Source organism: Vitis vinifera, chromosome 16 (genome assembly GCF_030704535.1).
Source record: "Vitis vinifera cultivar Pinot Noir 40024 chromosome 16, ASM3070453v1".
Taxonomy (NCBI): Eukaryota; Viridiplantae; Streptophyta; class Magnoliopsida; order Vitales; family Vitaceae; genus Vitis; species Vitis vinifera.
In genome coordinates this window covers 14,880,894-14,952,982 of record NC_081820.1, presented here as the reverse complement: position 1 = coordinate 14,952,982, position 72,089 = coordinate 14,880,894, and the positions used below count along the sequence as shown (strand labels likewise).

The following is a 72,089-nucleotide window of genomic DNA, read 5'->3' as shown; positions in this document are numbered from 1 at the left end:
TCCATCATTCCTGCTGGTAAACATAGGCAAGACTGCACTTGGCATAATAGTGTCTATCCAAGTGGCTGGCCATGAAGGTACCCACGCAACACTCAGAATCAAGGCAATCCCTTCTCAACCTTTGTGTAGGACCTCAAGCGCTACCAACTCTCCTAAAAGTAATTGCTGTTAGGAAAGGCGTACACCCTAGCCTTATAGTGCATTCACCCAAGTGCCCACGACGAACACAAGGGAAGTTGATGGACACGACCAACTCTCCGATCTGCCAACAAGTTGATGGACACGGCCAACTCTCCGATTTGCCAACAATCTCCCCCCCCCCCCCCCCCCAGCGACACCCCTAGGGTTCGAACTCGTGACCTTGGCTCTAATATCACTTGTAGGACCTTAGGCGCTACCAACTCTCCTAAAAGCAATTGCTGTTAGGAAAGACGCATACCCTAGCCTTATAGTGCATTCACCCAAGCGCCCACGACGAACACAAGGGGAGTTGATGGACACGGCCAACCCTCCGATTTGCCAACAACATGGGGTTGATTACACAGAGGGTTTTGCACCGGTGGCAAGGATGGATACAGTTCGAATGATTATTGCTCTTGCAGCTCAAAGGCATTGGACAATTTACCAACTAGATGTGAAATCAGCCTTTCTCCATGGAGAGCTAAATGAAGAGGTGTTTGTTGAGCAACCAAGAGGCTATGAGCAAAATGACAATCTGCACAAGGTGTACAAACTGAAGAAAACCTTATACGAACTCAAACAAGCTTCACGAGCTTGGTTTAGTCGTATAGAAGCACACTTTGTGAATGAAGGCTTTAAGAGGTGCCACAGTGAGCATACTTGTTCGTTAAAACAAGAAAAGAAGGTAAAATTTTAATTTTGTGTTTTTATGTTAATGACCTCATTTTTACTGGAAATGATGAATCAATGTTTTATGAGTTCAAGAGCTCTATGATGCATGAGTTTGATATGACTGATTTGGGAAAGATGAGGTATTTTCTTAGAGTTGAAGTGTTATAGAAGACTGATGGCATTTACACCAGTTAAAAGAAATATGCCTTAGATGTGTTGAAAAGATTTGGGATGGAGGAGAGCAATTCTGTCCATAGTTCGATTGTTACTAGTTTTAAAGTCTTCAAAGACAAAAATGAAGTCAAGGTTGATGCAACATTCTTCAAGCAAATGGTAGGGAGTCTCATGTATCTAATAGCAACTCGGTCTGACTTGATGTTTGTAGTGAGTTTAATTAGTAGATACATGGGGCAGCTAATTGAGCTTCACTTACAGACTGCAAAGAAGGTGTTAAGATATTTGAGAGGCACAACAAATCTTGGGATCTTCTACAAGAAGGGAGGGAATGATAAATTGGTTGCCTTTATTGATAGTGACTATGCCGGTGATTTGGAGGATAGGAAAAGCACATCAGGGTATGTATTCATGTTGAGTTCCGGAGCTGTGTCTTGGTCCTTTAGAAAGTAGCCTGTTGTTTCATTCTCCACAACTGAAGCTGAATTCATAGCATCAACATCCTATGCATGTCAAGCTGTTTGGATGAGGAGAATCTTGGAGAAGCTTAGTCATACACAAGGTAATTGTACTACTATGTTTTGTGACAATAGTTCAACAATTAAATTATCAAAGAATCCAATGATGCATGGACGAAGCAAACACATAGATGTTCGCTTTCATTTTCTGCGTGATCTTACTAAAAAAGGAGTAGTGGAATTAGTTCATTGTGGTACACAAGATCAGATTGCAAACGTGTTGATTAAGCCTCTCAAACTTGACTTGTTTCTGAAGCTGAGAGAGTTGATGGGTGTTTGTGAAGTTCCAAATGTAAACTAATTGTTGTTAGCAGTTAGTTTAAGGGAGAGTGTCAAGATTTAAGTTTTCTGATTGTTTAGTTTTTTCTGTTTTAATAATCCCTATTAAGCAGGGTAGTTTTATAAGCAGGGTAGTTTTCAGCTTTGACTTATTCTCTACTCTTTACCACGTTATTTGTTAGTGTAAAATGTGGGCTGTTTTTCTTATCAGTTAGTTATTGTAAGGCTATTTTATTAGCTAAGGTTGTTGATCAATAGATGTGGATTTTTCCCAGTTTTGTTCCATTCAGTTTTGATTCACAACATTCCGATATTAGAGCCAGGTTTAAAGCAGTAGCTTTTGTAATTTGCAGCAGCAAGACAGATGACAACTGAAGGGAATTTTGTGCAACCTGCTATTCCTCGATTTGATGGTCATTAGGATCATTGGAGCATGTTGATGGAAAATATTTTAAAATCTAAGGAGTATTGGAGTCTTGTGGAGACTGGTTATGTTGAGCCAAAAAGCGGAGCAGTATTGATAGAGGCGTAACAGAAGAAGCTTGATGAGATGAAGCTAACAGACTTGAAGGTGAAAAATTATTTGTTTCAAGCTATCGATCGAACGATTCTAGAAACCATCCTACAGAAGAACACATCCAAACAGATATGGGATTCCATGAAGAAGAAGTATTAGGGCAATGAAAGGGTGAAACAATCCATTATTCAAGCTCTTCGCAAAGAGTTTGAAACTCTTGAGATGAAATCTGGTGAAGGTGTCTTTGACTATTTCTCAAGAGTGATGTCTGTAGCTAATAAGATGAGAGTTCATGGTAAACAAATGAGAGATGTTACAATAGTAGAAAAAATACTTCGATCATTGAGTGACAAATTCAATTATATTGTTTGTTCAATTGAAGAGTCAAAGGACAGTGATCTCCTATCAATTAATGAATTGCAAAGTTCCTTAATTGTTCACTAGCAAAAGTTCCATAGGCACAAAGGAGAAGAGCAAGCACTCTAGGTAATTCATGAAGAAAGTGTAGGAGGAAGAGGTCGTGGTCACGGATCCTCTCGAGGAGGAGATAGAGGTAGAGGACACTAATCCTTCAACAAAGATACTGTAGAATGCTACAAATGTCACTAACTTGGACACTTTCAATATGAGTGCCCAAGTTGGGACAAAAAGGCTAATTTTGCTGAGCTTGGAGAAGAAGAAGCGATGTTGTTGATGTCCTATGTTGAGATAAATGAAGCAAAAAAGGAGGATGTTTGGTTTTTAGATTCTGGTTGCAGTAATCATATGTGTAGAGATAAAATTCTCTTCTGCGACTTCAATGAACGCTTCAGGCAGATAGTGAAGCTGGAAAACAACTAAAAAATGAAAGTGATGGGTAAGGGTAATGTAAGGTTGAAAGTGAAAGGATTCAATCATGTAGTCACTGAGGTTTTTTATGTGCCTGAGTTGAAGAACAATTTACTGAGCATTGGGCAGCTGCAGGAGAAAGGTTTAGCAATTCTTATTCAACATAACAAGTGTAAAATCTATCATCCTGAGAAGGGCTGATCATTCAAGCAGAGATGTCTGCCAATAGAATGTTTATTTTGTTGGTTGCGCCACAACCAAAGAAACCAGCTTGCTTTCACACAACTACAAAAAACTTATCACATCTCTGGTATTACCTGGACACTTGAGTCACAAAGGATTAAGGACTCTTCAAAACAACAAAATGGTGAATGGACTACCACAATTCGAAGCTTCAAAAACTGTATGCACTAATTGCATGGTTGGAACGCAGTAGAGAAATTCAATTCCAAAGAAGAGCACTTGGAGAGCTTCTTCAAAACTTCAGCTCATTCATTCTGACATATGTGGCCCTATCACACCGATCTCACACAACAAAAAGAGGTATCTAATTAGCTTCATTGATGATTTTAGTCGAAAGGCATAGATTTACTTCTTGATTGAAAAATCTGAAGCTTTAGTTATCTTCAAACAATATAAAAGTTGTGTTGAGAAAGAAACAAGTTCCTATATTAAGTGTTTGCGTACTGATCAAGAGGGTGAGTTGACTTCACAAGACTTTAATGAATTTTGTAAAGAAAATGGCATCAAGAGGCAGTTGACAACAACTTACACTCTGCAACAAAACGGAGTTGTAGAAAGGAAGAATCGGACCATCATGAATATGGTTTGAAGTATGCTTTTAGAGAAGAAGCTTCCAAAGACTTTTTGGCCAGAAGCTGTGAATTGGACAGTGCATATTCTAAACCGAAGTCCTACTCTAACAGTGAAGAACATGACTCCGGATGAAGCTTGGAGTGGAGTCAAGCCTTCAGTTGAACATTTTCGAGTGTTTGGTTGTATCTCACATGTTCATGTACCTGATATCAAGAGAACCAAGTTGGAAGATAAACGTTTTACTTGTGTGTTGTTGGGAGTTAGTGAAGAGTCTAAAGCTTATAGGCTTTATGATCCAATAGCCAAGAAAATTGTAATTAGCAGGGATGTAGTTTTCGAAGAGGACAAGTCTTGGGATTGGGATAAGAGCTATAAAGAACAGGTGATAGCTATGTTAGAATGGGGAGATAATGAAGAAAATGTTGCTGCAAATAATGAAGGTGAGGTCGAGAGTGAAGATGGAAGTAGTGTAGAAGAGGTTGGGGTTGTTTCTCCAAATCTGGTAGATGAAGAGAGTTCACCTAGTTCCAATGAAAGGAGAGTTAGAAGTCCACCAGTTTGGATGAGAGATTATGAAACGGGTGAAGGTTTGTCTGAAGAAGAAGATGAAACTCATATAGCATTGTTTGCATCTGGAGATCCCTTTTATTTTGAAGAAGCTGTGAAAAGTGCAAAGTCGAGAGCTGCTATGGATTCTAAAATAAAATCCATAGAAAAGAATGATACTTGGGTGCTAATCAACTTACCTGCAGGTGCAAAGAAGATTGGTGTCAAGTGGATTTACAAAACAAAGCTTAATGAGCATGGAGAGGTAGACAAGTTCAAGGCACGCCTTGTAGCAAAAGGCTATATGGCGAACATAAGAGGAGTTGATGGATACGGCCAACCCTTCGATCTTCCAACAATCTCCCCCCTAGAGACACCCTTGGGGTTCGAACCCGTGACCTTGGCTCTGATACCACTTGTAGGACATCAGGTGCTACCAACTCTCCTAAAAGCAATTGCTGTTAGGAAAGGTACATACCCTAGCCTTTTAGTGCATTCACCTAAGTGCCTACGACGAATACAATGGGAGTTGATGGGCACGACCAACCCTCCGATTTACCAACACTCTGGACCATTCCGAAATAATCAACCTTGTAGAATTGCAAATCAACGAGCTTGACCTCATCCATTTTGTACCTGATCCTCTCGGGCTTGGAATGGGTCTTCTTCTCACACTTCTTAGATCCTTCAGGTACCACAGGTGTCCATGAAAACTGGCACGGGTTTAGGCACATCGACATATCTATGCCGCTTAGCCTTATCAAAGTCCAACATCCCGACTATCTCTTCCTCACTTTCAATCAAACCATGTCCCTATACCATTTAGGATTTCTGGGGTTGTACCTCATCACATGCCTGTAGAACATATACCCAACTTTGGCCATGCCGAGAGGCATTCCAGGGTGCCCAGCCTTGGCGGTTTACATGGCGTCCACAATCAGCATCCTAACATTATCCATGCATTGAATGTCAACCTATTCTTGGAAGAATTCATTGTCTTCTTCATCATCTGTGTCCAAGTCTTGGTTGGATAGCTGGGGTTGGAATGAGAGATGGGTTCAATAGTGATGATAATGGGTATTGAAGGATGAGACGGTGAATGAGTTAATGAGAGAAAGAGGGGTTCGATGGTGGTGGGTATGAGGATATAGAGAGGGATGAGGGTGGTGTTGAGTCGAGTATGGCATGGGATCTTAATGGAGGCTTTGAGAAGGAAATCGGGTGGAGGATAGAGGGTATGGTGGGGTTCGAAGGATACATGTGCATGGTTCCCATTCATGTGGGTAGGAGCAAGGATGAAAATATCGGTAATCACGGATATATCGGTACTTCGATTTTACGGATATATCGGAGATATATTTTACGGATATTTTGGAAAAAAATATCGGTAAGCTTAAAATTGTTAAAAACTCATGAAAATGTAAGGAAAACCTCATAATAATATAATTAGAAGTATAATAGACATTTTAAAGTTATTTTATTGAAAATTTTGATATATGTATAACATGATTTATCATATTTGATAATAATATCGTATGCATCGATAAAAATATGAATTTTATAAGTGTACATTTATTATTAAATTACATCTAATATTATGATATTTGATTATAGTATGTCTAATTTAAAAATATATATTAATATTAAAATTATGATCCATTTAATTCAATTGTATTAAACAATATAAAATAAATTATGATATATATATATAATTTATTAATATTTAATTAATTATTAATGATATTAAAAACATTATGAAGAAAATTATATAATTTTTATATTTTTGGTAACCAATTAAAAGAAAATTTTGCATTTAATGATAAAATAATTATAATTAATTTGCTCTTTAAAATATTCTTTTAATATTTTCTTTATATAACGAGTTTAAGTATATATAAGTTTAGTGCATAATATATAACAAGGGCAAGTTAGCCTAGATGGTAAGTGGAGTGTACCCCAAACCTTTTGGTTTGGGGTTTGAATCCCCTCAGAAGCAAAAATGATATTTTCCTCCTTGGGTAGGAGAGTGTAGAGAGAGAATGGGTTTAGTGGCGCGGCTAGGAGGGTGGCGAACATGTTGGGGTAGGAATGAAAGATGGGAGATGGGTACATGGGTATGAATAATGAGAGATATGAGAGTTGAGAGGATCGACAGGGTGGTGGGTAAGTCGAGTCTTAAGAATGGGTTTAATGGTGTTGATAAATGGAGAGATGAAAGTAGTCGTGGTGATGATCTGGATGACGAAGCTGACATCTCCCTTTATTTTACCTTTTCTTCATCTGTCACTTTCACCACTTCATTATCCTTCTCAGCAACAGACCTGCTCCCTCTGTCCCAGCCACCCATTCTTTCCCATCAGCTTTCTTTCTGCTTAGCTATGTCTCATCTGTCCTAAACAACTATCTTTGATTTTTGGCTCCGTTGTGCGTTCTGAAGAAGAAGAAAAGAAGAAGAAAAAAAGAATAAAATAAAAAGAAAACGACCATGAGGGGGTCTACAACTAGAAAGTTACAATTTATTTGTGGCTGATATGTCTGTTTATTCTCCCTATTCCTCTTTGTTATTTATTTGTGCCCTTTTATTATATTTATAATACTGTTGTTTAGAAACTTTTCAGTTTACTAATATTTCTGCATTTAAATCTGTATTGCTTGTGTATAAATTATTTTTATATGCTATTTTAAATTCATTTCACTAATTTTAACTCTTTAATATAAAAATTAAATAATTTAAAAATATATAAATTTTTATACTGATTTTAATTATTTTTTATTATTATTGATACCAAAATAATTTGAGAACTAAATATAACCTAAGTTTTGATGTTTACATTATCTCCACAATTCAAAAGGGAGCCAATTATTGAAGTAGGAGGCTTTAGTAGCTTTTTTTTTTTTTTTTTTTTTTTTTTTTTTTATCATTAGCTAGTTCACCATAGGCACTTCTTGAAATTAGTTTGCTTTTAGTTATATGCCTTTTTTTTCCAATATATATCCTATATACTTAAAAGCTAAATTTTGTTTTGATCATTATATGTATTTGCAGGAGCACTTTCAAGAGTGCTATATGCATTGCTATTTTGCTCGACATAAAAGTGACGTTCCTACCAGCAATTGATAAGTCTAATCACAAGTTTGTTGCCAAAGACATGTATGAAGTGCGTTACATAGATTTGGATGACCGTTGAAAAATGACGGGAGTGTCTTATTATATGATCCAACACCTAGTTCAAAGAGAAGTCCAACTCCATACTTTGGTCATATGAGATGCAGGGGAAGTAGAAACTACCATTGTAGGGGTATTTTTGGGGTAAAACTGGTACTAATGCAGTGAAAATTCTTATACTAACTATATATCATATGCCATTGAGCCAAGATTCAGATGCAATTTAGAGGGCTTGTTTGAAGTTCGTTGAAGAAAGATAAGTTCAATTTTCTATTGATGAAAGATCCAACCATCGAGTGCCACTCGAGAATTGGAGAAGTTGGAGGGTTGTTCCAAGTTGTAGCTATTGGAAGTCGAAAGCGGAAAAAGTTTATTTAGGAGGGATAGAGGCTTTTGAAGAACAGATGAATATGGTATATTCTATTAATGGAGGATTATTTTCTAAGCCCCGTATCCTTTGTGGACTCCTTTGGGTGATGATATGATATTTTTTATTCTTAGAAAATTTGAAAAAAGATGCAAGGAAAAGAAAATAGAGGAAAAGAAAAAGGAAAGAAAATGTGAAAAAAAATAAAAAAATAGATTTAAATTTAATAAATTATTTTTTATATACTAATTTAAACTCATTTCACATACTTTTCCTCTTCTAAACATTTTTTTCTTAATATATTTGATTTTCTTACATATATATTTTTTTTAATGTAGAAATCAAACAAAAGAAAATCATTTTTCTTAATATTTTTTTCTTTTTTCTTAATACTTTCTAGGAACCAAACATACCTTGGCATTCTTCTTGGAAGGTGAGCTTGTATTTTCTTTCCTATCAATTAGTTCTATGTTTTCGTACTATCTCCATGTCAATTGATATCAATGCTCTGGGGTGCCATGGCTAGTTGTAGTGTGCAACATGTTGAAGAACATCTTTCTTGAGAATGAGATCTCATGAAGAATATTCAACAAGTGGAGAAACCAAGGGCTCGAGGAGTTAAGAAACCAAGTGTAGCAATTGCAACAACATTTAGAATAGTTTAACCTTTCTAGCACCAGATTTCAGGTGAAGAAAGTTCTAAGAATGAAGAAGAAAATATTAACACCCCTTCTATCAAACTCAAAACCCCCAAATAAGAGATGGTTCCTCTCCAACTTGTGTTAGAAGGAATCACCACTTACAACAGGAATTTGTAGTCAAAGTAAATATCCTAGAGTTCGGAAGAAGAATGCAACTAGATCATGAGTTTTTGGATTGGCCTGGCTTCACTATGTTGAACATGTATTTGACTACAAGGTGGTGGCAAATGATCGCAAGGTAAAACTAATTGCTATGAAATTAAAAAAATATGCCTTGTTGTGAAAGGAAAATCTTAAAAGCCAAATGATTGAGAAAGAAAAATAAGGATTGTGACTGGGAAAAAAAAAAAGAAAATAGAACTTTAAAGAAAATATTTGCCATGAGAAGTTTCATAACCTCAAACAATAGTGAAAGATTATATAATAGAGTTTGATCATCTTATAGTAAAATGTGATCTTGTTGTACAAGAAGAGGACACTATGGCTCGTTATCTTAGGGGGTTAAGACCAAAAGTTGGCAACATGGTGCAATTGTAACCTTATTGGACTTATGATGTTTGTAGATTTTCCCTTAAGAGTAGAAAAACAACAAAAGGAAGAATGTAGGAAAAATTGGTGATTCTTAGTGCAAGATAATTCTTCTAACAAAGAGAATGCTTCCATTTCTAAAACTAGCTCAATTGCAAAGTCCATTCCTTGAATCTTATCAAAAGATAATAGTAAGGTTGGTTTTAAACAACAACCATACTTCTCCAATACCAATTCTTATCAATGCTTCAAGTATCAAGGGTACAAGCATATTGCTTCTAAACGCCCCAGTTGTAAGATTATCATACTAATTGAGGAAGAAAGTGACAAAGAGAGTGAAGGAGATGTCTAAGGTAACTTTGGAACCCCAACAACAAAAGAAGTCATACATGCGGATCAAGGAGAATATCTTGTAGTTCAAAGAAGTTTAAGGAGTTGTTTATTTCGTTTACTTAAATCTAAATAGAACTTAATTTAACTTAATTTTAAATGCAACTTAATAGTATTAAATATTGAGTTATTTTTTTTTTCACAATGAGAGTAGGGTGTGAGGGTTAGAAGTGTGAATCAACTAACTTTTTAGATTAACAAAAAAACCACATATTTTAGCTTTTTATATTCAATTAAAAATAATGGTAAAAATACTAGAAGTTAAAAAAAGAAACAACTAGTCTGAAAGTAAATTGCATTCAACATTAAGTTAAAAGAAAAACACCATCTAAGTGTTCTCCAAGAAGAAGAGACAATTTGACTATGAAAAAAATATTTTTTTACACTAAGTGCCCTTCCAAGGACAAGGTCTGTAATGTCCTCATTGATAGAGGCAACTTTGAGAATTTGGTGTCTATTGAAATGGTGGAGAATTAGGCCATAAAAGGGAAATGACTAAAAAAAAAAAAAAGTAGCTAAAAGAAAGAAACATGTTCTTCAAGAAATGGCCTGTGTAATGATCCACACTCATGACACTCCTGCTTACTTTTGGGCTGAGCCATTGGCATTGCTTGTTATAGTGCCAATAGTCTTTCATATGAATTATGGTAAGAAAAGAAGCCTAATTTGAAATATTTCAAGATCTTTGGCAGTAGATGTTATATTCTCAAGGATGGGAAAAAACTAGGCAATTTTGAATCTAAATTTGATTTAGGTATTTTCCTAGGTTATTCTACCATAAGTAAAGGCTATAAGGTTTATAATCTGAATACCAAAATTATCTAGAAATCATATAATGTGCTTATTGATGACTATGGGTCCATTTGAGAAAAAAATTATTCATATATATTACCCTAGGGTTCTACTAGAGATGTCCTTGAAGTCATCCATGAGCTAATGGATGAGACTAGAGATATTCCTAAGACCATCCCTGAAAAGGTGATTGATCCCAAAAGTGACATGAAAGTAGATGAAGATATAGGAAATAGTGAAGTGGGAAATAGGAATAAATTGAAGGTACCTAAAAATCACCTTATCTTTAGTGTCATTGAAACCAAGAAAGGTTCCATGGTAATAAGGAGACAATCAAGACTTAAGAGATAGGTTTCATTTGCTACACCTCTGAATTAGAACCTAAGAACATTGAGAAAGCTCTCAAATATGAATCTTAGGCTATCATACTATAGGAAGAACTAAACTTGTTTGTTAGGAATGAAGTATGGTATTTAGTATCTAGGCCTAAAGATAAACATGTGATAGGTACCAAATGAATTTTCAAGAACAAGCAAAATGAAAATGGGATAATAGTGAGGAACAAGACTAGACTAGTGGCATAAGGATATTCCCAAATTAAGGGAATTGATTATGAGCAAACCTTTACTCTTGTAGCTAGGTTAGAGGCCATTAGAATTTTCTTAGTTATAGCATGCTCATTAAGGAGAAAGTTATACCAAATGTATGTATTGCCTTTTTGAATTAAATCCTTAGGGAAGAAGTATACATAGAGCAACCCAAGGGCTTTAAAGATCCTAAATTTCTCAATGATGTGTATAGACTAAAGAAAACCCTCCATCGACTTAAGCGAGCTCTTAGAGCTTAGAATAAGAGACTTACTACTTACCTCTTGAAATATGGTTTCGAGAGAGAGGAGTTTATAGGACTTTTTTGTCCATAAGACTAATACTAGACTCTTAGTGGCACAATTTATGTTGATGATATTGTTTTAGAGCAACTTTAAATAAACATGCCCTTGGTTTTACTAAGGAGATGAAAAAGGAATTTGAAATGAGCATGATAGGTGAACTCAATTTTTTCGTTGGCTTGCCAATTAGATAACTTAAGAGTGATTCTTTCTTTCTTACTCTAAATATGCAAGGGAGTTATTGAAAAAGTTTGGTCTTGAGTTGGCTAAGCACTTTAGGACACCTATGAGCACTATCATAAAGCTTTACAAGGATAAATCTAATAAATATATTGAGCAAAAGCTTTGTAGGAGTATGATATGAAGTCTTTTGTACTTCACTACAAGTCATCCTAATATTTCTCTTAGTGTGGGGGTGTGTGCTAGATACCGGGTTAATCCTAAAGAGTTATATTTAAAATTAGTAAAAAGAATGATCAAATATGTGAATGAGACTTTAGATTATAGCTTGTGGTATCCTTTTGACTTTACACTTGTTATCATCGATTATTTCGTTGTTGACTAGGCAAAAAATGTAGAGGTTAGAAGAAGTACTTTAGGTGCTTGTTTCTTTATTAGCGACTATTTAGTTGCATGGCTTAGTAAAAAACAAAACTTGGTATCTTTCTCCATTATGGAAGCAAAGTAATTGTAGTAGGAAGTTGTTATACCCATCTTATTTGGATGAAGAAAATGTTCAGTGACTACGACATTGAGCAAAACACCATGAATGTCATGTGTGACAACATGACTGCTATAAACATCTCTAAGAATCTTTTCTTTCATTTTCAAACTAAATATATTGAAATTCAACATCATTTTATTAGGGATTTTATAGAAGACAAGGTAATTTCCTTAGAGTTTATACCCATTGAGCATTAATTGGTTGATATCTTTACAAAGCCCTTAGATTATCTTAGGTTTGAGTTTCTAAGGAAATCTTTGGGCATCTACTTCATTGATTAAGAGCTTGAGATGTGGGCCTAAGGATTATTTTTCTTTTCAAAATGGTACAATTTTTTAGAATCCTAGGTCCATTTCTAACCAATCTTAGGTTTCATAAGTTCTTTGTTAATTTATTTTTTTAGTATCTACTTAAAGATCTCAATATTATGCTATATAAGATTTGATAACTTTCCTTAGAATATCATAAATCACTTTTTAAGCCATTAAAACAAAGTAAATAAAAACTTTGTATGTTAGAAAACCTTAAAATTTTCTATGGCAAGTGATTAATAAGCCTTCTTTAGTTTAATTAATATAGTATATTTTAAGTTCTTAAAAGTAAGGAACACCATGCTTGTTTTTAAATTCACATATCATGTTTGACTTAGTCTAAAATTGTTTCCCGAAGTGATCTTTCACATATTGGCTAAAATTAATTTAATATTCTTTCCTAGAAAATAATGTCATCACTTGCAAAATTTGGAAACACCCCCACTTGGAAAAAGACAACCATGGTTGAAAGTATGATTTCCATACCATATATAATGCTTCAACCATTCAAAATAAAATAAAATAAATAAAAATGAGGAAAATGATGAGATCTAATTGAGAAGGAGAAAAAGTTATGATTTATGTAGATCAACATTTATTGTATTAAATAAAAATTCGGCAAACTATGTTCAAATTGATTAAATGTTAAATAAATTACATTTTGACATGATTGAATGATCTTCTAGAATTCAAAATTGAAATATGTAAGCTAGATATTAAGTTGATATATACCCTTGACAATCAATATTTTTGGTTTATTTTAGTCATAGTATACCTTGTTTGGTATTGAAATATTTTAAAGGTTGACTTAGTCATTAATGATTTCCTTTGGATGATGTTGATTCATTCTTGAAATCTTGGATTTTAATTGTATAGCTAATTACTTGATTTATTTTCGTTCTTGCTAATATCTCAAGTTTCTTTGGTTTCTTAGAACTTTAGGTTGTAATTGTTGTCTCTCATATCTTTCAAGGCTTTTTTTTTAGTATAAAGGGTTGTTCTTTTGGCCTATTTTACATTAAAAAAAAATGATGTTTTGAAAGCTTAAAGGAGTGTTGTTATTGAGATTAGCGCTTGATGATAGGAATGGAGAGGTTAAGTGCTCCTTATAGTACTCAAGCACTCTTAAGGGCTTCTAGCACCCTTCGAGAGCTCAATGGCTCAAATTTGCTTCCAACACCCTTCTAGCGCTCAAAGTGCTTAAGCTCTAATCTAACTTAGAGTGCTCTTGTGCATGCTAAAGGCTATAAATTGTATTCCAACACCTTGTTGTGTTCATTTCCTCTATCCCCAATCATCTCCTACGCTCTTTCTTGGTGTCTACTTGTCTTTTATCATTTTTTTGGTTTGGTTTTCACTTGTTCCAACTTTGTAAGAGTGTTGTTGCTTTCTTCTTGAGCATTTCTAATGGTTCATTTTTACCAAGTAGCTTCTAGATTTTCATGTGTCTTCATTTTTCACTCTAGGCTAAGTGTGTTGAGTCATAGGCATCCTAGGGAGTCATCTCCTACCCCTTTATTCCTTGAGCCTACCATGGCCATCCCCTTGACCTTGATGATCTTTCAATTGAGTGTTTCTTCTTTATGGTGTGTTGAGAGTGATACCGTGCTCAATTCTTTGTTCATAGGATGGAGATCAAGTGGGGTATCACCTTGAGCACTTTTTGTGACACTGATCTTCCAACTATTTTCAACGAGAGAGGTTGGAAGCCTTTTACGTCACTTTTTATATACCTTTTTCAAGCTTAATTACGGTCTCTACACTTGAAATCATTAATCAAAGAAGGGATACCCAAGAGCTTGATGATACATTGTCCATGCACAAAATTCAAGGTTCATATTGGTGACTCATGCACTCTTCAAATAACTAATCATCAAGTACTCAAACAACTCCCCAACCATTCCACATGAATCACTAGAAAATTCCCTAGAATTGGATAAGTTAAACCTTCCTAATTAACCAAAAGCAAGTTACTAAGTGAACCTTTTGTTAGTGCAAAAATATGTAATGTCTCCTATTGATACTTTATCAAAATGGATCAACCATCAAGGTTTGTTAATTAACCAACTCATGTTTGTAAACTAAAAGAAAGTTTTATATGACGTTAAGTAGGTACCTCATGTCTAATATCATGAGTTGCAACAAATCTTAGTCTCAATAGGTTGTCACCTCTCACTCTGTCACATCTTTATTTATTTTTCTCAAGAGCATTCGACCCTTTATTTGCTTGTCTATGTGGATGATCTCTTCCTTATAGGTAAGAATGATTATTTGTTAACTCTATACTCTTTTAAAGATCTTGGTGTGTTAATCTACTTCGACAGTGAAAAACCACCAAAAGTTCAATAAGGAAACACCTGGGAGGAGGTGCATGGGTGATTTGAAAAATTTTAATAAAAATTTATAAATTATACCCAATTATTGTAACCCAAGAGATATAAGGGGTATCCCAATTAACTAAATGGGTTATATCTAAAATCTTTAGGTATATGAAATCTGATTTTTACCTTTTAGGGATACCCTGCAAGATATTAGGGATAATCATTTCAACTAATACTAGGTCATTCAAACAAAATATCAAATATAAAGAAATAGACAATAAGGCACAAGATTTTTATGTGGAAAACCCCCACACTAAATATGGATATAAAAAACTATGAGGTCTAAGACTGCTAATCTAAATTCATTATTCGAAATCAAATTACACAAAGTTACCGGGTTGTTTTTCCTTAAAGACTTACTCTCTAGGGCCTATAACTTGATTCACGTCTGCAACGTAGAAACCTCCCGTTGATTCCTAGTAGATCCTTTAACCACTATAGAGGAATGATGGTCTTCAATCCAAGATTCAAAGAACAATCCTTGAATGAGAGATAGGGAATGGTATGACACTTAAGGCGCTCTCTAATAGATCCTTTATAAGGAATGAAAGGTCTCTAAAACAATTTCAATGTGATATCTGCACAATCTGTCCAATCTCCATACCTTTTAGGGGTTATTAAGGAGGTATCTATATGTAAAAGCCCAAAGAGTTTCAATTTTGGAAGGTTTTTGCTATTGCAAATCTTCACTATATGGAGAAAAATAGCCATAAGTGTTTACAAACACTACTCCTCACAAACCCAAAACCCAATTACACCTAAGAGAATAATATTTCTCTAACTCTTAAGAGAACCTCACTTTTTCACTCAAAAAGTTGTACCACTCTTTTTCTCTCAACTCTAGAATGGGTAAAATGTGGAAAAGAGACCTCTATTTATAGGCTTCTACCACCACCAAGTTTTCATGTAGATCACACGCTATTGCCAAATATATGAATGACAATATATGATTCGGATTTGATTTACAGACTATTGCCAAATATAAATGGCAATACAAGATTCTAATTTACCTATGTACATAACTTCCTCATCCAGCATTCTTTATATATATCATACACACACATATATGGTTGTGATATTTGTCGTGTATATTTCGTGTCCTAAAAATATTGACTTTCCGGCCAACATCATTCCTACAAGTATTTTAAAAATCCAAGTTAAATTTTTGCTAACTCTTCATATATCAATGAAAAATTGGTAGATATTGATCAGAGCTATTGAAGCAAGAGATGGGTAATGGAGATCACCAAGAATGGTTAGATTGACCCATGTACGGGTTGCCTATTTAGATAAAGGTGAGATCAAAGTGTTTGCATTTTCCAAACAAATATATCAAAATTGGAGTGAATACATGGTTTTGTAAAACTATCAGTATCATATATTTTGATGTTTTCCACCATGAATATTTTTAGGGCCACAAACATCTATGCAAACTTTTTCATTTTCAACTATTCGTTTGCAAATGCATTTCCTAAATACACATTGTCCTTCTATATATATTTTTTTTTAATATTTTTTGGCATATCCTAGTTCTTATTTTGGTGATTCCAAGTATTTCATTTTTCATTTCCTTTTTCATGCTATGATCTAATCCTTAGTTCATTTTGTTGATACTCTATCTTTGATGTCTGTTACTAAGAATAATTTCAGGACTATGAGCATCTATGCCACCTTTACATTCATGTGGCCTTCTGATCAGCTTCAATTAGCTCATTATAGTAGGATTGCACCTTTTCTCTTGTCATTTATCAATAATTTCAGGACTGTGTTTTTCCCTCCAGTTAGTCTTATGTTAGAATAAAATGTTGGTACTCAAAATAATAATCATAAAAATGGCATAAGAGCAAAACCTATAAAATAATGAATTTTTCAACATTAATTGTTATGATAGGAATGGATCATTTATTTAAAATTTTACTGTTTTGAGTGTTTCTTTGTCATTAAGGACTTATTTGACAACTATTTTTTTAAACGACCTTCTGTTCTTCAAAACAAAAAACCTGGAAAATAATTACACAGACATTTAGAATGATTGAAAATAAAATACTATACATATAAATTAATTTTAAAATATATTAAAAATAAGTTAAAAACATTTTAAATTTTCAAACAAATATTTGTTTTACAAAACATCATAAGACAGTTTTCAAAACTATTCTTAAAACTTTTTTTTAAAATCTATTTTGGAAAACAGTTACCAAACATACCCTAAATAACTAAAGTTATTTATTTATTTATTTATTTATTACCGTGGTTTAACATGTATCAAATCAAAGCAAAAAGCAACTCATATGCCATGCACCTCCCATTATCATTAAATCAAATTTAAAATAATTAGATGAGATCTTATGAAATTAGTAAAGTAAATATGGGGTCCATCTCCCACTGTCACTACAACCAAAGTGGAGGATTTAATAATTAAATGGCCATCTTTGGCTCTTGGAAAACTCATAAAATGAATTGGGTCCCACATTTCGCCAGTATTATTGGGGTCTGAAAAGCCAAAAAGCAAGATTGCATCTTCTTTGCCTCATATTATGCTTAGAATCTAGACCTATACCATTTAATATTTAATTACGTCAATATAAAACTTTATGTTTGTAAAGGAATAATAACAAGAAATAAAATAAAATATAGAGAGGAGATTAAAGAGAACTGGAGACAATCGTTTTCTCCGCCATGATTTTAATAGATGGATGAAGAATCTTAAAAATGCCTTTTATAGGTTTATAAAAGGAATATGAATGTGTTATATTTAATATTGACCCTTAAGATGAGCAAAGGAGAGAATGTGGTGACATCCTCATTTGTTCTACTTACGATACTCCAATTTGGATGTACCATACATTAATAAATATATATATCTTGTGGAAATCTTGTTAGAAAAAATTAATAAAAAAATAGAGTACAATATTTTGTAATTCTTTAAAATAATCTTTAACTATTAGGATTTCCTTGTTAAAAATCTTTCTAATTCAAATCCATTGAGATAAAACTTGGCTAAACAAAAAATCTTACAAGTTAAAAATCTTGTTGTAGAGATCTTCATGATATAGTAGTCGCCACAAATAAATATATATCCTCTTTGGGATTGACTTTATGAGGATTCGAAAAATAATTTGCATTTGCACATCTAAGTACTTTTGATTTTAAATTTCTTGAATAAAATGGACTCATATTATTTATCCCGCAAAGATTACATAATACATGTTTCAGATCATTCTAATATCTTTTAGTTAGAATGAAGTTATATCTTATTAGTAAATTAACATAAAAAACAATATCTAGTGTTTACAAGTTAAAAGATAAATAAGGGTACCAATTACATTGTGATTATATATTTTGGGACCAAGCAAATCTTTGTCATCTTCACAAGGACGAAATGATTTTTTTTCTTCAGCTCAAGTAAATGGAAAACCATTAGGGAGTTGAATAGAAAAGTTGTCCAAATGAGAGCACTTTGGGACTTTCTCTATGTATGTTAATGGAAAAATATTAAACTTCAAACATGCTCAAACATGTCAAGCCAAATTTTTTCCTTTCAAGTATTTTCATCTCAAATTTCTTTTTCAACTAAGTCATTGTTTTTGTAAGTTCTTCAAGAGTTCCAATAAGATTTAAGTCATCAACATATACTATAATAATTGTTAATTTGATTTTTGACTTAATAAATATATGAATAGATTGGACTATTTACATGTCCTTTTGATAAGATATTCATTAAGGAGGTTATTGTACCACATGCATTCTGATAACTTCATTCTGTATAAGGATTCTTGTAGTTTACTTGAGTACAAACTGGGAAGTTCTAAGATAAATGCTTCAAGTATTTTAAATCTATCAAATATTTTTACATATCTATGCATGTGGTTTGTTTTATCTTTACGTTCTTACATTAAAATGTTAACATTAAAAGCATAATCACTACACAATTTTAGGGGTGCAACTTGGGTGGGATAGCTCTATCAAACTTGAACCTAACCCAACATTTAGGCAAACTTGAACAATCATTTTCAATCCTCAAGTTGAGTTTTGGTTAGATTTTTTTCAACTTAAACTCAATTTGGGTTAGTGTTTGGCTAAGGTTAGGACAACCGAGCCTAATACAAACCCAATTTAATGTTTTTATAATATTTATAATGTTTATTATCCTATATAATAATAATATTCATTTTCTTTTTAGATTTAAAAAAACTATCATATTAGATTACACCATATATATATATATATATATATATATATATATATATATATATATATATTTACTTTTTAGAAAGATAAATAAATTTATCTTTACTTTGTTGTTGCTATCTTGGAATTTTGTTTTATTTACTATTTAATTATTTTGTAAAAATATATATAATTTTTTTTAAAAAAAAAAAATACTATAGATGGATGTTCAATTATGTAGCTCGATTAATTTGTACAACCTGGGTCTAACCTGACCAACCCGAATTCAATCCATGTTTGGAAAAAAATGAGGTTGATTTCAACCAAGACGAGCCCAACCAAATGAGACTTGCTAAGCAAGTTATTAGAAATTGCCCAAACTTCGTAGAGGCAATGCTCTCTACTAAAAGCCAAGAGGCAGATTTTGACATAAAAAATATAGGCTAAGCATGCACAAACGCATAACAACAAACCACCAAGAACATTCAAAAGCAGAAATAGCAAATGCAATCTCCAAAATCAGAAAGCTCAAACTCAAAGAAATCTAAATGTAGCAGTCGAATATTGCACTACAATGAAGACCATGAGATAGAAAGCACTAACCTAAAAGGAGAAAGATTGTCAATGACAGTGTTGAAAGCCAATGGTTAAGTCAAAATCACCGGCGGCAATGGCGAAACATTGGACGTAAAACCTTTGAAGTGAAAATAGGAAGAGAAGCCCATAAAGCAACCCTATATGAGGCATGGGCACCTGCATCAAGGCATTCAAGGGGACACGTTACCTGACAAGTCGCCCTATTATGACCCCTTGTGATGCGCACATTGGACGTGTGTCCCATGGTGTCAAAAATTTGAACCTAGTGGGCAACAAAATTCTTTTCTTTGGCCTTTTGGAGCCTAGTCGGACCCAACTGCAAGAATTAGGGGGCATTGTGGGGTGCTCACTATCGTCCAACATAACACATGTTGTGACACTCACCGCGCAACACCATCCATCTACCTTATGGTACAGAGACAAACTAACTAGGTACCATGCATTTCTATTTGACAAGCATTTAATGCAATAGGCATTAAGTGCATTGATTGACACAACCTTTACGAAGCTAAAAAAGCAAAATTCAAGGCTCATCAAGGCACAATAACCATTATGAGTTGACAATCATTGGCATTAAAGATGGTAAAAGCATAATCAAAGGCACAATTAAGGTACTAAGAAGACGTTACTCTTGAGCGAGGACAAATAGCCATTATTTACCAGAAGAAAGGTGTGCTGCCAATTTTCCTAAAAAATCACTTGCTCAAGTATTCCATCTCTAACTTAAGCTTTGGAGGGGCATCTTGGAAAACCCATCCGAACATTCCTTTATGCAAATCCATTCATCGTCTAGGTTAAGCGGAGACTAGCCAACACTAAATTGTTGGCCATGCACCAACACCTAGGTCATTTTTTTGTGCTTTAGTACCTAGGTCGCATTTTTTGTACCTTAATATCTTGGTTGCATTTTTCATCCCTTAGTACCTAGGTCATATTCTTTGAACTTAGGTCATATAACAAATAATAATAAAATATTATTTCTACAAAATATAAAAAATGAGCTCTAAATTAATATTTAATTTTTTTTATTAATTTTTCAAATTAATAACTCAAATTCTAAACTTATATTATTTATTTAGTAATATTAAGTGGTTTTTATTTGAAAAAAAAGTTTTATAACATCAAATGTGTTGGGTTTTGTGGAGCCTAGTTTTGTTTGATCCGGTTTGACGACCCGACCCGAATAATATTGCATGGCTTTTTAATGGGAGATTTATTGAGGCCTGTTGGGCCCGTTTAGCCCATTGTGGAACCACCTTTTGTAATTAGGGTTTTTTAGTATGGTGGGGTTGCCGTGCTATATATATATAGAGAATATTGTAGCCGCCAGGTTGTACTCTTTGTATTCTTCCCTGATAATAGTGATATCCCTGCAACTCCGTGGACGTAGGCAAATTGCCGAACCACGTAAATACTGTCTTGTGCGTGTGATTGTTTTTCTTTGGCGTGTGTTTTCTCTAATTTTTATTTCTCACGGGTTGGGAATTCGGTTTAATTCCCTACAACTGGTATCAGAGCCTAGGGTTAGGTTTGAGTGAGAGCAATGGCAGAGGAAGCAGGAAAGGCGTCTGGAATAGAAAAGTTTGATGGCACAGACTTTGCGTATTGGAGGATGCAGATTGAAGATTATCTCTATGGGAGGAAATTGCATCTGCCTCTTTTGGGGACAAAACCTGAGAGTATGAAGGCTGAGGAATGGGCGCTTCTTGACAGATAGGTTTTAGGAGTTATTAGGTTAACTCTGTCTAGGTCTGTTGCACACAATGTTATAAAGGAGAAGACCACAGCAGATCTGATAAAAGCTTTGTCCGGTATGTATGAAAAGCCGTCCGCAAACAATAAGGTGCATCTGATGAAGAAATTGTTCAATTTGAAGATGGCAGAGAATGCATCAGTAGCACAACATCTGAATGAATTTAATACAATCACAAATCAATTGTCGTTTGTAGAAATTGATTTTGATGATGAGATTCGTGCTCTGATCGTCTTGGCTTCTTTGCCAAACAGTTGGGAGGCAATGAGGATGGCAGTAAGCAATTCTACGGGAAAGGAAAAGCTTAAGTACAATGATATACGAGATTTAATTCTGGCTGAGGAAATTCGCCGAAGAGATGCAGGTGAAACCTCAGGATCTGGTTCTGCCCTAAACCTTGAGACAAGAGGTAGAGGTAATAACAGAAATTCAAATCAGGGTAGATCAAATTCCAGAAATTCTAATCGGAACAAAAGCAAATCTAGATCAGGCCAACAAGTACAATGCTGGAATTGTGGGAAAACAGGTCACTTTAAAAGGCAATGCAAAAGCCCTAAGAAGAAGAATGAAGATGATTCTGCTAATGCTGTAACAGAAGAGGTACAGGATGCATTACTTCTTGCAGTAAACAGTCCACTTGATGATTGGGTTTTGGATTCAGGAGCTTCGTTTCATACCACTCCACACCAAGAAATCATACAGAATTATGTTGCAGGTGATTTTGGTAAGGTGTATTTGGCTGATGGTTCAGCCTTGGATGTTGTGGGTTTGGGAGATGTCCGGATATCGTTGCCCAATGGGTCTGTTTGGTTACTGGAGAAGGTTCGACATATTCCTGACCTGAGGAGGAATCTGATTTCTGTTGGACAACTTGATGATGAAGGACATGCAATACTATTTGTTGGTGGTACTTGGAAGGTTACAAAGGGAGTTAGGGTATTGGCTCGTGGAAAGAAGACTGGCACTCTGTATATGACCTCATGTCCAAGAGACACAATTGCAGTTGCTGATGCAAGTACTGATACAAGCCTTTGGCACCGCAGACTTGGTCACATGAGTGAGAAAGGGATGAAGATGTTGTTGTCAAAAGGAAAACTACCAGAATTGAAGTCCATTGATTTTGACATGTGTGAAAGTTGCATCTTAGGAAAGCAAAAAAAGGTGAGCTTCTTGAAAACTGGCAGGACACCGAAGGCTGAAAAATTGGAACTAGTACACACTGATTTGTGGGGGCCTTCTCCGGTTGCATCCCTAGGAGGTTCAAAGTACTACATCACCTTTATTGATGACTCAAGTAGAAAGGTATGGGTTTATTTTCTGAAAAATAAATCTGATGTATTTGTAACTTTTAAGAAGTGGAAGGTCATGGTTGAGACAGAAACAGGTTTGAAAGTAAAATGTTTGAGGTCAGATAATGGAGGAGAGTACATAGATGCAGGATTCAGTGAGTATTGTGCTGCACAGGGAATTAGGATGGAGAAGACCATTCCTGGGACACCACAGCAGAATGGTGTGGCTGAACGCATGAACAGAACTCTCAATGAGCGTGCTAGAAGTATGAGGTTGCATGCTGGACTACCAAAAACTTTTTGGGCTGATGCTGTTAGCACTGCAGCTTACCTGATAAACCGAGGACCATCAGTTCCCATGGAGTTCAGACTTCCTGAGGAGGTTTGGAGCGGTAAAGAGGTGAAGTTTTCACATTTAAAAGTTTTTGGTTGTATTTCTTATGTTCATATTGATTTTGATGCTCGTAGTAAACTTGATGCAAAGTCAAAAATATGTTTTTTCATTAGCTATGGTGATGAGAAATTTGGCTATAGGTTTTGGGATGAACAAAACAGGAAAATCATCAGAAGTAGAAATGTGATATTTAATGAACAGGTTATGTACAAAGACAGGTCATCTGTAGTGTCAGATGTTACAGAGATAGATCAAAAGAAATCTGAGTTTGTCAACTTAGATGAATTGACTAAAAGTACTGTCCAAAAAGGGGGTGAAGAAGATAAGGAGAATGTAAATTCACAGGTAGATCTGAGTACACCTGTAGTTGAAGTTCGTAGATCTTCTAGGAACACTAGACCTCCGCAGCGTTATTCACCTGTTTTAAATTATCTCCTGTTGACTGATGGTGGTGAGCCAGAGTGTTATGATGAAGCCTTGCAAGATGAGAATTCAAGCAAGTGGGAGTTAGCCATGAAGGATGAGATGGATTCCCTGTTGGGGAATCAGACATGGGAACTGACTGAATTGCCAGTAGGAAAGAAGGCTTTGCACAACAAGTGGGTATACAAAATAAAGAATGAGCATGATGGTAGCAAACGTTACAAGGCCAGATTAGTTGTTAAAGGGTTCCAACAGAAGGAGGGCATTGACTACACAGAGATATTTTCTCCAGTTGTGAAGATGTCAACGATTAGGCTTGTACTTGGAATGGTGGCTGCAGAAAACTTACATCTTGAGCAGTTAGATGTGAAGACAGCATTCCTTCATGGTGACTTGGAGGAAGACCTTTACATGATTCAGCCAGAAGGGTTCATTGTTCAGGGACAAGAGAATCTAGTTTGCAAACTGAGAAAGAGCTTGTATGGCCTTAAACAAGCTCCTAGACAGTGGTACAAGAAGTTTGACAATTTTATGCATAGAATTGGGTTCAAGAGATGTGAAGCTGATCACTGTTGCTATTTTAAGTCCTTTGACAATTCTTATATCATATTACTATTGTATGTGGATGATATGCTTATTGCAGGGTCTGACATTGAGAAGATTAATAATCTGAAGAAGCAATTGTCCAAACAGTTTGCAATGAAGGATTTGGGAGCTGCAAAGCAAATCCTTGGTATGAGAATCATTAGAGACAAGGCTAATGGTACATTGAAGCTTTCACAGTCAGAGTATGTGAAGAAAGTTCTCAGCAGGTTCAACATGAATGAAGCTAAACCAGTGAGCACACCCTTGGGTAGTCATTTCAAACTAAGCAAAGAACAGTCACCAAAGACAGAAGAAGAAAGGGACCATATGAGCAAGGTGCCCTATGCCTCAGCTATTGGCAGCTTGATGTATGCTATGGTGTGTACAAGGCCAGACATTGCACATACAGTGGGAGTTGTGAGCAGATTCATGAGTAGGCCTGGAAAGCAGCATTGGGAGGCAGTCAAGTGGATTTTAAGATATCTGAAGGGTTCATTAGATACATGTCTTTGCTTCACAGGTGCAAGTTTAAAATTGCAGGGTTATGTAGATGCTGATTTTGCTGGTGATATTGATAGTAGAAAGAGTACTACTGGGTTTGTTTTTACTCTAGGTGGTACAGCTATATCATGGGCTTCAAATCTACAGAAGATTGTTACTTTGTCTACCACAGAAGCTGAGTATGTTGCAGCAACTGAAGCTGGAAAGGAGATGATTTGGCTACATGGTTTCTTAGATGAATTAGGTAAGAAGCAGGAGATGGGCATTCTACACAGTGACAGTCAGAGTGCAATTTTTCTTGCCAAAAATTCGGCTTTTCATTCAAAGTCGAAACATATACAAACAAAATACCACTTTATCCGTTATCTTGTTGAGGATAAACTGGTAATACTTGAGAAGATTTGTGGATCTAAGAACCCTGCAAACATGTTGACTAAGGGTGTCACTATTGAGAAGTTGAAGCTGTGCGCGGCTTCAATTGGTCTTCTAGCTTGAGGACAGGAGGATGAGTTGTAGGGATGATGGATTGTTTCTTGGAGGATAGCGGTTTGATGTTGGTGATTGGACTAGTCTCCAAGTGGGAGATTTGTTGGGTTTTGTGGAGCCTAGTTTTGTTTGATCCGGTTTGACGACCCGACCCGAATAATATTGCATGGCTTTTTAATGGGAGATTTATTGAGGCCTGTTGGGCCCATTTAGCCCATTGTGGAACCACCTTTTGTAATTAGGGTTTTTTAGTATGGTGGGGTTGCCGTGCTATATATATATAGAGAATATTGTAGCCGCCAGGTTGTACTCTTTGTATTCTTCCCTGATAATAGTGATATCCCTGCAACTCCGTGGACGTAGGCAAATTGCCGAACCACGTAAATACTGTCTTGTGCGTGTGATTGTTTTTCTTTGGCGTGTGTTTTCTCTAATTTTTATTTCTCACGGGTTGGGAATTCGGTTTAATTCCCTACAAAATGTTATATCAAATTTGTTTGCATTATGATAACATTATTTATGTCATCATCAATCTGGATCAATCAAGCTTTTTTTTCCCCCTATATTTATACAACTCTTTTTCTAACTCATTGGATGTTCCTTTATCAATATATTTTTTAATATCTTTATATAATTTCTTATTTTATATAATATTTCTTGAATTTTGTTTTTTAAATTTATATAAGTTTTGATTTTTTTTTTCAAATTTTTGTTCCATTTTTATAGTATTTCTCAAAAACTTTATAAAATCCAATAATCTCCCATATTTTAATCCTTACTTAAATCAACCTACTTTCTTTTTTCTTTTTTCTTTTTTTTTTCTCTTTTAAATTTTCTTATGATTTTCTATAAAATGAAATAAAATAAACGAAAAAGGAATAATAGAAATGAAAATGAAAATAACAATAAACAAATAATTTTTTTTAAAATAATAATGAAAAGATAAAAGAATTAATTAGTTAAAAGAGATGAATTAATCTTCATATTTGTAAATTTAATTTCTTCCATGTTTTTGTTTGAAGTGTAATCCATTATTGACATAAATGTCCTTAACTATTTCAAGTATTTACATGCATGTTTTAAAAGAATTGGTTATTTTTACAAAGAAAAAATGAAGGCATTTTGTCAAAATAAGGCTAAAAAAGATAAAGGATTAGATTTTTTAAATTGGGTATTCAATGAACTTTTTAATCAAATAATCCAATTAATAAAATTGGGTTTATATTATTCAATGAACAATATCAAGCATATATAAAATGTTTGAACCCAATGAAAAATTATTTAGCTTTCAATAACTTTTTTCTTACTTTGACATTATTCTCTTTCAAAATATATCAAGAAAAGTTATCATATAAATTTTACATAAAGAATTATTATCATATAACGAGCAATATTTGTGAAGTTTGTATTAATCTTCAAAACCACGTATGCTTTTCGTGAATGATTTTTAAAAATGGTGTCCATTTGTTCAAATAAAAAATTTAGTAACAAATTTTAACTTTCTTTCAAAGTTGATTTTAGATTGAATACAATTTTCATAATATAGATATGCATTAAATGCATTTTTAATGTTAACTGGCATTAGGAGAGTATGGATATCCTAAGAAAAATAATAACATTTCCACCAATTTTGATGTCAAGTTCATACCAAATTAATTTTCAAAATACATAAAATGAGTATAAAACTTTATCTAGTATCATATACTTAACATGACAACTTTCTTTTAAATTTCAAAGACTAGAATAAGGCTATGTTTGTGGTGATAACATGTTGAATATTCCAATGTGGTAAATTCGCAAGTTAGGATATTGGAAGATACCAAAAATTTTCTAAGGAAGATAATTTAATTAATTTTTTTTAAAGCAATTATTTGAAAAAATTATTCATCATTTTCAAACCATGGAGTATGAGAAAATATAATTTTAAACTTTTTTTTTTTTACCAATAAATTAGAAAATTTAAAAAATTTCTTTAAACCAACCAATTAGTAAGTTTTATGATCAAACGGGTTTACTAAACCATTAAATGAGGTACTTAGAAAATTTATTTAATTTTTCACATGATTAAATCAGCTAGAAGATAGAAGCTTAATAACCCTTTAAGTTAGTCTGGAATTAATATGGTCAAAAGAGCTTAATTGACCAAACCGTTATTTAAAAGGAAAAAAAATAAAATTGGGAACTAAAGTGGTCATTTGATTACACTTCTACTTTTTATTTTTAAAGTGAGAAGCTTGTATGTAAAAGTAAAATATTTTATATCAAAAGTATATATTTATTTTATATCTTTAAAAGTTATTTTCAAACATTTAAAATTTGAAATAGTAAATAAGTTTTTTATTTCAAATTTTTTAAATTTGAGATATTAAATAAGTTTATGATACCTTAATTTTTTAAATAATTTTTAATATCTTTAATGTAAGATTTTACTACTATTTTCTGATTTTATAAACACAAACAAGAAATGTATCCAAAATAGATCCTAAGTTGCACAATTAAATAATGTGAATTGATTTTATATTGATGATTATTTCAATTAAATCAAAATTTTGGTGGTTGAGAATAGCAACCATGGCAATTGTTACAATAATCAAATATTAAGAAGAAGAAAAAATTGAAACCGATTACTTAACAAGGAAAAATAATTAATAATTAAGAAAATAATAGTTAGTTCGATTTCAAGAAGGACAAATTGTCATTATAATAATTATCTTTTTAATAATATTTATATAAAATGTTTCTATATGTAATTATTTTTTGTTTTAAGGATGCAATAATTATCAATAGATACTTGTACTTTTCAAATTTGTATTAGTAATTATAGTTGCCATAATTTGTTAAAATTTTGTTTGCTTTTTTTTTTTTGTTGGAAATCTTAATGGACTTTAATTTAACTATGTATTAATATAGTTGAATGTCATTAAATACTTAAAGGTTGTGTTGTTTGTTTTAAATCATGTCTCAATGCTCAATATGGATTTTATATTTTAAAAAATCCAAAAAATTAATTATTATATTTCTTACTATTTTAATTTGAAAAAAAATGGCATTTAACATTTTTCCAAATATCCTAAATTATTAAAATTTATTACCAAACTAAAACTTTATCATGATTAATTATGTATTTAGTTAGGAAATTGATAATTGGATAATAATGAGGTTCTTCATTATGCTTGGTTGGTAAGAAAATGTTAGAAATTTTTTCAAATTAGGACTTATTTTTTATGTATTGCATCTTTAAATTTATGGATTTGTAATTGAAATATGTATATCAAGTTTAATTCATTAATTTTTAGATTTTTAATTTAAGAAAGACAATCAAATCCTAACTTAAGGTAAAATTTATCCAAATTAAAAAAAAATGAATTTGGGTTTATTTCATATGAAAAAAATGGATTTAAGTATCACAACAAAATTAAATATTTAAAAAAAAGATGTAAGAAAAAAAAAAATTCTTCGATTAAGATGAAAATTTAAAATAAAATAAAATTTTCTTTTTTCCATTAAAATGAAATTAGCTTAACAAGTGATAAGTTAACAAAAATTAACTTTAAAAAACAAATGAACTATTTGAAAGGACAATACTCATCGTTGGATATAAGGATAATGTGAAAAATAATTATATACATTAATTTGCTTTTTTACATTACAAATGTAGTCTTACTTTTCTTCTTTTGAGTTAAATAAAAACCCCAACTCATCTAATCTCAACAGAAGTTGCCTTTATTGTCGATTTGAGTAAAAAAACTTCCCCTCAAAATGCCTTTATTTCTGTTTTCAATATAACACCACAAGATCACTAAGATAAGTTATAATTATGCAAACATAATATCTAACTTTCTAAACTTAAGGGGAATAAAATGGTTTACAAGATTTGACAACTAATGTTCCTTATCATGCCATTCATAGATGATGTTTCCATGAATAATACCAATCATGTCACAAAGAAGGTGATGTTGTTGCCTAAACAAGAGCTTTGTTAGTGCATTTGCACGTTGATCAGAGGTGGAGACATGAGAGACATGAACTTTACCACTTTGAACTTTATCACAAACAAAGTGAAAATTTATTTTGATATGCTTCATGTGGGAATGAAAAATCAAATTGGCACAATGATAAGTTATACACACTTTGTCACAATAAATGATAAGTTGTTGGGTCAATGAAACACCAAGTTCATGAGTAAGTATAAGACCCAAATAGCTTTAGAGGTTATGGATGCAGCGACTTGATATTTGGTTTTAGTAGACGAGCGTGCAATAGAACGTTGCTTTTTAAAACTTTAGGAAATGACATTATGATTGAGAAACAAAATGTAAGCACTAGTAGAAGTCGTATTATCAATGTTACTGACCAAGTCCGCAATAGAAAAGGCATGAAAGGAGAGAGAGCAACCAGGATGAAAGGAAAGACCAAGATGAGGAGTACCACGTAAATACTAAAATAGTTACTTCACAACAATTTAATGGGTCATTATCAAATGTTGCATGAACTCAGACAATTTGTTGACAACAAAGACAATGCCAAGTCTTTTGAGTAGTAGGTGTTGAAGACCACCCACAATGGAGCCATAGATAGTGACATAAGTGAGAGACAGTACATGCATAAGAGCAAGAGCAAGAGAAAGAGACATAGCCATGTTAGCTTTAGCAAAAAGGTCCATAATACATTTGTGTTAAGACAACAACAATCCTTTAAGAGTAGAAAGTACCTCAAACACTAATGAAGTATGTTAATGCACTAAGATCTTTAAGAAAGAATATATGAGAGAGTTAATGAATAAAATTGGTAAGAAGAGGTTCATTGTTACCTATAAGGATGGGATTATGCACATAGACAACTAGATAGAGGTCAAATGCTCTCGATGGAAAATAAATAGAGATGTGTTAGAATGGGAGATGACAAAACCTATTGAGAGCAAGAATTGTTTTAACTTATGATATCAAGTACGAAGTGCCTACTTAAAGCCATATAAAACTCTCTTTTAGTTGAAAAACATAAGTTGAGAAATTTTGATCAACAAACCTTGATGGTTGAGTCATGTAGACATCTTTAGACAAGTAGCCATGCATGAATGCATTATTGATGTTAAGTTAGCAAAAAGGTCATCCACAAGAAACAACAATGCCTAGAATAAAATGAATCATAGTGGTTTCTTGAAAAGATTGAATGTATTTCACAATAAGACTAAAGGTATTTGACAACAAGACTAAAGCTATCATGGTAGTTAATATCGGGTCATTGAGTAAAGTCTTTAACAACATGACAAGATTAATTTGTAACATTCAATAGCACTAGTAGGAGCACACTTGATTTGAAACATCCATTTGTAACCAACAAGATTTTGGGAAGAATAAGGTGGCATCAAATCACATCTGTTATTTTAGAGGAGAGCATCAAACTCTTATGACATAGCATGGTACCATTTTAGGTGTTTAAGATCCTATATTACAGAAGTAGGTTTTAAGGGTGGGGTGAGAGGTTTGAATGGTAGTGAGGAAGAGTTTATGGATTAGTTTATAAATATGTTTTTGGCATGTGTGATCATGAGGGTGGTGATTCCGTAGGCTATAGTGAGGAGAGCGTTCATGGAAGAGTGGAATGGCTAAGTAAAAAAAGGAGGATGGCATGAGTGGGGTTGTGTGAGGTTTCATGAGAGTGTTGTTTAATTGGATTTACTTGAGTATTTGAATGAATGGCATAGTGGGAGAGTTTGATGTAAGTGGGATGGCGGGAAAGGTTCATAATAGTAGGGTTGCATGGGAGTTTGATTTAAATGTTTTTGAATGAGAGTTTGAACTTAGTGGGAGTAGATAATAGTTTGGTATAAATGGGGTAATAAGATGTTGGATCAGTTTTATATGAGTTTGATAAGAGAGTTTGATGGTAATGAGGTGGGTTGTATGGGAGGTTACTTGTAGTGTAAGTACATGGTGTTGAAGAAAACAAGTACGATTGAAGTTATTTGGTGAAGAAGCAATATATTATTCCAATCCCTTAAGCAACATATAATCATATATTTATTTACTCATTTAATTTTTGAAATTAATTGCTTAGATCTATTCATCTAAGAAAATTTTGAATTTCCCTATTTTCATCAGTGGAACAACCTATATTCATTATTTCAATATTTTGACCTAAAAATTTTAAATAGATTAACCCTACCCTAAATCAAAATCATTCAAAGAATTATTTTTTTCTTTTTTTTTTTCATCTAAAAACTTAAGATTTCCTAATTTCCAACAATAAATCAACCCATAAACTTAAATTTCCAATATTTTGATATTAAAAAGAATTAAATAAACTAACCCTAATCTAAATTGAATTTTTTTTGAAAGAATATGTAGCGTGTTCATAACTAACTAATGAATATAATATTTTAATTTACGGTTAGAATCTTACATGAAAAAAATTTGAACTTCAAACTCTGAACCTCTAAACCTTCAACCCTACGATCTCCAATTCTCTAATTTTGGTTAATAGAGTTTTCTGAATAAAGAAGGCAAGAGGAAAATCTAATTTATACCTAGGATTATTAATTGTAAAAGGACTTTTTTACCTTTAATGAGTTTAATTAATTAATTAATTACTTTGCAATTTATTATTTTGCCTCTCGAGTTAATTTTGGGGTATTACATCCTCCCTTCTTTAACAAAAGTTTAGTCCTCCAAACTTGACATACCTGGGTCTTGAAAAAGATGTGGGTGTTTTTCTCTCAGCTCCTCTTCTAATTCCCAAGTGGCTTCTTGAATACTTTGATTGCTCCATTGGATCTTTACTAACTTGACAACAGTATGACGTAGTACCTTGTCCATCACATCCACAATCTGAATTGATACTTCTTCATGAGTCAAGTCTTTAGAAATCTGAATAGGTTTCAACTCCATAATATGAGAGGGATCAAAAACATATTTCATCAAAGTTGAAACGTGGAATACATTATGAATCTTAGACAGGCTTGGGGGCAAGGCCACTTTATATGCCAAAGTGCCTACTCTTTCTAATATTTCGAATGGACCCACAAATCGAGGATTGAGCTTTCCCTTTCTCGCAAACCTCATCATAGATTTCATATGCGAAACTTTTAAGAAAACATGATCACCTACCTCAAACTCCAAATCTCGCCTGTTATTGTCAGCATAACTTTTCTATCTACTTTGAGCTGCTCTTAATATCTCTTTAATTAAGGCAACTTTTTCAACATTCAACTGCACAAGTTTAGGCCTTAGAAGTTTCCTTTCTCCAATGTCATCTCAACAAATAGGAGATCGACATTTCCTACCAATAGCCCCTCAAAAGGTACCATCCCAATGCTAGCTTGAAAGCTATTATTATAGGCAAACTCTACTCAAGATAAGTAATCATCCCAATTACCTTTTAGGCCTAAAGTACAAGCTCTTAACAAATCTTCCAAAACTTGAATTATCCTTTCTGATTGACCATCAATTTGAGGATGGAAAGCAGTATTGAAACTTAACTTAGTACCTAAAACTTTCTGTAGACTATGCCAAAATCTATAAGTAAAACGAGGATCTTTATCAGATACTATAGTAATAGGTACACCATGCATTATTACAATCTCCTTGACATATAAAGAAGCTAGACGGTCCATAAAGAAGTTAACTTTCGTAAATAGAAAGTGAGAAGACTTTGTCAATCGATCAACAATCACCCAAATAGCATTATTGCCCCATAAGGTCCTTGGTAACCCTATCACAAAATCCATAGTAATAAGTTCCCACTTCCACTCAAGAATAGAAAGTGGTTTGCAAAAACTCTACCGGTCGTTGATGCTTAGCTTTCACTTGTTGACACACCAAACATTAAGCCGCAAATTGTGCAATATCTCGCTTCATACCTTACCACCAATAATTTTGTCTCAAATCTTTGTCTCTCTTGGGTGGATCACAAGCCTAGAATAATGAGCTTCCTCCAAAAGCTCATTCCTTAAGTCTCCATCATTTGAGACACAAAGTCTAGTCCTAAACCTCAAAATCCCATCATTTGATAAAACAAAGTCAGGCTTATTGCTTTTTTTAACCTCCATCATAAGTTGCACTAATTTCAAATCGTTCTTTTATAGGTCCTTAATTCTCCCAACTAAGTCTGGTTGCACTCTAAAATTCACCACAAGTGCTCATGAGTCCAAAACTCTAATATGGACATGTAAACTCCCCAAATCCTTTATTAATTGCCTCTGACAACCTTTAATAGCAGCTAGAGAACCAAATGATTTCCTACTTAAGGCATCAGCTACAACATTCACCTTCCCTAGATGATACTGAAAATACAATCATAGTCCTTGAGTAGTTTTATCCATCTTCTCTGTCTCATGTTCAATATTCCTTTTGGGAAAACAAATACTTCAAGCTCTTATGATTGGTGAATATTTCACAAGTTTCACCAATAAGAAAATGTCTCCAAATCATAAGTGCAAAAATCACTGCAACTAACTCCAGATCATGAGTGGGGTAATTTCACTCATAAGACATCAACTGTCGAGAAGCATAAGCTACAACTTTTCCATGTTGCATAAGGACACAACCCAAACCCTAATGAGAGGCATCACTAGAAACTAAAATCCTCCTGAACCTAAAGAGATAGTCAAAATAAGAGTTGTCACTAATCTATTCTTTAACTCCTGAAAGCTATGTTCATAGTCATCAAACCACTCAAACTTAACCCTTTTTTTTGTGTCAACTTGGTCAAAGGTAGGGCGATCTTAGAGAACCCCTCAATAAACCATCTATAGTAACCAACAAGTCCCAAGAAACTTTGGATCTCAATCACAATACTAGATCTCTTCTAAATTGCTATAACATATACCTTTCCAGGGTCAATTGAGATGCCATCCTTAGTTGCCACATGCCCAAGAAAAGAGACTTTATCTAACCAAAACTCACATTTCTTCAATTTAGCATACAACTGCTTATCTCGTAGAGGCTGCAATACAATACTCAAATGGCACTCATGCTCTTATCCACTCCTTAAGTACACCAAAATATCATCTATAAAAACCACCACAAGCTGATCTAGATAGGGTTTGAATACCCTATTAATTAAATGCATAAAAGTAGCAGGTGCATTAGTCAAACCAAATACTCATATTGCCCATATCTAGTTTGAAAAGCAGTTTTGGGTACATCCTCACCTCTGATCCTCGACTGATGATATCTAGACCGAAGATCGATCATATAGAATACACAAGCACCCTGAAGTTGATCAAACAAATCGTCAATTCGAGGAAGAGGATACTTATTCCTCATAGTCACTTTATTCAACTCTCTATAATCAATGCAAAGTCTTATTGATCCATCATTCTTCTTCACAAGTAAAACAGGAGTTCCCCAAAGTGAAACACTAGGTCTAATAAAACCCTTATCTAACAACTCCTGAAGTTGAGCCTTCAACTCCTTAAGCTCCACAAGTGCCATCTTGTATGGAGTCTTAGAGATAGGAGCTATTCTTGGTACCAAATCAATGGCAAACTCCACCTCTCTTTTTTATGGCAAGCCAGGCAAATCAATTGGAAAAACATTAGGAAAATCCCTTACAAAGGGTATGTCCTCCAACTTTAAATCATTTTCACCACTCATCACATAAGCCAAAAAGCCTTGACGAACCCTTCCTAAGCAAAGAACTAGTTCGTAAGGCTGAGATCATATGTAGTGGTCTATTTGCATACTTCTCCTTAAAACTGAACTCAAGCTAACTAGGGATGTCAAATATCACCCTTTTCCCAAAACAATCAATAGAAACATGATAAGAAGCTAACCAATCCATCCCTAAAATTACATTAAAATCCTGAAGGTTAAGGAGTACTAAGTCAACTAGCATTTCCTTATAACCAATCATCACAAGACAACCTCTAAGCATTTTACTAGTCACAACAGAATCTCCCATAGGAGTAGCAACAATCAAATCAAAGTCCATGCTAACAATAGGCATACCCAACAAACCAACTGAAGATACTAAAACAAAAGAGTATGTTGAGCCTGGATCAATTAGGGCTTTAGCAAATAAAGTGTGGATTCAAATAGTACCTATCACCATATTAGAAGTAGCCTGAGCATCTTGATGAGTCATAGCAAACACCCGCCCTTGGGCCCTAGGCTTCTATTTATCTTATTTATTTTCCTCCTCAGGCTTCATAATGATAATCATTTTATTCTCTGGACAATCCCGAATCATGTGTCATTACTTCCCACAACCAAAGTAAGCTCCAGTCTCTCTATAGCATGGTCTACCCTCATACTTCTTACCACAAGTAGGATAGATCACATCTGAATTTTGTGTTGTCTTCTCTTTATTTTTATTTCTAGTTTAGGAAGACCTTTTCTGTGATTGGTTACCATGAGCACAATCACTCCTATTCCTTTTTCTTTGTTGTTTCCTATACTGATGAAGCTCTTCATTATCTCATTTCCTGCAATAAGGGCTCTGTCCACAACCTTTGAATGGATGCCAAGTTTTATAATAGATATCTTGTTCCTCAGGTAGGGCTTTAACCCATCTTGAAACTTTAACGCTTTTCCCTCCTCCATTGCAATCAACTGTAGGATAAAACGTGATAACTATGTAAATTTGGCCTCATATTGGGCCACAATCATCTCTCCATGTTCCAAATGAATAAACTTTCCTTCCTTTTGTTGTCTAACATTGTCAGGGAAGTATTTCTTATAGAAAGCGTCCCTAAACTGTCTCCAAGTTATAGATCCCTAATCCTCCAAAAGCCTCTTGGTCATACACCACCAATGATTTGCTTCTTTATCTAACATAAATGTTGTATAAAAAGCCTTTTGCTCCTCAGAGTAATCTATGACATCAAAGAATTTCTCCATCTTATCCATGCCTTTGCTTCTGTTGGATTTGAAGTGCTAGAAAAATAAGGAGAACCTAGTTTCTTAAAGTCATCAAAGGAGCTACCCCTAGAAGATGAGGATTGTCCCTAATCATTAGTCTCAATGGCTCTAGCCTGACGCTCAACCAAACTAGCTAAAGTTCCGAGATACCTATAAAGCCATTATGCATTCATGAGGAGAAAACCCTCAAGTGGTAGAAGTACATCATCATTAGTCTGACTATTTTGGGAAAATGTTTTTCTTCTTGGTGGGATGATCTCCCATAAAGCATAAGGTATAGCTAAATTAGTCACTAAGAAACCAATTAGAAAATTTGGATTTATAATGAAGAATAAGAGTTTATACAAGATGAATTAAAACTTAAACTAATGCATCACTCATCTATCCCCAAAGTAAACTAAAACAAGTTCCCAACAAGATCATAACCTAGTGCTCTGATACCACTCTGCCACACCCCAAAATCCACTCTAGGGGCATCACAGTCATTTCACACTTCAAACCCAAAGGCTCAAAGTGGAAACAACACAAACATTCGTCTTGTAACTGGAAATTTTCAATTACCAAATTGCTGTTCAAAGTAGTAGAACAAAAAATTTTAAATCTCCATATATCAATTTTAAAACTAACACATCAAACCAAGTGTTATTGTCCAAATAACTCCAAACTCAAATAATTCAAAAGGGAAATAAATTTTAACATCTAAACTATGCTCAAAATAAAAAGAGTTTTGATAAATGTCCTAACAAGCCAATTTCCCATCCTAACTGTCACTTTTCGCCCAAACTTAGGGTACCTGAAAAATTATCAACAAAGAGGGGATGAGCTCAAAGCCTAATAAGGAACATTAACACAATTTCATGGATAAAATATTTTCAATTATACTTACAAAAAGAATATATAACATATACTCTATTTATAAAACTTTTGAGTTAAACATGCTAATACATTTAAATTGTTCAACCAAACATTTTTATAGATATAAAAATCATTTCACATCCATTTCAAATCAAATACATTTCAATTCTTTTTACTCTGGTTATCAAATAACAAATAGTGCCCAATTAAGAGGGACTTTACAAATGGGTGGCTAGCCTCAAATATTCTTTTTTAAGGTGGAAGGAACCAAACACTACTAGTGATAGTAACCTCTAACCAAACCCTTAGAGGTTGGGGTCCAAATTAATTACATTCCCCACCACAAAAATGTAAAGGTCAACTATTATATCCCGTTTACAAGAGCCAAAAAGTCAATTATTATATCCTGTTGATAAGGCCCGAACAAACCAAAGTCAAATTCTTTGTTTTATTCATTCAACTTACAAAAACAGAATATTATATCTCCACAATTTTCATTTTTTATAAACAAAGAAAATGTTCAAACATATTTTTCATACAAAACATATATTTGATCCATGTATAGAAATAAAAACAACATTTTTACACATTTCAAAATACAATATAAAAGAAAATTATTTTATTTTACAAAATCTGCATTAATTTCCCTTACCTCAAAAGTAGTCTTCAAAAACTTTGGAGAAAAATAATTCTGTAAAATCTACTCTTCACCTAACAAAGCATAAGAAGAATAACCATTACTATTTTTCTAAAATTATAGGTTTGACAATCCTAAAATTTTATTTATTCAAATTAATATTTTTAATTATGAAAGATAATTTAATCTATTCCTATTTTAGAAAAATTAATAAATTTCTAATTCATATAAAACTTAAATTTTATTTTCAATTTATTTCTTGGGACACAACATAATTTAATTAAACTACAATTTATTTCACTAATTAAATTCTATGCTACTTATTAACTTAATATTTATCATTAATCTATTTATAATACTAGAAGCTTAACTAATTTGTACTTCACCTCATTTTATTTATGCATAATTTATTTTACTACTTTCATATTTTTCAAACACAACTACCAATATAATATATATATATATATATATCATCCACCACACTCACACTCCACGCACAGTGCATGTCTTCCTTATTATTATTATTATTTTCATCATTCTTCCTACACGTCCACTATGCACATTGTCTCAAAACTTGTTTATTATTATTATGCACTTATAGAAATCACCTAATACATTGAAATCCTTTTTTTTTTCTTCCTAATATTTTCCAATTCCTTAAGCCACATATAACCATATATTTATTTGCTCATTTAATTTTTGAAATTTCATTGCTTGGATCCATTCATCTAAGAAAATTATGAATTTCACTATTTTCATCAATGGAACAACCTATATTCATAATTTCAATATTTTGACCTAAAAATTTTAAATAGATTAACCCTAGCCTAAATCAAAATCTTCCAAATAATCTTTTTTTTTTCATCTAAAAACTTAAGATTTCCCAATTTCCAACAATAAATCAACCCATAATATTAAATTTATAATATTTTGATATTAAAAAGAATTAAATAAACTAACTCTAATCTAAATTGAAATTGTTTCAAAGAATATCTAGCATGTTTAGAACTAACTAATGAATATAATATATTAATTTAGGGTTAGAATCTTACTTGAAAAAATCTGAACATCTAAAAGTTCAGCCCTACGATCTCCAATTCTCTAATTTTGGTTAATTGGGTTTTTTGAATAAAGAAGGCAAGAGGAAAATCTAATTTACACCTAGGATTGTTAATTGTAAAAGGACTATTTTACCTTTAATGAGTTTAATTAATTAATTAATTAATTACTTTGTAATTTACTATTATGTCCTTAGAGTTAATTTTGGGGTGTTACACAAGCAATCAGAAATGGAGGCTCGCAGAGTGTATGGTTGGCAATATAACTGCATGGTCCATAAGTTGCAAGTTGGCATGTTTAAGAACCCCAAAAACCCTAAACTTGCCATGCTTTGAGGAATAACACTAGAACAAATTTGTAAGTTTGTTCATAGAAAAATGGTGAGACCCCAAAAATAGTAGGAGTCTAATCTCATGAGGAATATCTCCTTGGAAATGATTCTTAGACGGCTCACTTGCAAAGTCAATGAATTTAACTCTTTCAAATATCTTAGATTGGTAAGGTGCTTTTCAAGAACAACACCTTTGAAAAGGTTGTTGGAGCACGATGGATATTAGAAGGGCCTAAGGATTTTATTTAGTCCTGAGAAGGATGACTATAGAATTTATTTGCCAAATTGGACCAACAAGCAATAACAGTGACAATTTTCTAGGGCTAGGTTTGTGGTGTTGTGCTTGATTTAAATTTTCATTTACACCAAATTTGCTTAATAAAATGAGTTATTAGCAGCCATTATAAGAAACTAGGGCTATTAGACAGTGATGTGTGAAAGTATTGCTACAAGTTTAACCAAAATTTTCAAATTGATGATCTAAAAACATAGCCTTCTAATTTAGTAAATCAAAAGCACTAAAAATGATCTTGAAGATACTTTCAATTATAATGTTTTAGACAATTAATTGGTTGATTTTCTTTGAATATGATTTACTAAAACATTAATAAGTTTATAATGTTTGAAAATTAATCTTCATAGTTAATTTTTTATGGTCATTTTTTTATACATCTTACTGGCAAATAAATAAATGCATAAGAAATTAAGATAATGTGTTAAATAGTAATGTTAAATTTGATGCGGCAATTGAAATTTTGTGGAAAACAACTCAATGCTCCATGATTACAGGCCTCACCCAATTAACCTTGATAAATTATTCCTTTCTTCAAATTTTGGTTTCTTGCATCTTTATTCCTATCTACCTATTTAGTAGGATGGCCCTGCAAGTTCAATGATACTTTTCAACAACTTTTTTTTTTTTTAACAATCTTAGAGTAGATTTGAGACTATAGATGCTTTCCTAGCTCTAGTCATGCCTAACACATCTAAGATAAACCTATTTAATGGGTCTCATTTTAAGAAATGGCAAGAATGCACGTTCTTAGTTGTTCATGTGGTTAACTAGGACATATATTTTGACATTTTAACTAATCAAAACTTGATGAAACCTTTGGTAATTATACTAATTGTGAATAGAGAACAAACAATTTCACTATGCAATATTGAGTACCCTATCAAACGAATTGTTTGATATTTACTTCTCTATGAAAAATAAGAAAGATATATAGAAACAATTAAACAAAAAAATGTCCTACAAATTTTAGAAAATTTCAAATGATTAAGGATTTGGGAATTGGTCATCTCATGTGTAGGCTTTCCCCTTTCCTATTTATCTTGAAACTTATTGAATGAATAGGTAATAGGTGGAAGCTACCTCAACCCAAACAAACTTTCCAATGGCATTCCCAAGGGTAAGCCAAGAACTAGAATAGGCTCCCAATGGTAGGACTGGATAGCCCTAGGAAAGCAAGTGGTCTTGCAAATAAAAAGAAAATTCTTAGTCCCATGGAAAATAGTTTTGATCACATGGTTGAAACAATCTAATGGGAACCAACAAACAAAGAGTCTAAGAGTATCTACACCAAACAACATTGTAAAAATAATACATAAAGAATGAGAGTAAAGTAAAAGCAAAATGAGGGACAACTAACTACCTTGGCTATACAAGCTACAAAGTAAACCTAAATTGCTTCTTGCCTTGGTCTAAGCCTTCTCATTAACTAGATATCAACAAACAACTATTCTTTTCCCATCACTTACTAGAATCAAGAAGGTTAGATATCAGAGTTTAAGGATACTAATTTCAATTCTTATGCAATTTCATTTAATGAAGAAACAAATCTCTCCAAAACTTAGGTACCATAGAGTTTAGAAATGCTACAAACATTAATAGTTGAATGAAATTAAGGTGAAACCTAGATAGATGAATGCCTGAGAAGTAATAAAAATGGGTTATGAGAGTTGACATGGGCAAGCGAAATCCAACCCTGAAGTAGGGTATAAGGAAGATGTTGTCTCCTTTAGGGATGTCATAGACATGCTAATGGGAGAATGGATTGCTCAAGATAATACCTTTTGATATATGTAACTGTCAGATTGTGGTCTAAATTGATCTTGTTATGCTACATAGAAGATGTTGAGGGTGGAGTTTCTTATTTAGCTCGCAGAGGTTGAGTTACCTAGTCAACTTGTGAGGCTTAAAGAGGGCAATACTTCTTTGTTCAGTTGTTGGCATTCCAGATTCCAAGCCTTGAAGACTTAGTCTTTACTGAAGATTAGCTCAAGTTTGTTATGACTTCGTTTGTTTTAAATTTCAAAAACAGGTGTAACAGCCTAAATAAATATGCAGGAAAGATAGGAAGAATTTGTTATTTTTCTTGTATAAATATCTCATCTCAAATGGAATAAAATTTATCAGCTTCTCTCTATCATATCTGCAACTTTTCTTCTTTATACCTGTAGCTTCATACCTGTAATTTCTCCAACAAGTGGTATCAGAGCCATAGTTGGTCTTACAGGACCTGTGTTTTGAGAGAAAACTAAGAACGTTCACTTCATAACCCATTTGAAACCACACTAGAAAATGGCAACTAGCAGCATCTCTTTGTTAGCTCCTCAAATCTTTGCAGGAGAAAACTATCAAATTTGGTCCGTAAAGATGCAAACATACCTAGAAGCATTTGATCTTTGGGAAGTTGTAGCTAAAGATAAACCAATAGCTCCACTTCCGGCGAATCCTACCTTAGAACAAATCAAAGCTCATACTGATGAAAAGACCAAAAAGTTTAAAGCTAAGACTTTAATCCAAAATTCAATTGCTGACTCAATATTTCATATAATTAAGAATTGTAAAACAACCAAAGAAGCCTGGGACAAGCTTAAATTGGAGTATCAAGGAAGTGATAGAACCAAACAAATACAAGTACTGAATTTGAAAAGGGATTTCGAGTCTCTAACCATGCAAGAAGATGAAACTATCACCAAGTATTCTGACAGAATTGCTTTGATTGTTAACAAAATCAGGTCGCTTGGTGAAGAATTTTTTGATGCGAGGATCATGGAGAAGGTTCTTGTGACACTTCCTGAGAGGTTTAAGTCCAAGATTTCATCTCTTGAAGAATCTAGGGACCTTTCACAAATTTCACTTGCTGAACTAATGCATGCACTCCAAGCACAAGAGCAAAGAAGAGCTTTGTGGCTAGAGAACGTCACAGAAGGTGCTGTTCAAATGCAGTCCCTACAATCTAATAAAGACAAAAACTAGTTTATCAAGAAGAAAAGTAAAAGCAGAGAGAAGAACAACAAAGAAGGGCCCCAATAGAAGAAACGTCCAACCTGCTCACATTGCAAGAAGACTACGCATCTGGAGAAATGTTGTTAGTGGAGGCCAGACACAATGTGCGGAAACTGCAAATAGCTTGGGCAGGTTACCAAAGTCTGCAAATTTAAAAATGAAGGTCCTCAATCTCAGCAAGCACAAGTTGCTTATGCAGATTTGCAGGAGGAGAAACTCTTTGTAACATCATGTTTCTCAATTTAAGACTCTTATAATGATTGGCTCATTGATAGTGGATGCACACACCACATGTGTCACAATGCTACAATATTCAAGGACCTTGACAAAACCTACAACTCTACGGTGAAAGTTGGCAATGGTGGATACGTGGATGTTAAGAGAAGGGGCACGATTGCTATCAAAACAAATTCAGGTATCAAGCTCATCTCTGATGTGTTATTTGTACCTGATATTAGTCAAAATCAATTGAGTGTAGGTCAAATGCTTGAAAAGCAATATTCCATGGAATTCAAAGACAACCAGTGCATCATCTTTGATCCCTATGGAGAGAAATTGCTTTGTATGGAGATGAAAAACAAGAGTTTTGCCATCAATTGAGAGAATGTTGTTGAATATGCATATGCTGGAGTTACTCAAAGTGTTTCAGACCTATGGCATAAACGGTTTGGACACTATAACCAAATGAGCTTAGTAGAGCTAAAAAAACTTGAGTTGGTGGAAGACATGCCAAACGTATCTGATGAAGCTCAAATATGTGAGATTTGTCAACAAGGCAAACAAGCAAGGTTGCCATTCAAAAATAATCAATCATGGAAAGCCACCGAAAAGCTTCAACTCAGACACACCGATGTTTGTGGTCCCATGAAAACAACTTCTTTGAGTGGTAACAAATGCTTCATTCTCTTTATAGATGACTATACCAAAATGTGTTGGTATATTTAATCAAACTAAAGAAGGAAGTATTCTATGTTTTCAAACAATTCAAAGCCCTTGTAGAAAATCAAAGCAACTTGAGCATTAAAATCTTAAGGTCCGACAATGGTACGAAATATACCTCCAGTCAATTTGTTGAGTTTTGTAGTACTTCAGGCATCAAACGTCAGCTAACAACTCCATACACTCAACAAAAAAATGGTGTCTCGGAGAGGAAGTTATGTAGAAGCCAAAGATTCTGAAGCATGGAGGAGAACAATGCAAGAATAAATGAAGATAATTTATAAGAATGAAACCTGGCAGGTTATGGAGAGACCTAAAAATCACAAGGTGATCAGAGTGAAATGGGTTTTCAAAATAAAACTCAATCCTGATGGTTCGATATGCAAGCACAAAGCTAGGCTAGTGGTGAAGGGATATGCTCAATAGTATGGTGTTGATTATTAGGAGACTTTTGCTCCTGTGGCAAGGTATGACACTATCAGGTTACTTTTTGTACTTGCTGCTCAAAATTCTTAGCATATTCATCAGTTAGATGTTAAATATGCCTTCTTAAATGGATTTGTTGATGAAGAGATATGTGTATAGCAACCAGATGGGATTGTGGCTCCAGGCAAATAGGACTATTGTACCTTCTAAGGAAGGCATTGTATGGCTTGAAACAGGCTCCCCAGGGCTTGGTATGAAACCATGGGCAAACATATGACTAAACTTGGTTTTGTTAGAAGTCAGAGTGAAGTAACCTTATATGTAAAAACTGATTATGTCCAGCTTTTAATAGTCTCTCTTTATGTAGACGACATGCTTGTTATAGGAAATTAACCCGGGTTAATTCAAAGTTTCAAGGATGAGATGAACAAAGTCTTTGAAATGACTGATCTTGGAGTTATGAAGTACTTTTTGGGAATGGAAGTGATGCAATCATGTTCAGGAATTTTCATATGCCAACAGAGGTGTGCTATGGATGTGCTGAAAAAATTTAAAGTGCAAGATTGCAAGCCTGTGTCTACTCCTATGACAACCAACGAGAAGTTAAGCAAGGATGACGGCTCCGAGAAAATAGATGAAGGCTTATATAGAAGCTTAATTAGTAGCATTTTATACCTAACAGCTAGCAAACCTAACATACTATTTGTTGTTAGTGTGCTTTCCAAGTTCATGCACTCACCAAGTGAGAAACATTTTTCGGCAGCTAAAAGAGTATTAAAGTACATCAAGGTAACTATTGCTCTTGGAGTTCAATTTTCAAAATCTGCAGAAGGTGATTTAAAGTTGTTAAGCTACTCCAACAGCGATTGGGGTGGTTGTGTTGATTATTCAAGAAGTATTTCAAGGTACTTATTCTCCCTAGGCTCAGGTTTTTTCACTTGGAGCTTAAAGAAACCAAAAACCACAACCCAATCCATAGTAGAGGCAGAATACGTTGTTGTTGCATCCGCTGTAAATCAAGCTTTATAGTTAAGAAAAATACTGAAAGACTTGGGGCAAGAGTAAGTTGAAGCAACCAACATTATGTGTCACAACATTTCTGCAGTATCAATTTCGAAAAATCCTATGTTTCATGGTCGAACAAAGCATATTAAGATCAAGTATCATTTTATTAGAGAAGTTCAACAATCCAATGAAGTGTTACTTGTTCATTGTTCCTCTGAAAATCAACTCGTAGATATATTCACAAAGCCTTTACCAATGGTAAGGTTTGAAGCTCTTAAGAAGAAGATAGGTGTTTGTCATCTGAATGCCAAGGAGGAGTGTTCAGTTGTTGGCATTCCAGATTCCAAGCCTTGAAGACTTAGTCTTTGCTGAAGATTAGCTCAAGTTTATTATGACTTCGTTTGTTTTAAATTTCAAAAACAGGTGTAACAACCAAAATAAATATGCAGAAAATATAGGAAGAATTTTTTATTTTTCTTGTATAAATATCTCATCTCAACTGGAATAAAATTTATCAGCTTCTCTCTTTCATATCTGCAGCTTTTCTTCATTATACCTCCAGCTTCATACCTGTAATTTCTCCAACATTCTTGGAGAATTTTTTTATTTTTTTTATTTTTTTTATTTTTTGAAATAATAATTTTGTCCTTTTAGTTATTGCATTTAACCCTTTTATAATTTAAGTTTTTGTAAATAAGTGAAAAAAAAAATACTGTGTGTAGTTGCAATTGAGAGGAGAAAGAGAGCCTTCATCATTGTAACTTTTCTATCTTTATTTAATTAGTGAATTCTTGAGTGTTGGTGTGCCCCATAATAGTAGGGATGACATTGATTGTCGGACCACATTAAAAATATCTTTCTTTTTTCTTATTTTTGTTGTGTATGTGTGTAGTTGTGTTAGCAAATAGTATAAGAGCACCTAGGTTCACAAATCCAAACTTAACGTGTTTGACCAATCGCCATTTCTGTGGAAGTAATGGGATTAGAGAAGGATTCACACAAAATAGAGAAGTTTGATAGTATGAATTTTAGTTTCTGGAAGATGTAAATGGAGGATTATCTATGTAAAAAAGGTTTATATCTATTTTTACGAGGGAAACCAAAGTTGATGGATGAAAAGGAATAGGATTTGCTCAATTGCAAAGCCATTAGTGTGATTAGATTAACCTTGTAGAAATCGATTGCTTTCAATGTAAAAATCAAAAACACAATAGACCGCCCTAGCCAGTATGTACTAATAGCCTTCTACAACAAATAAGGTACACTTGGATAAGAAGCTATTTAATTTGAAGATGTCTGAGAATAGGATTTCAAGCAACACCTTAATAAATTTAATGAGACCATAGGTGAATTAAATTCAATTGACATTAAATTTGATGATGAAATTCAATCCTCATTAATCCTTATTACTTGAGAGTTGGAAGGGAGTTTTTACCTCAATCACTAGTTCATCTAGGAAATCCAAATTGGTGCTTTTGAAGATAGTGGACATGATCATAATTGTGGTGATCATGAAGCATGAAAAATGTATTTCCAACTCAAAATCAATATTAAACATGGAGAGCGGAGGTAGAAATAAGAAAAAATGTAATGGATAGGACATATCTAAATTGAGAAATGGCATGTGAAAATCAAGAAATCCTAGGAATGTCTAGCATGACAAGAGTAAGAAAGAAAGTGAATATTAGAATTGTTGAAGGTTGAGACACTATTAGAATAAGAGTAAGGCTGCCAACAAGGATAATGTCAACAAGATTGACACTATTTACAATGCCTATCTATTTTTTATTATTGTTTTTGAAAACTTATTCTTGGATCACTCTTTTTTCTATTTAACAAAAGAAAATTTGCTTTTAGGTTTTTTTTTTTTTTTTTTTTTGTTACTTGAGATTGAAAAAAGATGTTAAATTAAGTGGAGCGGCTTAGTCGAGTGGGGAATGCATGGAATTTACTTCTATGGACATAATGAACCAACATTAGGTTTCTGTCTTTTTGAGAAAATTGAGGGCAACCAAAAAAAAAAAAAGAACGAAAAAAAGAAAAAAGAAAAGTAAACAAAGGAAAAAAAAGAAGGCTACTGCATTTATCTTGTTTGCGGTTTTTGTTATTCTTATTTGATGAGAAAATTGTGGGAACTAAAAGACCACTTTGAGTCTATTTGTTATGTTATTTTGATATTGAATTTTATTCTATTTCTTTCACCTTTGATTGGTTGTTGAAAAAATTAAGGAAAAGGAAGAGATGAAGATAGGCTTATGACTATATATATTTATTCATTTTTATGTATGCTTGTTTTTAATTATCTTGTCTTGATTTATGGTACCATTCACATTAATTTTTGTGCAACATGCAAATCAAGTTCTCCTTATGAGAGGCTGCTGGCTAACTTTGTCAATTTTTTGAGCAGAGGCTGTTGCTGATGCAAACAGAGCAATTTCTAAAGCATTATTAAAATGCATGTTTACATTTTTATTTTTTATTTCCCTTGTAGACATGGATTAACTCAATGGAAAATATTATATTTCTCATAATCGTTTTTAGGAATAAAATTCTCTATGGGAATTTAAATATGAAAAAATGCCTTGTATGCTTATATATATTGAAGAAACCATGAAAAAGTGCCTTGCGTTTCATAATCAAATTTCCAACACATAATCATCTCAGTGGTAAAACTTTGGATTGGCCCTAAGGGTTGATCAGGACTTTCCTTGAAGTCACTGTGAAGAACACACTTTCCCAGCACTCTTTTGTCCCATCAGACTAGCTTTTCTCGGCAACCAAAAGGAGCACACATGAAAAATCAATGAATGGTTAGCCGTGTGTGATGAGTCTACATCCAAAGAGACCCTTAAATTTGCATTTATGAAACACAAATAACAGGAAATCGGCATCCCTCCATGCCTTTCTGATTGCCAATGGACCCAAAATAGCCCAAAAACCAACTACAAACCCCAGTGGCATGCTCATATAGAACCACTTCATTTCGATTCAATCATCATCGTCCTCTTCATCAGCAGGCCCTGGTATTGGAACCTCTGGGAGATCATCTCCAATACAAGTTTCTCTGAGAGGCGGCCCACAGAGCTCAAGATTACCAATAAAACAGCTCGCATTAAAGCCTTGGATTTGAGTGCCTGATGGAATTCTGCCTGAGAAGTTATTGTACGACACATTTAAATGGCTCAAGAATGATATACCTGCAAGGCTTTGTGGAATAACACCCGAAAGTTTGTTCCTGGAGAGATCAAGAGACTCCAAGGATGTCATGGCGCCGATCTCCATAGGAAGTTGTCCTTCAAGATGATTTACAGACAGGTTCAAGAACATCAAACCTTGAAGACGGGTCATTTCTTCTGGTATCTCACTCGATAAGTTGTTGCATGAGAGGTCTATTAATCCAGTTAGAAGGGGAAGAGAACCACCGTACTCATACTCTGGATATGTCTAGATCCATCTGATCCTTTTGCGTTTGCAGATGCAGGAAATAAAGGCCCCAACTGCCAATATCCCATTTTCAAAATTTCTAGTTGGAATGGAGGATTCCAGTCAGAACCTACTTGCAATGTAAACGAGTTTGAAGAAGCATGTAAATATTTCAACCTTGTCAAATTAGCGAAGTACTTTCCAGACACTATACCCTTCTGAGAATTCCCGGACATATCTAAGTAACTCAAGGATGACAAGCCTCTTACAGATACAGATGTTGGTCCAGAAGATGAACTATTCCCATCAGAAAGAACTGATAAGCATTTCAAAAAATGACCTGAAACTTCATCTGCACCAAGGTCTAGAAACTCTAAACCTTTGACAAGTTTATTAGATGACAAATCTAGCCTTTGTAGATTGCAATGTTCTCCCAATGATCTTGGGCTTTCCCCTTCAAGGGCATTGTTTGACAGGTCTTCAGCTACAAGTGAAGTAAGGTTTCTGATGGAAACCAGAAGGATTCCATTAAAATTGTTTTATAAAAAGTCGATACTTTCAAGGCTAGTTAGGTGCCTCAAGCAATCAGGTATAGTAGAAGTAAGCTGTTATTGAAAAGATGAAGGGATCTTAGAGCAGTTAAGTTGCAAAGAGTGGTAGGAATTGGTCCATGGAAGTTATTGGAACTTAGATCAAGTGAAGCAGTGATCCAAGGTTAGAAAACCAGTCAAATGTTGGAGAAACAAATTGATTCTCTGAGAGGTCAAGGACAGTGCAGGAGAGACGAAAAATTCACAACTGGAAGAGGATTGATGCTATCGAGCCCACAGTCAGACAAGATTAGAACTGACAAAGAATGGAGCGTATTCATTGCTTGTAGCCAATTAGACGCTTTGTTTAGGTCCACCCAGCTCATGTCAAGAACTTCAAGGACGGAAAGAGGAGATCCAGTCAAGGTTCTCGGTATCCAGAGAAATGCCTCCAATATCAAGATACTGTAAGCTCGACTGTTTTCCAAGTTGACGAGGAACATCACCAGTCAAACCTGCATTGGAGAGATTAAGATACCTTAAACCTGTCAGGGAACCAAGGAATTCTGGAATCTGAAGTCCTTCAAAGCTGTTCCAACTGAGGTCCAGGTACTGAAGATGGTTCAGGTCCAACAAAGAAGTACTTATATCCCCACCCAAGAAAGCTCCTTCCATGGGCTCACGACTGAGGTTGATCTTGACAACATGCCTAGTTATGTTGTCACAGCCAATGCCTTTCCATGAACAGCAGGCTTCACGGGTCCATGAAGAGAGGTAGTTTCCCTGATCCACAAGGCCTTGTTTGATTCTCTGGAGTGCTCTTCTTTCTCTTGCACTGCAGATGACATCTGAAGTTCCATCACTCAAACTAAACTGGATGTTTATAGTTGCTAAGGACAGAAACCAAAGCCACAGAACCACCACATCTCCAATACTTTTCCTCTCCATAGAACTATTTCTGCAACAGATGAATCGGCAAGGAAATTTTCCAATGGTGCGTTGTAGGAAGCAAGGGCTTAGGCTATATACTTATAGTGATACCAGGAATAAAGAAATCTGCCATAAGCCTGACCTTAATGTGTATTTCATGGATCAAAACTTTCATATTCTGAATTAACTGATTTATTTTTCTTTCTGTCAATGTGCCTTTATCAATTGTTACTCATAGCCGGTCTCAAAGAAACTTTCAGTCTTTGCCATTGTTAATCCTTTGATCTGGCATTATGATTAATTTCCTTCTTTGACAAGCAATCATTACAAACGTTTGAACTAAGGCATAATTAAAAGTTTGAAGGATTCTAAATCCTATTCGAGAGCAGCTACCACAAACCATGGTAATCAACTTTGTGGAAACTGAATGGAGTGAACTGCAGTGAGGTTACAAAGTACTTGGGCAGCAAGTTCATGAAAAAAGACAAGTCCAAGTTGAAGCCACAAATAGATAATAAATGGTAAATCAAAGATAGAGAATGGAGTCAAGATGATAAGATTGAATATGCGAGCAGGTTGAAATAAATATGAATATTGATAAAGGAAACTCCAACTCAGCCAGCATACAATCCATGCCAAAGTAGAATCTCTACATGAGAAGTAGATAATGCAATCTGCCAATGTGCAAAGAAAGTAGGTATTGTTTTTATTTTATTTTTTCAACGTTGTAACAATATATGTAAGAAAAGAAAACAATCAGCAAATTCAACCTTTCAAAAATAGTTTATGTTCTTCAATTATCATTGTGGAAGTTGCTTGAAAATGCTGAACTCAGATACTTCAACCGTGGATCTTGGATTTTTCCTTGTTTGTAAAAAAGAAAACTCCATTAAATATAAGAACAACAACAATTACAATAGAAAGGAATCTATTGAAAAAGGAGCTGAGCTACACCCATTTTTGGCTGCCAAAAAAATTGAGTAAAGGTTAGGAAAGAAAATAAAATTTTTAAATCAAGGAACCACTTGGGATGGGTGTCATCTAGGAAGAAAGAAACAAGGAAAGTAGGACTTTTTAAGGGGCTTTTTGCGATTACTCAAAATTTTATTTCACAGATTTACATTCATGGCATGAGATCTGTTTGCAATGCATAACATTTCTCTTAATCAGATGTGTTAAGACTGACATTTCTATCCAGATATTTATTTTTTCACATCTATGAGTAATGAAAACTCCATGTTAGATTTATCTCAGCAACCAAAATGAAAAGTCACAACGGGAAAATTAGGATATGAGTGGAAGAAAACTACCAAATACTATTTATAATACCACGGAAACAAGGTCTTAAAACTATCTGTATTTACAACCATCCCAATAATTTGGATTTCATATCATCTAACAATTGAAAATCAAGTATGGCCCCACACCTTGTTGAATACTAATGGACCCAAAACAGGCCAAAAACCCACCACAGACCCCAATGGCATGCTCAGATAGAACCACTTCATTTCGATCCATTCATCATCTTCATTAACATTGCCCGATATTTGGCTTTGTTGTGCATAATCTCCAGCACAAGCATCTGTAAGAGGAGCCCCACAGAGCCCATCATTGCCAATGAAATTGCTAGGATTAAAGCTTCTGATTTGTGCATAACTCGTGAGTATAGATATGTTGAAAACTGATAAATTCAAACTACGGATAATTAAAAAACATGGATGGAAGAAACTCATAAAAGTGCTATTGATCACACATGGAAAAGAAGGTTGCCAAATTTATTTACAATTATTAACACCATCCAAGAACCGAAAATAAGCATATCTCCAAGCTCTGTTGAATGCTAATGGAGCCAAAATGGCCCAAAAGCCAACCACGAAACCCCATGGCATACCCAAATAGAACCGTTTCATATCAATCCATCCATTGTCCTCTTCATCATCATCGTCTGGAACTGGACCCTTTGGCTTACCATCTTCACCACAACCATCAGTCAATGGAGCTCCACAAAGCTTCGGGTTGCCAATAAAACTGAGAGGACTAAAGCCTTGGATCTGGGTGCCTGATGGAATTTTGCCAGAGAAGTTGTTGTATGACAAATTTAAATGGCTCAAAAATGATATTTTTGCCATACCTTGAGGAATAACACCAGAAAGTCTATTCATGGAGAGATCAAGAGATTCCAGTGATGTCAAGGCTCCAATCTTCACAGGAATCTTCCCTTGGAGATGGTTATTAGACAGGTTCAAGAATATCAATCCATGGAGACCTGTGAGTTCTTCTGAGATCTCATCAGAGAACTTATTGCTTTAGAGGTCTATGCCAACTAGGAGGCCAAGAGTGTTGCCGTACTCGTACTCTACTCCTTTCATAACCAGCGTTGCTGTGTCGGTTGATTCCGAATCAAAATGACGTGCATTATGAAAAGGAAAGGGGGAACTTGAATTTGATTGTTTGATCATGCTGCTGAAATTACCAAAGCATCTGGGAATGGTTCCAGAGAGATTGTTGTTTCCCAAGTCCAGGATTTGAAGGGAATCAAGGTGGCAGAGTTCAAGAGGAATACTTCCTTTGAACTTATTCGAATGAAGGACAAGAACCATTAGACCCGGTGTATATCTAATCTCACCATCCCCTGGTAATGTTTCAATGAACTTTCCATCGAAGTTCCCCATCCATGCATGGTCCCAGTGAATTCATTCTCACCAAGGTCTACAACCACTAGACTAGAGCAATTTTTCAATGGAAGTGGAAAATTTCCGGAGAGATGGTTGTTGCGCAAGTGCAATGAACCGAGCCAAATTAGAGAACCCATGGAGCTAGGTATATGTCCCGTCAGATTATTATTTCCCAATTTTAACCTCGTTAATTCTCTCCAATACATCCAACAATTGGGAAGTTCTCCTGACAGAAGATTTCCTGAGATGTCTAGAGACTCCAATAAATTTACTTCTTTATCAGTTCTCCGACACAACATGGGTGAAAGAGATCCACAGAATAAATTATTGGAGAGGTCTAGTTTTGCTACATCAGAAGAGATTCGGGGCAGTGGACCAGTGAAATTGTTTGAGCCCAGATAGATATGGAATGAATGTAAACTTGGAATATTTCCAATGATTTGGTTGTGAGATAGATCTACAATAAGATAGGATTGTGTCCAAAACCAAGCTGGGATGACACTGGAGATTCCTGCATAGGACATGTTTAGATCTCGCAAATACTTCTGTGTTTGAAGCCATGCAGGAAATTGAGGCCCTAGAAAGCAAGAACCCAATTCTAATCTTGTGAGTTGAAAGGGAGGAGTCCAGTTGGAGCTGACTTGCAAAGTTAACAGGTTTAAAGATGCATCCAATTCTTCTAAACTTGTTAGATTGGCAAGGTGCTTTTCAGACATAATACCGTTGAAGAAGTTTTCCCTAATGTTTAGATAACTTAGGGATGAAAGTCCTCCTAACGAGATAGGAATCTGACCAGAAAACAAGTTTCCATCAATAGAAAGGTACGATAAACTTTTTAATTGGCCAAGTTCACTGGGCAAATGACCTGAAAGCCGATTTTTTCCCAAGTCTAAATGTTCTAAACATTTACATTCTCCAAGAGTTTCTGGAAAAGAACCTAAAAGTTCATTTCCTCTCAACCTTAAACGCTCTAGACCTTTTCCAGGCCTATCATATGACAAACTCGAAAGTTGGCCAGTACAAAGATTTCCTAGAAATCTCAGTATGTCTCCTTCTAGAGAATTGTATGATAGGTCAAGATATGTGATAGAAGTGAGATTTTCAATATCATTTGGTAGCATACTATGAAAATTGTTAGATTCAATATAGAGGGATGCAAGATTGAGGTGTTCAAGGTTGGTTATATGATATAACCAATTGGGAATAGGAGAAGCAAAATTGTTATAGAAAAGATCTAGGAATCTAAGAGAAGTCATGTTACGAAGACCTGATGGAATTGGACCAGGAATATTACTGCCTGCTAAATTAAGAGTAACAAGAGAGTTAAGATTAACAAACCAATCCAATGATGAAGAAATAAAATAATTATATGAAAGGTCAAGGATGGCTAGAGATGAAAAATTGACATGCGGGAGAGGGTCAATACTATGAAGCTCACAAAAAGGCAAGCGCAAGTCATATAAAGAATGGAACTTATTCGTTACCTGTAGCCAATTTGATGCCTTTCTTAGGTTCACATTTGACATGTAAAGGAACTCTAGGAAGGTAGGACCAGAAATCCATTCAAGATCCTCAGCATTCAAAGAATTTCTTGGGTCGTAATAAGAATTCCCAATGTCAAGATAATGCAGCTTGGATAAATTTCCAAGTTGATGAGGAATAACACCACCAAAACCTGCTGTAAAGAGGTTAAGATATCTTAAATTGGAGAGGGAACCAAAGAATTTTGGAATGTTAAGGATCCCAAAGTCATTACAGCTTAGGTCCAAGTATCGAAGATGCTTCAAGTCCAACAAAGAACTACTTATCTCACCACCCAGAGAACCGTGATCTTGACAAAGATCCCATCGGAGGTTGAGCTTGAGAACAATTCCTGTTGTGTTATGACAATGAACTCCTTCCCAATTACAGCACTCTTCACTGGCCTAAGAAGAGAGTCTGTTTGAAGGATCATGAATGCCTCTTTTGAAGCTCAAAAGGGCTTCCCTTTCTTCTTCTCTACAAAGAGCCTTTGGACTATGCCCAACACAACAACCAAACTTTGTGGCTATAGTGAAAAGAAAATAGAGCAAAAGAACGACCAAACCTCTCATGTACAACTCCATTAGGCTAGATGATTTTAGAGCACACAATGTGAAGGGTTTCAAGCATTATCCAATATTTATAGTCATTAGAGGCATGACCCCCAAGACTATAGTGTTGCCTTATTCTAAAAATTTCTGATGTTGATAGGTCAATTATTGTGTTAAAAAAGGATAGTTGTGGAGTGTGGACTAGTTGTGCATATGGATAAGTTTCGTGGAAGAGAAAATACATGACATGACATAGTTACACTTGCTATGATGTAAATTTAGAAAAGTATTTCCATTTTCTGCAATTTTAAGTAAAACCTAATACTATATTAAAGATGACATAATTATATATTTTATTAAATATATAATATCGATCCTGTCTCCAATAACTTGCCTGTTGGAGTCCATGCTGGCTTTGATATTTTTACAAACTAAATAATTTTTATTTAAAGGGAATCTTGTTACTATTTTTATTTTTATCATTTTTCATGTTATTCAAATATATGCAAATCATTTTCTCTTATATTTTTCTCTTTTATTTAATTAGCATGTTTTAGGAACCAAACATCGTATTAAAATTTTAGAATAAGTTCATTACATAAATAATTAAAAAAACATTTCATACAAATGATGGTTAATAATATATAGATATATATAATTAAATATCAATAGTAAAAAATTAATAAGAAACAAAGAAGATTAAAAATACTTATATTTCTTTTGTGACATTTGCTAGAACGAATTCTAATAAATGCTTTTGGAATTTGATCGAGAGACCAAGATTTTAAACTTTGAGCGGGTGTATAAATAGATATATATATATATATATAAGAAATCTACATTTGAATTCTAACCGTGACATTAAATAAAAAAGTACAAGACATTAGTTTTTAGAAAATATAGGATGGGGATGGTAGCGTGGCGAGTTCAAGATGGATCATCCCCATCCTAATCCTATCTTGTTTATTTATATCTATTTCAACCCATCCCCACCAAAAAAAATAAATTAAAGAGGGTAGTAAATGAGAAAGTATAAGATGTTAGTTTTTAGAAACCATTGGATAGGCGTATACCCCAAAATTTGTCCCAATTTTATTTTTACATTAATTTTGAGTCCAATTTTATTCTTAGATTTTAAATCTCAATTACATGTGATTTTTTTTTACCCACTCACCATTTAATTTTTAGTTTTTTTAATCTTGTATATTGTTTTATTATTATTATTATTATTTATTGTATTTTATTATTTTATTATTTTTTATTTTTCTCTTTCCTCTCTCCTCCACCTACTCTCACCTACTCCCGTACCTCCCCCATTCCCAACACCACCGACCCCATCTCATTGTCCTTCATTTTTTTTTCCTTTTTTATTTGATTTCTCCTTCTTCTTTCCCATTCTTCTCCATCTTTTTCTCTCCCCCAACACCGCACTTGCCGGCCACACACCCACTCTCTCCCCTCTTCCCTCTTCTCTCTCTTCTCTCTCTACTCATTTCTCTTTTTTCCTTCTAGTTATTTTTTCTTCCCATCTTTTTCTGGTAGCTGACTCCCCATCATCTGCTCTCTTCCTTTTTTTTTTCTTTTTTTCTTCCCTCTCCGGACTCCCACACATGGTCGACCCCCATTTTATCTTCCATTTTTTTTTCTTCTCTCTACGACCCTTCCCAAACACTGCCCTGACACCCATTTTCGGTGTCTCTTTCATCCCTTCTTTTTTCCCATTTTCTTCCTCCCATTTTCCCATTAACTTCATTTTCTTTTTTTATTTTATTTTCGTTTTTCAAAAAGCCATCAACCTTCATTGTCGCTAGCAAAGCCACCAGCCAGTCGCCACCAGTGAGCCACTACCAACCGACGACCCCTTCCTCTTTTCTCTCATTCCCTCATTTCTTCACTTCGCATCACAACCATTTTCCATTATTATTATTATTATTATTATCATTATCATTATTCATTTTTTTATTTAATTTTAATAGTAATTGTTGTTGGTGAGATTTGAATTATTGAATTAATATGAAATTGGAGTTTTGTTAAGTAATATGGAATTTGAGTTAATTTGTTATCAGAGAATTAATATGAAATTTGGGTTAATTTATTGTTGGTGAATTAATTTGAAATTTGTTAATTTGGGCTAGATTAGTAGATAATTTATATGGTTGTACTCGTTTGAATTATTTCATTTGGACATGATATAATATTGTGGTATATTTTGGATGTACGTTTGCATATTAAATTGGGTTTGGATTATGGGATATTAAATTTAGGCATAATGGGATTTATTTTAATTTATCATGTTTTGAGTTTGATTAATTGGGCTTATATTTTGGCTATTAATTTGAAAATTTTATATTAGGGTCTATGACATGTGAGATATTTTTGTTGGATTCTACTTGTTAATTTGGACCCATTTTTAATTAGTGAAATTTATTGGACTAATTTAAAATTTGAATTTGAGTTATTTTTGTTTTTGCATGAGCCCATTTTGCAATTCTGTTGGTTGAATATGAATTTATGACACGTGGAGTATGGAATTTCGTGGAAGAAAGTGAGATTCGAAAAGTTATAGGAAGACATTGAACTTGTTGTCAACTTATTTGGGTACATATTTGATTTTTCACTTATATTTGGTTTTATTTCTATTAGTTTTTGTAAATATTTATTTATGTGTGTTTACTTGTTATGTACAGAATTGAATATCGAACAAATAAAATTTTTTGTTTAAATAAGAGGAATAATTCAATAAATGTTTTTTTAATAAAATAATAATTTTAAAATATTCTTCTTAATAAAAGAAAGTTTTTTTATCAATGAAAATTTAAAAAAAATGCTTTTAGAAAAAAAAAATGTTTTTAATAGAATTTGAAAATTTGTTTTTAATAATAATTGTCCAAAAATTTCTGTGTTTAATAATAACTATCAAAATTTTTTTTTGTAAATAAAGTTTTCCCAAAAATTAATTTTTAATTAAAAATTCTTTTGCTAATAAAGTTATATTTTTTTTAATAAATTGTATATGCCACTTTTATTGAATGACAACAAATTGAAATACTTTTGTAAACAAAATAGTAAAAATTCGTTCAATTTTTGTAAAATAAAGTAAAAGCAATTTTTGTGCCCAAATTGAAATTTTGTAATAAATTCTTTGATACAATAAGTGTAAATAACTTTTTTTTTAAAAAAAAAAATTGAATACCAATGAAATTTGAGAAAATAAATTGAAACCTTTTTTTTTTTTGTAAACAAATAATTTGAAATTGTTTTTAATAAACTCCTTTGAAATTTCTTGAAAAAAAAAAGTATATTTCTTTTTAATCAATTCAATAAATCAATTTGCATAATCCTCTTATCATTTATTTTTTGTATACTTGTAATTAGATTTCATTATTATTTTTGTGTATATTGATTTTCACCATGATTTGTACATTAATTATTTTTCTTGGCATCCATAATTAATTAATTAATTGTTACAATTCCCTTAATTCGTTTAGTAGAGGCCGTATGTATACGGGTTTAGAGGAGTGTTACGATCTTTACTGTATCTTCCTAATAAGTAACCTGACCTCGAACCCAGGTTTGGTTTTTCACATGTCATATTTTCCAAATAAGGACTCACACTTAGGATTTCCTTTCTTATTTTATTTTCCCTTTAAAAATAAAACAAAAATAAGTGGCAACTCCAAATCTTTTTCTAAAAAAAATAAATATTTTTCAAATAAAAAAGTGAGTTCACCATCTAGTGGGAGCGCATGCACAGAAATGCGGGGTCCACAATAGAGATGCTAAAGGAGCGAATTCTAGATCGATCACTCCCATCCCAACCTTGTCCCGTTTATTTATATTATATTCATCCTCACTCAAAAATAAATAAATAAATAGGGATAGGTAGGGTATAGGAAATTCCCATACCTACCCCATCTCATCCTGTTTATTTTTATTTTTAAATTTTTAAATATAATTTATAAATAAAGAAATCTTATAAATATCTATAATTTTTTTTTAAAGTAATATTTTATGTATGTTAAAAAAATTTGAAAAATTAAAAAAAAGATCAACTAAAATAATTTTTTATTTAGAATTATACATAATCGGGGTGGGCGAAGTGGGATAAAGTTGTACCCAAACTCGCCCTAAACCCATCTAGGTTTTCAAAAACTTCACAAACCTGTCCTGAACCCATTTGTCTTTATACCAATCTCTTCCTATTTGGGGTGAGGCGGGTAGGTATTCGGAAAAACTATCTCATTGTCATCCCTACTATTGGATCATGATGAAATTATCATTCATCTTATATTAAAAAGTAAAATTCACTTTATAAAAGTAGAGATACATGTAGCAGGCACCATGTATAAATCTAATGTATATACATACATTAATGTTATCCCTATAACAGTATCATGACCTCTGCTTTCTCCATGTGAAAAATTTTAAAATATCAAGGATTATTTCTGGTATTAGAAGGATGACTCTTTCCTGCCATGGTTGACTTGCAAGTAATGAGAGGGACCGTGACAAAATTTTCCATGAAAAGAAGAAAAGAAAACCATATGATCTTGTCCTTCTTGTGATTTGCTCTACCATATTTCCCAACTAGTAAAAAACAATGTCATGAGAATATGGTCCGTTTGCAATTAGGCTTGGCCATGCTTGACTAGCAAAGCGGCAAATGACAAAATCTTCTGGGTTTTGCAGTTTGCTGAGTTTATTTAAAAGAAAAATGCAATTTTACAAATGAAAATGTAATTTATAAGAGGATACATAAATTTGTCTCTCCTCACTCAATATGCCCTAGACACAAAGTAGTTTTAGGATCATCATTTTTTTCTCACTAAAAAAGAAGCTATTGGCAAACAATGATAAGTATAACCATTAGCAGCAAAAAGAAGATTGCTGCAACCTTTAATCACAGTTACCTAAAAGTCCATTAAAACTTGCTTGTATTTTATACATGTATTTTCATCTTCATGTCCATTAAAAGGACATCTATTCCTCTATTTCCATACATAATATAATCCAAATTATATGTTTTAATTATTTGGGTCAACTTTCCACATGGTTAGGAACAAATAACGAAAAAAAAGAAGTCATCTATTGACTCTTCTCGCTACCCAACAGCAGAAGCAGACAATTGGCCCGTAGGCAGTCGGGCATGAGCTTAACCCATAGGCTATGAAAACGAGATGGCTTTAAAAAACTGCATGCAGAAATTGAAAGAAATGACATAATTATATATTTTATTAAAAATATAATACCGATCCTGTCTCCAATAACTTGTCTGTTGGAGTCCATGATGCTGGCTTTGATATTTTTACAAACTAAATAATTTTTATTTAAAGGGAATCTTATTACTATTTTTATTTTTATCATTTTTCATGTTATTCAAGTATATGCAAATCATTTTCTCTTATATTTTTCTCTTTTATTTAATTAGCTTGTTTTAGGAACTGAACATCGTATTAAAATTTTAGAATAAGTTCATTACATAAATAATTAAAAAAACATTTCATACAAATGATGGCTAATAATATATAGATATATATAATTAAATATCAACAGTAAAATATTAATAAGAAACAAAGAAGATTAAAAATACTTATATTTATTTTGTGAAATTTGTTAGAATGAAATCTAACAAATGCTTTTGGAATTTGATCGAGAGACCAAATAATCTTATATATAAATATACTTATATATATCTATTTCAGCTCATCCCCACCAAAAATAAAAATAAAAATTAAAGAGGGCAATAAATGAGAAAGTATAAGATATTAGTTTTTAGAAATCATTGGATAGGTGTAGACCCCAAAATTTGTCCCAATTTTATTTTTACATTAATTTTGAGTCCAATTTTATCATTAGATTTTAAATCTCAATTACATGTAATATTTTTTACTCACTCACCGTTTAATTCTTAGTTTTTTTTAATCTTGTATATTGTTTTATTATTATTATTATTATTATTATTATGTTTTATTGCATTTTATTTTTTTATTATTTATTATTTATTTTTCTCTCTCCTCTCTCCTCCACCCATCCCCATACCTCCCCCATTCCCAACACCACCGTCCCCATATCATTATCCCCCATTTTTTTTCTTTTTTTTATTTGATTTCTTCTTTTTCTTCCCCATTCTTCTTCATCTTTTTCTTTCCCCCAACACCACACCCCACCGGCCACACGCCCACTCTCTCCCCTCTTCCCTCTCCTTTCTTCTCATTTCTCTTTTTTTCTTTTAGCTTTTTTTTCTTCCCATTTTTTTTTTTGGTGATCGGCTCCCCATCTACTCTCTTCCTTTTTTTTCTTTTTTTCTTCGCCCTCTGAACTCCCACACACGACCGACCCCCATTTTGCTCTTCCATTTTTTTTTCTTCTCTCTACAACCCTTCCCAAACACTGCCCCAATACCCATTTGTCGAGTCCCTTTCATCCCCCCCTTTTTCCCATTTTCTTCCTAACATTTTCTCATTACCTTCATTTTTTTTTTCTTATTTTTTTTTCATTTTTCAAAAAGCCATCAACCTTCATTGTCGCTGGCAAGCCACCACCAGCCGGCAACCCCTTCCTTTTTTCTCTCATTCCATTATCATTTTTCTTAATTTGATTTTAATAGTAATTGTTGTTGGTGAGATTTGAATTATTGAATTAATATGAAATTTGAGTTTTGTTAATTAATATGGAATTTGGGTTAATTTGTTATCGGAGAATTAATATGAAATTTGAGCTAATTTATTGTTGGTGAATTAATTTGAATTTGTTAATTTGGGTTAGATTAGTTGATAATTTATAAGGTTGTACTCATTTGAATTATTTAATTTGGATATGATATAATATTGTGGTATATTTTGGATGTGGCTTTGCATATTAAATTAGGTTGATTTTGGTTGTGGATTTAGGTTTGTATATTAAATTAAGTTTGGATTATGAGATATTAAATTTAGACCTAATGGGATTTATTTTAATTTATCATATTTTGAGTTTGATTAATTGAGTTTATATTTTGGCTATTAATTTGGAAATGTTAGATTATGATCTATGACATGTGAGATATTTTTGTTGGATTATATTTGTTAATTTGAGCTCATTTTTAATTAGTAAAATTTATTGGACTAATTTGAAATTTGAATTTGGACTATTTTTGTTTTTGCATGGGTCCATTTTGCAATTTTTTTGGCTGAGTACGAATTTATGACACGTGGAGCATGAAATTTCATGGAAGAAAGTAAGACTTGAAAAGCTATAGGAAGACATTGAGCTTCTTGTTAGCTTATTTGGATACTTATTTGATTTCCCACTTATATTTGGTTTTATTTATATTGGTTTCTGTAAATATTTATTTATGTATGTTTACTTGTTCTGTACAAAATTGAATATGGAACAAATAAAAAAAAATTAAATAAGAGGAATAATTTAATAAATATTTTTTAATAAAATAATAATTTTAAAATATTCTTCTTAATAAAAGAAAGTGTTTTTTATTAATAAAAATTCAGAAAAATGATTTTAGAAAAATAAAAAAAAAATGTTTTTAATAGAATTTGAAAATTTGTTTTTAATAATAATTGTCCAAAAATTTCCGTGTTTAATAATAATTGTTGAAAAATTGTTCTGTAAATAAAGTTGTCCCAAAAATTAATTTTTAATTGAAAATTCTTTTGCAAATAAAGTTATATTTTTTTAATAAATTGTATATACCACTTTTCTTGAATGACAACAAATTGAAATACTTTTGTAAACAAAATAGTAAAAATTCATTCAATTTTTGTAAAAGAAAGTAAAAGCAATTTTTGTGCCCAAATTGAAATTTTGTAATAAATTCTTTGGTACAATAAGTGTAAATAATTTTTTTTTTTTTAAAAAATTGAATACAAATGAAATTGAGAAAATAAATTGAAACTTTTTTTTTTTGTAAATAAATAATTTGAAATCATTAATTTGAAATTGTTTTTAATAAACTCCTTTGAAATTTCTTGAAAAAAAAAATATTTCTTTTTAATCAATTCAATGAATTAATTTGCATAATCCTCTTGTCATTTATTTTGTGTATTCTTGTAATTAGATTTCATTATTATTTTTATGTATATTGATTTTCACCATGATTTGTACATTAATTATTTTTCTTGGCATCCATAATTAATTAATTAATTGCCACAATTCCCTTAATTCGTTTAGTAGAGGTCGTATGGATATGGGCTTAGAGGGATGTTACAGTCTTTACTATATCTTCCTAATAAGTAGCCTGACCTCGAACCCAGGTTTGGTTTTTCACATGTCATTTTTTCCAAATAAGGAGTTACACTTAGGGTGTCTTTTCTTATTTTGTTTTCCCTTTAAAAATAAAACAAAAATAAGTAGCGACACCAAGTCTTTTTCTAAAACAATAAATTTTTTTCAAATAAAAAAGTGAGTTCACCATCTAGTGGGAGCGCCTGCACAAAAATGCGGGGTCCACAATAGGGATGCTAAAGGTGCGAGTTCTAGATGGATCACTCCCATCCCAACCTCGTCCCGTTTATTTATATTATTCTCATCCTCACTCAAAAATAAATAAATAAATAGGGCTAGGTAGGGTAGGTATAGGAAATTCCCATACCTACCCCATCTCATCCTGTTTATTTTTATTTTTAAATTTTAAAATATAATCTATAAATAAAGAAATCTTATAAATATCTATAATTTATTTTTTTGAAAAGTAATATTTTATGTATATTAAAAAATTTTGAAAAATTAAAAAAAAATCAACTAAAATAATTTTTTATTTAGAATTATGCATAATCGGGGTGGGGCGAAGTGGGATAAAGTTGTACACATACTCGCCCTAAACCCATCCAGGTTTTCAAAAACTTCACAAACTTGTCCTGAACCCATTTATCTTTATCCCAATCTCTTCCTATTTGGGGTGAGACGGGTAGGTATTCGGAAAAACCTATCCCATTGTCATCCCTATTATTGGATTATGATGAAATTATCAGATATCTTATATTAAAGAGTAAAATCACTCTATAAAAGTAGAGATACATGTAGCATGCACCATGTATAAATCTAATGGATATACATTAATGTTATACCTATAACAGTATCATGACCTGTGCTTTCTCCGTGTGAAAAATTTTAAAATATCAAGGATTATTTCTGGTATTAGAAGGATGACTCTTTCCTGCCGTGGTTGTCTTGCAAGTAATGAGAGGGACCGTGACAAAATTTTCCATGAAAAGAAGAAAGGATAACCATATGATCTTGTCCTTCTTGTGATTTGCTCTACCATATTGCCCAACCAGTAAAAAACAATGTCATGAGAATATGGTCCGTTTGCAATTAGGCTTGGCCATGCTTGACTAGCAAAGAGGCAAATGGCAAAATCTTCTGGGTTTTGCCGTTTGCTGAGTTTATTAAAAGAAAAATGCAATTTTACAAATGAAAATGTAATTTATCCGAGGATACGTAAATTTGTCTCTCCTCACTCAATATGCCCTAGACACAAAGTAGTTTTAGGATCATCATTTTTTTCTCACTCAAAAAGAAGCTATTGGCAAACAACGATAAGTATAACCATTAGCAGCAAAACGAAGATTGCTGCAACCTTTAATCACAGTTACTTAAAAGTCCATTAAAACTTGCTTGCATTTTATAGATGTATTTTCATCTGTATAGAACTTCACATCTATTCCTCCATTTGCATACATAATAATCCAAATTATATGTTTTAATTATTTGGGTCAACTTTCCACATGGTTAGGAACAAATAACGAAAAAAAGAAGTCATATCTATTGACTCTTCTCACCACCCAACAGCAGAAGCAGACAACTGGCCCGTAGGTAGTGAGGACATGAGCTTGACCCATAGGCTATGAAAATGAGATGGCTTTAAAAAACTGCTTGCAGAAATTGAAAGAAATGAAATTTTACTCAGCACGCCAATGTGGAATTCTCATTGTCAATGCGTTTGATAACAAATTTCAGACTCATTAATCTAAAAGTTCAGAGTAAAGAGAGAAATTGAAGTTGAAGGTCAAGCCATGAAAAGCCTGGGAACTTGAGGGATTAAATTCAGCCGGTGACCAAAGCCATAAAAGGAACTTGGTTTCTCCTGTTGAGTAATGGTGTTTACATAAGTCCACCCTAAATTCCCATGGCAAACTTATGCTTAGGTTAGATGCTCATGTTGTGTCAGATTCTTTACTTTTCGTGAAGTCCACCAGGAAATTTGCAACCATGCCTTTGTTAATTATTAATCATAGCTGATCTTGAAGTAACTTTCAGTGTTCTTGCCATTGTTATAATCCTTTAATCTGGCATTAGGCTTTCGTCTTTGACAAGCAAACGTTCAGAATGAGACCTTTGGGTGATAAAATGATTATGCAAATTGCAAAGGTTTGAACAAAGGTATAATTAAAAGTTTGAAGGATTCGAAATCCTATTCGAGAGCTGCTACAACAAACCATGGTAATCAACTTTGTGGAAACTGAATGGAGTAAATTGCAGTGAGGTTGCAGCGAGGCAGCAACTACATGAAAAAAGACAAGTCCAAGTTGAAGCCACAAATAGATAATAAATGGTGAATGAAAGACTAGAGAATGGAGTCAAGATGATAAGATTGAATATGTGAGCAGTTGAAACTAATATGAATATTGAAAGTATAAAGCTTGAAAATGCTGAACTCACCTACATCTGAAGAAACTTTAACTGTGGTTGCCAAGAAAATTGAGTAAAGGCTATGAAAGAAAATAAAAATTTTAAATCAGAGAACCACCTGGGGCGGGTTTCATCTAGGAAGAAAGAAACATTTTAAGGGGCTTTTTGCAATTACTCATAATTTTATTTCACAGATTGCTTCTCTTACATTTACAATGGCATGAGATCTGTTTGCAATGAATAACATTTTTCATAACTAGTTGTGTTAGACTGACATTTCCATTCAGATATATTTGACTAGATTTATAATGCCACGGAAAAAAGGTCTTAGAACTATCTGACAATTACCATCCCGATAATTTGGATTTCATATCATCCAACAATTGAAAATAAGTATACCTCCACACATTGTTGAATACTAACGGACCCAAAACAGAGCAAAACAACCCACCAGAAACCCCAATGGCATGCTCAGATAGAACCACTTCATTTCAATCCATTTATCATCATCTTTATTAGCATTGCCTGATATTTGGCATTGTGGTGCATAATCATTGCTAAAAAAACAGCTAGGGTTAAAGTTTTGGATTTGTGTTCCTCGTGAGTATAGATATGTTGAAGACTGATAAATTCAAACTACAAGAACATGGATGAGTATAGAAAAGTCATAGAAGTGCTATTTAACACACTTGGAAAACAAGGTTCCAAATTTATTTACAATTACAAACACCATCCTAGTAGTTTATACTTGATGTCATCCAGGAACAGAAAATAAGCATATCTCCAAGCTCTGTTGAATACTAATGGAGCCAAAATGGCCCAAAAGCCAACCACAAAACCCCATGGCATACCCAAATAGAACCATTTCATATCAATCCATCCATTGTCCTCTTCATCATCATTGTCCGGAATTGGACCTTTTGGTTTACCATCTTCACCACAACCATCAGTCAGTGGAGCTCCACAAAGCTCGGGGTTGGCAATAAAACTGAAGGGACTAAAGCCATGGATTTTGGTGCCTGATGGAATTTTGCCAGAGATTGTTGTACGTATGACAAATTTAAATGGCTCAAAAATGATATATTTGCCATACCTTGAGGAATAACACCAGAAAATCAATTGATGGAGAGATCAAGAGACTCCAGTGATGTCAAGGCCCCAATCTTCACAGGAATCTTCCTTTGGAGATGGTTATTAGACAGGTTCAAGAACATCAAACCATGGAGACGTGTGAGTTCTTCTGGGATATCGCCAGATAACTTTTTGCTTGAGAGGTCTATGCCAGCTAGGAGGCCAAGAGTTTTTTTGGACTCGTACTCTACTTCTTTCATAACCAGTGTTGCTGAGTCGGTTAGCCCTCATAATATCATGTTCATTATGAAAAGGAAAGGGCGAACTTGAATTTGATTGTTTGATCATGCTGCTGAAATTACCAAAGCATCTGGGAATGGTTCCAGTGAGTTTCCCAAGTCCAAGATTTGAAGTGAATCAAGGTGGCAGAGTTCAAGAGGAATACTTCCATTGAACTTATTTGAATGAAGGATAAGAACCATTAGACCCGGTGTATATGTAATCTCAGCATCCCCTGGTACCATGTCAATGAACTTTCCATTGCAGTTCCCCATCCATGCTGGTATGCTCCCTGTGAATTCTTTCTCACTAAGGTCTAGAACCACTAGACTAGAGCAATTTTTCAATGGAAGTGGAAAGTGTCCGGAGAAACGGTTGTTGAGCAAGTGCAATGAACCAAGCCAAATTAGATAACCCATGGAGCTAGGTATATGTCCCGTCAGATTATTATTTCCCAATTTTAACATCGTCAATTCTCTCGAATACATCCAACAATTGGGAAGTTCTCCTGACAAGATTTCCTGAGATGTCTAGACTCCAAAAAATTTACTTCTTTATCAGTTCTCCGACACAACATGGGTGAAAGAGATTCACAGAATAAATTATTGGAGGGGTCTAGTTTTGCTACATCAGAAGAGATTTGGGGCAGTGGACCAGTGAAATTGTTTGAGCCCAGATAGATATCAAATGAATGTAAACTTGGAATATTTCCAATGATTTGGTTGTGAGATAGATCTACACTAAGATAGGATCCCGTCCAAAACCAAGCTGGGATGACACTGGAGATTCCTGCATAGGGCAAGTTTAGACTTTCCAAATACTTCTTTGTTTGAAGCCATGCAGGAAATTGAGGCCCTAGAAGGCAAGACGCCAAGTCAATCTTGTGAGTTGAAAAGGAGTCGTCCAGTTGGAGCTGACTTGCAAAGTTAACAGGTTTGAAGGTGCATCCAATTCTTTTAAACTTGTTAGATTGGCAAGGTGCTTTTCAGACATAATACCGTTGAAGAAGTTTTCCCTAATGTTTAGATAACTTGAGGATGGAATCCTTCCTAATGAGATAGGAATCTGACCAGAAAACAAGTTTCCATCAATAGAAAGGTACGATAAACTTTTTAATTGGCCAAGTTCACTGGGCAAATGACCTGAAAGCCGATTTTTTCCCAAGTCTAAATGTTCTAAACATTTACATTCTCCAAGAGTATCTAGAAAAGAACCTAAAAGTTTATTTCCTCTCAACCTTAAAAGCTCTAGACCTTTTCCAGGCCTATCATATGACAAATTCAAAAGTTGGCCAGTACAAAGATTTCCTAGAAATCTCAGTATGTCTCCTTCTAGAGAATGGAACTTATTCATTACCTGTAGCCAATTTGATGCCTTGCTTAGGTTCACATTTGTCATATCAAGAAACTTTAGGAAGGTAAGACCAGAAATCCATTCAATATCCTTAGCATTCAAAGAATCTTTTCTGTAATAATCAGAATTCCCAATGTAAAGATAATGCAACTTGGATGAATTTCCAAGCTGATGAGGAATAACACCACCAAAACCTGCACTAGAGAGGTTAAGATATCTTAAAGTTGAGAGGGAACCAAAGAATTCTGGAATATTAAGGCTCCCGAAGTAATTACAGTTCAGGTCTAAGTATTGAAGATGCTTTAAGTCCAACAAATAACTACACATGATTATGATTGAGGTGATCAAGAAGAATGAAAAATGTATTTCCAACTCAAGACAATATTAAACATGGAGAGCACAGGTAGAAATAAGAAAAAAAGGTAATTGGCGCAATAGATCTAAATTGAGAAATGACATGCTAAAATCTAAAAATCCTAGGAATGTTTAGCAAAACAAGAGTACGAAAGAAAGTGAGTACTAGAATTGTGGAAAGTTGAGACACTATTAGAATAAGAGTAAGGCTGCCAAAAAGGATAGTGTCAATAAGATTGACACAAAAAGAATTAGATGATGCTCATATTTGCTCTTTGGAGAGCAAGACTGAATCATGGGTGTATGATTCGACTAATAGTTCCATGTTACCTCAAGTAGAGAATCATTTATTAACTATATCTTAAATAAATTAGGGAAACTGTATCTAGGTGATGACTAAGTGTGTGATGTTATTGGAAAATGTGAAGTGCAGATCAAACAAAATGGGTTTATACGGTTCTTCCAAACTTGAGGAAGAATCTGATTTTTATTGGGCAATTGACAAAAGATGGCCATGTGACAATATTTGAAAGTGGCACATGGAAAAAAAAAATCTTAAGGGGAGCTATAACTACTACCCATGGTAAGAAGAATGGTTCTCTTTACATGGCAACAAATAGTTGTAGGTCTATTACAATTAAAGAAGATCCAAATCTGCGGCACCATAGGCTTAGCCACATAAGTAGTATGTAAGAGGCTGAAAATCATGCGCTTGAATGGGAAGTTGTTAGGTTTGAAGTTGGTTGACCTTGGCATGTGTGAAAATTGCATATGTAGGAAATCAAGAAGGTAGCTTCAAGAAAGTTTGAAAAACCCTAAAAGAAGAAAATTTTGAGTTAATTCATACGTACGTTTAGGGACCCCCTTCAATTTCATCAATTGATGGAAGGTCTTATTTTGTGACTTTCATTGATGATCATTCAAGGAAAATATGAGTATACTTTATAAGGCATAAATCAGAAATGTTTGATATATTTAAGGGGTGGAAAACAATGGTGGAGAATAAGACAATAATGAGAATCAAGAAGCTATGGTCTAATAATGGTGGAGAGTATGAAGACTACGAGTTCAAGAAGTTTTACTATGAAAATAGAATTAAATTGGAGAAGATTGTGCTAAGGACACCCTAGCAAAATGGTATAGTAGAACGAATAAGCATGACACTAACTATTAAGGCATAAAATACTAGAAAATATATGGACTAGAAAAAAGGTGAACCTTTCTCATTTGAAGGCATTTGACTGTGACTCATAAGTACATATTATTAATCATGGTAGAAACAAACTTGATGTTAAGTCACTAGAATGTATTTTCATTGGTCATGGTTTTGGTTATGAGTTTTGGGATGATAAAAAAAGCAACTTTAAGTTGAAGCTCTTATTTGAGTTGAACCATGACGATTAAGACTATGTTTTATTACCAAAAAAAATTAAGAAAAAAATGTTAAAGAAAACAATTTTCTATGTTTGGTTTATCTTGAAAAATATAAAAATGATATCAAATATAATTAAAATCAATTAAAAACTTATATATTTTCAAATTATTAAAAATGAGTGCAATGAGTTTGAAACACACTTGTGCACATGTAAATTTTTCAACAACCAAACATAAGGTAAAAGAATTTATTTTTAAAAAAATAAGAAAAGAAATTTAAAAGTAATTATTGTTTAGTAAAGGAGTTATAAGAGATAATCACTGATCCAAAATCATAAGTTGCTTGAAAAAGTTGTTTTCTTGTAAATAGATTTGAACATTCATAGAAGAGTAGCATTTTGATTTCATCTTTAAAAAGAATCCTATTATTATTTGTTCTTATTTTTGTCATTTTCCTTGTTATCCAAATATACGAAAATATTAATTTTTTATAAATATTTTTCTCTTATATTAAATTAGTACTTTTTAGAAACGAAAATAATATTAAAGTTTTAGAATAAATTTTATTACATAAATAAAAAAAATCATAGAAGTGATGACTTACAATATAAATAGGCTTTCCTTGAATTTAACAGCTCACACTAATTTCTAATTATAAGGACTAAATATGAAAATTTTAAATTATTGACAACGACAAATGAACATGAGAGAAACAAAAATAAAAATACTTCTATTATTTAGTGAAATTACTAGAATGATGAATTCTAAAAGTTTTTGAAATTTGCTCAAGACACCAGGATTTTAAACTTCGGGATTTTTAAGTTGAACCCGAAGATATTATTTTTATGATAACTAACAAATCTATATTTGAAGTCCAATGACATTAAATGAAAAGACATTGCACATATATTTTTTAGAAACTACACCATGATGAAATTATCATGTGTTATATTAAAGCATAAAAATCACTATAAAAGTAGTAATACACATAACACTATGTATGAATTTAATGTCTCATTGATGTTACACCTATAACAATATCATGGGTTATAGCTTTATCCTATTTCCGCCAAGCTGCTCAGCCATAATACATTTCCAAGTTGAATTATTGTTTATAGAAGGATGACTCAAGTCTTTTGCCTAGTTTGACTTCCAAGTAATGAGAGTGACCATGATAGTTTTCCATGATAGAAAAGAAAAGATGACCATATAATATTGGACAAGCTTTTATAATGAATTGTGAACCATATTGTGGTAACAGTAGATTGTGGTGGAGGTATTATGATAGGGAAATATGATTGTTCCCAATCACACTTTTGGAAGGATATAAAGTGTCATTAATGCCATAAAAAAATCTATAAGAAGGTACTATGAAGGATTGACAAAACACCTAGAAGTAAGGAAAAATCTTGAATCCAAGAGACTATAGATTCTACTTCTATTGTTGATGGAGAGTGGTGAGAAATGTGATGTTCTTTCTATTATAGTTGATGAAAATTTCGTTGACTCTTGAATTTTAAATTCTAAATGGTTTATATATATATATATATATATGTTCATATAAGAAGTGATTTGATGCTTGTAGGAATGTAATGTTTGTATTATTTAAATAGGCAATGATTCAAGCTCTAAAATCATTCTTATTGATGCAATAGAAGTGACAATACTTGATGATATTGTAAGGACATTCAGTAATGTCAAACATGTTGATAAGTTGAGGAGGAGATTATTCTTTTTGGGAGGTTTGGAAACTTTGGGCTATGATTTTTTTTTTTTTTTTTTGCAAATAATGATATTATAAATATCAATAAAGGTGCTTTGATAGCTATGAAAGGGAAAATGTTGACATATATCTTGATTGGAAAGACAGTTTTAGGTCGAGAATGAAAGTGGAACAATGCCATAAAAAGTCTTTTGCTAGTATTAAAGAAGTTGTCGAAGTAGATGAAGATGACAAGATGATCAAAACTCCGTTTTCAACTAAAAGTACTTGTCATTGACACAAAAATGAGAGTAATTTCAAAATAAATGAAGTTATGAAGAAAACAAAGATGGTTTCTAGAGTCAAGTTCAATGGGAGTTTGAACTTGACACATTTATTCTCATTAAATGCATAGGATTGAGAGAACTTGAGTCAAGGAGGAGATTGTTAGTATTTGACTCAAATTATTTATTTTAAATTTTTAGGAAGGTCAAAATTTATAGAGCTTGTATTTTATTAAATTACTTTCTTTAAGTTACTAGAATTGATATATGTGTGATGATGATCTATTTCTCTTTCTCTTATGTGCTTTCCCATGTTTATGTTTATTATGCTTTGCCATTTTTGTGACAAAGAGGGGAAAATCATTAAATATTTTTTTAATTAAAATAGGGGGAGATCACTTAAATAGGGGGAACATAGGCATAAGTATAGAGATATTTGAGAAAAGATAAAGAAACTCCCTAAAAAATTAGGAAAACTAATATTTTTTTGAGAAAAGATTATTCAATTCATTCATTCATTCATTCATTCATTTAATTCTTAAGGGAAATTAACTGAAATATTAGAGGAAATTAAATTTGAGACATTAGAGAAAACCAAATCAACTGTTAAAAGCATAACTTCGAAAGTTTAGAGTGTCCAACATGGATGTTTCCTGCAAGATATTTATGCTTGAATTGACTATCTCTCCAGAACTATTCTAAGTCTCAAAATCTCCTTCCCATGAACTTTAATGCATCTATCATGTTTGGTGATAGACCTCTAGGTATCATTGTTGATCTACTTTGTCTTATCAAGCTTCTATTATATTTGGTTGATTTGCATACATATATATTCCTCTCAAGATTTGCTATACACCTTGGTGTCATTATAGGAATTTGTGATTTTTTCATGCTTTTACAAGGCATCAAGCAAAACCTCTAACTATCTTGTTTTGCATTCTCAACATTATTTTATCCCTCACACTGCTTTACTTTTGGTATGTTTTTTGTTATGTTTGTAGGTTACAGGGCTGGAAGATAAGTACTATAA

The 72,089-nt window shown here is 33.2% G+C and overlaps 3 protein-coding genes across 3 annotated transcripts; all 3 read right to left on the bottom strand.

Annotated features, from left to right (window-relative positions):
• Nucleotides 1-47,374: 47,374 nt before the first annotated feature.
• Nucleotides 47,375-47,734, bottom strand: LOC132255292 (putative receptor like protein 25). The gene has a single exon (XM_059743367.1). The coding sequence runs from the start codon at nucleotides 47,732-47,734 to the stop codon at nucleotides 47,375-47,377; it is 360 nt and encodes a 119-aa protein (XP_059599350.1).
• A 53-nt stretch (nucleotides 47,735-47,787) lies between these two features.
• On the bottom strand, nucleotides 47,788-49,287 carry LOC104877348 (receptor-like protein EIX1). Its single transcript, XM_010647723.1, has 2 exons — nucleotides 48,806-49,287; nucleotides 47,788-48,313 (listed from the first exon to the last, which is right to left on the bottom strand). Exons 1-2 carry the CDS (start codon nucleotides 49,285-49,287, stop codon nucleotides 47,788-47,790), a joined length of 1,008 nt encoding a protein of 335 aa, XP_010646025.1.
• Nucleotides 49,288-50,678: 1,391 nt separating this feature from the next.
• Nucleotides 50,679-51,941, bottom strand: LOC100246163 (receptor-like protein EIX2). The gene is made up of 4 exons (XM_019217963.2): nucleotides 51,743-51,941; nucleotides 51,401-51,547; nucleotides 51,053-51,328; nucleotides 50,679-50,950 (listed from the first exon to the last, which is right to left on the bottom strand). Exons 1-4 carry the CDS (start codon nucleotides 51,939-51,941, stop codon nucleotides 50,679-50,681), a joined length of 894 nt encoding a protein of 297 aa, XP_019073508.2.
• Between the last annotated feature and the right edge of the window lie 20,148 nt (nucleotides 51,942-72,089).

What these genes read in the sequence shown, in the direction of transcription:
- LOC132255292 (XM_059743367.1), bottom strand. Translation starts at nt 47,734, where the DNA reads ATGACCCGTCTTCAAGGTTTGATGTTCTTGAACCTGTCTGTAAATCAT.
- LOC100246163 (XM_019217963.2), bottom strand. Translation starts at nt 51,941, where the DNA reads ATGGGGAACTTCGATGGAAAGTTCATTGAAACATTACCAGGGGATGGT. An exon ending in AACCATTCCCAGATGCTTTG is followed by an intron (nt 51,548 to 51,742) that starts GTAATTTCAGCA and finishes ATGAGATCTCAG; the next exon opens with AAGAACTCACAGGTCTCCAT. An exon ending in TTCTGGTGTTATTCCTCAAG is followed by an intron (nt 51,329 to 51,400) that starts GTATGGCAAAAA and finishes AAATTCCATCAG; the next exon opens with GCACCCAGATCCAAGGCTTT.
- LOC104877348 (XM_010647723.1), bottom strand. Translation starts at nt 49,287, where the DNA reads ATGGAGAGGAAAAGTATTGGAGATGTGGTGGTTCTGTGGCTTTGGTTT. An exon ending in GGAAAACAGTCGAGCTTACA is followed by an intron (nt 48,314 to 48,805) that starts GTATCTTGATAT and finishes GGTTTCCATCAG; the next exon opens with AAACCTTACTTCACTTGTAG.